Source organism: Accipiter gentilis, chromosome 26 (genome assembly GCF_929443795.1).
Source record: "Accipiter gentilis chromosome 26, bAccGen1.1, whole genome shotgun sequence".
In the NCBI taxonomy this organism is placed as follows: Eukaryota; Metazoa; Chordata; class Aves; order Accipitriformes; family Accipitridae; genus Astur; species Astur gentilis.
This window is the reverse complement of record NC_064905.1, coordinates 18,855,686-18,927,266: the sequence shown is the minus strand read 5'-3', so window position 1 is coordinate 18,927,266 and position 71,581 is coordinate 18,855,686. Positions and strand designations below refer to the sequence as shown.

Genomic DNA, 71,581 nt, shown 5'->3' with positions numbered 1-71,581 from the left:
CCACCTCCGCGGCCGTGCATTCCTGCCTGTAATCCAGGGCGAGACTAACCACCAGATGTCTGACCTTCTCACCCTCCTGGCAACACTAAATGTCCTTTCCTGTAAAGTTCTGTGGGGTTTTATTTTCTTTTCTTTTCCCAGTCTCCAACTGCTGGTTATTATCATTATTGAGCATAAATGGCCTCTTTCACACTCCGCAAGGCGAGTGCTCCTATGAATAAAGCCTAACTACCGTGAAAGGGTTTGCATGATGATACTGCGAGTGATTCAGAGAGCATCTAGCAACTAAATTAATAGGAGAAAGGAACATTATGAACCCATCTCACTTTGCAGGCAAAGGGATATTTTCATATGTTTGGATCAAGAATGTATCCCGTATTTTACTTTTGCAAAGGAAAAAAAGACCAAGGGGAAGACCTTTCCTTAGGGTAAGGAAGCTATCAGAAGCACAGCTAGGAAGGAGATTTCAAACATTGTGCAGTGGGAAAGTATTAAGATCATAGTTCAACTCACAGTCCAAATGAGCAGTTGTTTGTCAGCGGTGAGCACAATTGCCTAAAAAGAAATCTGGCAAAGGGCATCCATCTACAGTACCTGGTGAGGAAAAATCCAATGTATATTTGACATGGAACAGATGGGTATTGCCCTTGCACTGTACTTTTAGTTTATCATCCAGCACATCTATGCACTAAGGGCAATCTGAATGCAAATGTTACTTCTATTTGCATGAAGGGCTGAAAAGAGCTGAATGCAGGTTACAGTTACGGGCATGTAGATATCACAAAGCCTCTAACCGCATCCTGTTACAATTAATGGTCTGTGTTCAACCACTTCACGCTGCGATGCCCTCAAATATCACCAACTAAGCAGAGTCAAGCAGGATCATTATGAGGAAAGGAGAGCTCTGAAGAATACTCTTGTGTTGGCAGCACGGGTCGCTCCGAGCTGGTGTTGTACCGATTCCCAGCACAGCTGCAGGAGAGGCTGCTGTACGGGGGCAAAGCAGAAAATGCACAACCTGAGACTGATATATAGCAGGCACAGCTCCTTCATTCTGGTATGTCCCCTGAAAGCCCAGGCTGATACATTGCTACACCAAAACTGTGTGGAGTTCCTCCCTGCTGGGGAAGAGCCGCTTTGCTCCTCTCTAGAGGGAGCTCCTTCTAGGCTTAAATACAACAACCTCTTCCCCCTTCAACAGAGGTGGGAGCTGTGACACCTGCAGATGAAGGGCAAGGAACACGCGATATGGTATGAGGAAGAGAGCAATGACGTGCAACCATTTTTCCAAGAGGCATTGTGAATATAAGTCCTGTTTTGGAAAATGCTTCCCATGAAAATGTGAAATGCAGCAGTCGATAATCAGGAGGAGGTTCAATCCAGCCTCGCAGATCTTTAACACCCACAAAATTTAGATCCAGAAAGGCAAAGGGCGACCATGCCCCCAACCTGAGCGGCTGCATGTTGCTGAGTGCTGTGATTTCCTTATGGTTGCCAATTCCCTGTGCTTTATCCCCCATTTCAAAACCATTTTGCAGAGGTATCAGGACATGTCTAATACTTAGAAAAAAAAAATGAACATCGTGGTCATTTAGCAAGATTCCTCCCCCCCTTCCCCTTCCTTTTGTTAGAGGAGAATGAGGCTGGACAGACTCTTGTTTACAGTCTCTTACAGTGGGCTCTTTTACTGCCAATGCCACAAATGATGTCATTTGTTTAGCGGGAGACTGACTATTAGAAATGCCAAACGTAATTAGGATCTTTACTTTCAATTGCGTTTCACAAACACTGATGGTGAGAAACGGCTCCTACCTTTTGAACTTTTAGACTAGCGGAGGGAGCCTTCCCCTGAAAGGGCTGTTGGCAAAGGTTTCAACCTAGGGTGAGAAGAGGTTTCATGCAGTATTTGCAATTCTTCTCTGAATTTGGAAAGTTCATAAGTTTTCAGCCAAGAGAGCGGTGACGTCACTGAAAATAACTCCTCTCCTGGGTGAAAAGAACCATCGTTCGTTCACCCCTGGAGATTGCAGAGTGAAGGCTCTGCCTGCCTCAGGTCCTCCAAGTCCAGGAGAAATGGGGCTGAGCCTGGCCAGATGCTGCCAGCTGGTTTGGAGCCAGCATACTGGGATCCTACTCCACCCATGACACTTAGAGAGAAACAAAGGGTGTAAAGGGTGTGTTAGGGACAGGAAGAGGCGTGATGCTTGTGACTGTACTCCAGCTATTCTCCACTGTCAGAAGCCCCCTGAGGGAGGAGGTGGGAGGAGGCAAGGGGAGGAAGGCCAGTAGCAGATGGCATTAATTTAGCACACACCAAGGCTGCTGCACAATATGCTGAAGCTTCGTCCTTGTTTAGAACCAGCCTTAAAACCCGCAGCCCCGTGCTCGCAGGCTGCCCTTTTACCCATCGTGCGAGGAGAGGAAACCTGGGCATCCGAGCCAGTCCTGAAATTTGCCCAGCGAAGCTCCAGCTGACAACAGGCAAGATGTTGTTAGCATGCAGTGAAGCTCTGGGGGCCCATCCCAGCGCTTGCTGACGTCAATGGAAACCTTTCGGTTGACTTCAATAGACTCTGGATCAGGCCCCTGGTTTATAACTGCAGGCATACACGGTTTCTCGCCTTCCTGCTTCTCACCAGAGATGGTAAAAAAGTGCACAAGACACCTGCTCTTCAACAGCTCTGGCTGTTCAAACGCCTTTCTTACGCTGACGAAGGGAGAATGTAACCGGAATAACGTGTACGCAGACACTATGAAACTTAAGATATCTGTTTTATCGTGATTTAGTTTCAGCGTATTTGGCATGAAGAATGCCAAATTTTTTGTGGCAGCTGGCACCGCCGCACCCTGCGATGTCCAGCCCTGCCCTCTCCTCTCCCCTTCTTCAGCAAGGGTCCGCTTCTCAACCTGATTTTGAATTACTAGCTGTAAAATTTACAGCCAAGCAAGCCCAAAGGGTATATTTTACTTACTCTCTGTTCACAAACCACCGTAATTGTCATGCGTGTAACTCACAGGTCCTAACTGTTCTTCTGATCAAATAAAAGCAGGTGGCCCACCAGAGAGCCCAGCCTGTGATCTGGCAGCTTTGTACAGATGTGAAGAAGCTGAACCCAGAACGCTCCTGCTGCCTCTGATCCTCTGGCGCCAGCTCTGTGTCCTCCTCAGACTGTCTCCTTGATCCTCTGGAGTCCTCCCACCACCACCTCTTCCAGGGATTTTTGTGCAGGTTATTTGAGGATATGGATACTTGAGTGAAAATATGATGATGAAGCACCTGTGTTTTGACTATACACTATCTTTTGCTGCTGGTTTTAATGTTCTGTACATTCCTGTGTGATTACTTTTTCTGTGTTGCCTCTCTTTCATTGAGCTTGTGAATGCAAATCAGTGCTGGGATGTTATTAATTTTCTTCCAGCTGATAAAATGTCTGTGAGGCAGGAGGGCGCATGAAGTCTGGTGCGTGTCCTTTGAGCACAAGCTGCATGCAGCCAGCAATTTTACCCTGCAGTTCACGGTTATTCCCATAATAAATGGATCAGTAAAAGAGCTGCTGATTTTATTTTCAAAAAGTGAAAAGAAGGTTTTCTCAAAATTCCCAGAAAATTGGAAGGAAGAGGGTTTGTTATCAAAACCATGGAACTGATGAAAAAACAAGCAACTGTTACCTTTGTGTTGCCAAATTTACTGAATCACTTTTGCAAAACCCAGCCACTCCGTGCTGTTCCTTAAAAGGGCAGTCTAGATTCACTGTGCAGAGCTTCCCAAAATTTTCTCCTTATTTTCTGTAAATTTGCCATCACATTGTAGAAACCTTGTTATTGTTCACTAAGAGTTTTGAGCCTAAAGCTTCCTTTCAACTCTTCCCATTACAGTAAATCAATGACAATTCAGTTTGAGGACAGATCCAAAATGTCTTACTGCTTTTTTAAAGCTTCTCGGTATTATGTTGGTGCTAGCACTTTAGTTTGCACATCTATGCCACTGAATCCATATAGCCATCTATTTTAATCGGTCCTTATTCTGCGGGGTCAATAGGATAATACTGGGCTACCATTCTTAGGATATATTCTTAGCTCAGGGTGAAAAAAATTTTTCCTAGCTTAAGTCATGAGGGAAATATTGTTAATAAACTTTGGGACTTGTAAATCAGCACAGAACTACAGAGATTTAGAAAGAGGGTTCTTGTGTTTCCCGTTACTGTGCAGGCTCCATAAGTCCAGTCCACTGCCACCTTTTTAGAGGAGTAATGGACCAATTTAAATCTATTTTTTTTCCCTCTGCTTTTTACTTTAGGGGAAGAAGGCAGGATGTGAAGCTTGTCATTGCATGTAAGAAACTTGGTACCCACTGTACAAGCCAGACTGCAGCTGATAAGGCACATTGGCTGGGAAGCAGATCTTTGGTTTCAGCGTGGGGGCTGGCATGAGACCGCTGATTTCTGGAGATGCCGCATGTGATGGGCACAGCTTGTGATTTTGGGCAAGGCACAAGCCAGCACACTGCTACGGTCTCTGTACTTCACGACCCTGCTTTTTACAGCTGCTGCCTACCTGCACCCTGGTACTGTGGATGCTGAGTGAAATGAAGGACCTTGCGCAGAGTGCTCAAACTTGGCCAGGTCTGGATTTGCTAAGCAGACCCCTGGACGGGCTCCATGGCCTGATGCTCCTGATACTACTACCAGGAGTAGCATCAAAGCGAGCAGTCTCAGCAGGGCAGCTCTTTCCCTTCCCTGGATGTCAGCAGGAACTGATGGGGCTGCGTGCGCAGTGAACTCCTTTCCTTTGCAAGAGGTTAGCCCGAGATGCGGTGGTGGGGCCACCCTTTGTTCCAGGCAGAAAGATGGTGTAGGACCCACGTCCTGGAGGCAGGGAGGAAGGAAACACTAAGGAAGGAAGATTAACAACACTCTGAGTCATGACCTAAGTCTCAGCCTGCCTCTGGACAGCACGTGTGGTGCTCACCAGGAGTGGGAGTTAGGGCAAAGTGACAACAGATGCTCCCGATTCAAGTACTGTGAAGAAATTGCTCTTAGGTTTTCAACTTAACATTCTAGAGTTTAGTGTCTAGATTGTTTTTAAAGGTGGACATCTGGGGGAACATATAATGTCGTGGCTTATTTAAGAAATATTAGCGATGAGCACAGGTTAGTGCATAAGGCAAAATAATGAAGGCTTTACTACTGCTAATGCATCGTCCCCGTTTGACGTACCATCAGAGTTGGTGGCTTTGGCCAACCCCTGAGAGATTCTGAAAGCAAATCCAAAAGAGAGCTGGGGTAAGTCAGAAGGATGCTATCAGACTGAGAAGAGTTTTTTTGACTTGACTTCCTCTTATGAGTATACAAAATCCTTCCACCACTGACATACTTGTTTTAAAGAGCTGAGGAAGAGTCAGGAATACTCAGTAACTTCTGGCTTGAAGTGAGGAGGTTTGAGAGGAGGAAAGTGCCCTTTCCTCTTCCCCCTTGCTGATGCTCCATCCTTGACCTGTGCCACAGTCCCTTCCAGGAAAGGCCACTTGCTAAGGCTAAACAACCTTCACATATTTGATATTGTAAAAGGTTTGGGTGTTTCACGAAAATGAACTCATCAGAGATGTCCATTAACCAAAGACTTGGTACAGTTATTTAGCTGAATGTGGTAATGAGATGAATTCTAGTAACACCACAAAAATGGCAAATCTGACGTTTTCTGGTGTTGGAAATGTAGGAGTTGTTGACAAGAATTTGAAGATTATCAGCAAAAGAGTGCAAATGGGGAAGACAGACGTTGTGGGGTTTGACACTGGTTTGCCCTTTGCTCTGCCCATGTAAATTCTGACACATTCAGTCTTCAAAGAATTCACAGAAGGGACAAAGTTGTCAATGTTTGAGATGAAATCAGTACCCAGGTGAAAACAATGTAAATTTCTGAAAACAAAGGCAGCGAAACACTGAACGAAGGTAAAAACTCTTTACTAACCTTTGGCTCTCTAGCCTCAGATCCCTGGAAAAAGTTTGATAACTTAATACAGAGATGTTCTTGTTTGTTGCTTCTCTCCAATCTTTCACGGTCATTTGAAAGTTAAACCAGATCCTCCTCCTCCAGACAGTCTAGTACAGTGAAAGCAGCTTGTTACAAAACATGGTTAAGAATGTTTAAATAAAAATATGTAGAATAAAGAAGGAACTATTCATGATGCATCACTCCTCTGACAGGCTGTGAAGTTATTTCACCCTTCAACACAAGTGCTAAAGCATAATGGAATCCCTACTGAGTGTTTTCATGCCTACCAGAACATAAAAAAAAAGCATAACAAAATGCCCAGTGTGCCCCTAACTATTAGCTTGGATGAGTAAGGAGGCCAAGAGAAAACAGTGGCACTGTGGGAAATATTTGTGGCGAGCGAAGGAAACAATAACTGAAAGTGATAAAAATGGATGATTCTCGCGCAACCATGCATCGGCCAGGGAAGCGCATTGTGCCCCTTGCTATGGAGGACAATCTGTAAGCAGAGCATCAATATAGACTATGGTTTTTTTTCTCTCTGCTACCATAAAGAATTTTAAAAGCCAGATTTAAAAAAGACCTCCAGTTGGGAAAGGAGGCTGTTTCTGGTCCTTTTGGTTACAAAAAGGGCCATTCAGCTTATGAGCAAGACTATGTGAGAGATACTTGGAATGCACCATTTCAATCTATTCTTTTTTGCTTAGAATTTAACTGAGAACATGAAATGGGCACAGATGTAGCATTGCAATGTGCAAAAGTGGGGCACTAAATGGTGCATTAACATAGAGCTGAATTCTGCTGTCATTAATCAGGCCCTATTCAGAAAGAAAGCAGCGACGCTTTTGCCTGCATAAAACCCCCATATGACTTAGCCTTTAATATACAATAATCTCATTTAAATTTTACTGAATTCACTGAACTTTATGAACTCGGAGTCATTGCTCAGGTACACATTAATGGTGAACCAGCTGTAAATCATAATTTGCTGCAAAGAAGCTATTAACTCTTACTGTGTTTCTTTTCTCTGATTTCTAGCGCAGACTGAAAGCACTTCTGAAGCCTTGCATCTTATTTGATGTTTAAATGCAAAGAACCTAGGAAGAATCATCCTGAATTATTGTCATTTACAACAAGGAAGTGAACTTTTATGGAGGTCCAAAAGCCTTTCTGTACTCAGAAGCTGGGACGGTTTAACTTTGTTCTCCCTTTGCATTGATGTAGCTTCATAACCACCCAACGGGAAGTGATGGTTATAGTGTTGTAAAACTGGTGGAAATAACAGGATTATCTTTGACTAACCACAGGTTTTTCCATGTCAGGAATTTGAACAGCCTGAACTCATTCCGCCCCTGGACGTTTTTATTTTCTTTTCAGAAGAAAGGACTAAATAATATATTTAGGGCTTATACGTGGCATTACTCTCTTCTCAGTGCAAAGCCTGTGAGAGTAAGTGGAAAGGACAAAAGGCAGGCAGGGGAAACAATCAGCCAGAGACATGCCTTAGCAAACCAAACCCAGTATTTCTTCAAGTTAGAAAACGGTATTTGTCAGGTGAAGGGTAAGACCTGGGAAAGCCATCCTACTCAGCATTTTTGTTGTCCATAAATTTTGGAGCCACCAGCAGCAGTACCAATACGTTGTAATTTGTGAGAAAACCCTGAGTGCTCATTGCAAGCGTCTTATAACCTCACTTTATTATCATTCATCTTCGTCTCCTGCAGCAATACTGGCCTGCAGGAGGGAAAGTCCACTCTCCTTCCACCTCTCCGGCTGGACCAGCTCCCCGGGCTGCGTGACGGTGTGAGGTGCGTGTGGCAGTTCAGGTGTTGGCACCCACAGTGCCCTGGTTGTACCCACCGTCGCCTTCCAGTTTTTGCAGAGATGAGCAGCCGGTGGCAGTTTCTCAGCTCTCTAAACTGGTGGTGAATCACTCAAGACTTTCCAAAACTCTTGGTTTTGAAGGTACCAGGTTTCCTGCCTGAAGTTCTCTCAATATCCGCTCAGCATTGTTGTTCTTCCGCTAGAAATATTTTTTCCTGTGTATGAAAATAATTGCAGTAATGTTCAGAAGATAAAAATGGAAGTATGCTACATGCATTTGATCTATTTTTTTTATACCAAACCTTCACTAATATCACTGGTCAGAGAAGTAATCATATGGAAAACAGAAATTCCAATTTTGCTGGATTTGCTTTTGATCTGGTTCCATAAACACTAACAGTGTTACAAAATTCTGAAAACCTTTTATTTCACATTAATTGAAGTAACTATGACAAGGCAACACAATTTATTTCCTTTAAAATTGAATGGTGGTAAAATTGGCATTATTTTATGTCAGTTCTCAATTTGCATCAGAAATATTCTAGCCAGTGGTGTAAGCTGGTTTACGTTCAAATTTTTCAATTATTCTTTTACTTCTTTTTAAAATGGTCACTTCCCTCGTGAACGGATCAAATGTTAATGATTTTTGAAAGGGTTTTTTTGAGCCACGTAAGGCTTAATAAAACCACAATTTTGCATTTTACTGCTTCGGTGGGGAAAAGCTGTTAATTAGGAGTACCATGGTAAAGAAAACTGCTTTTTGGCTTTGCCTACCAGCTGGTTTATTCTTCTTATAAACAATTGGTCCCACTTAATGACCAGACCATACTGTATTTACTAGCTACCGTCAAGCATTCCCAGACCTCATAGTTTTATGTCTGTGAAACCCTTGCATATTATGATCTCACCTCATGATACAGAATCTCTCTATTCAAGTTTATACATGACGTGGAAAGTCTCCGAGATGTACTCTGAGGTGTAAAATTAGTGTAATTCCCCTGGAATGAAAGAGACGTGCCAATTTATATCAAGTCGAGTTATGGCCCACAATGTCTCAAAGACATTTGCTTTTGTCTCGCAAACAAGCAAACAAACGTTCTTCATTTCAATGGAAAATAATGCTTATGTCTCTCCTTGCTCATGTACAGAAGGAGATCAAAGATGGCACAAACTCTTCTTCCAAGGCAGCGTTTCACTACCAGACAATTAATATGATAGTATCAGGGAAATGAAAACCTATTCCATGCCTAGGTGTTTCCCCTCATGGACTGGAAAACGACTCCGTTTATCATTTTCTGTCTTTAGGCAAAAAGGTAACTCTTATTTGCATGTTTGTCAGTTTGTGCTTGAGAGTACGAGATTTACTTAAAAACAAGCTCAGCCAGCTAAATGAAATGCCAATGGTCTTATTATCCTGAGAGAGCAAAGCACTTAAGCCCATGATTAAAATGAAGTTAATTGAATTTAAGCGTGTGCTTCAAGTAAAGCACAGCCATAAATACTTTGCTGAATAAATGGAAGATTATTCTCATGCTTAAATGCAAGCCCTAATCAGTATTTTCCTAAAACCAAGGTTTATAGACTTCTGTCAGCAGTTCCAACTATCCCACTAACAAAAACTGGCACAAAAATCAGAGTTTTTTCTAAGAAATTTGTTCAACAGAATGAAGATCAAGGTGCTGCTTATATAATAAATTGGCAGAATAGGCTTGAAACAAGAACACAAATATTAAAATCTGGGTGTGATGAGTTATGTATAAGAAAGGCAGGAAAGAGCTTATTTCAAGTTGAATTGTGTGGCTTTCTCAGAAACACATCCTCGGTAACCTAGAATGGAAACCCCTCCTTGGTTTATGAAACCCCAAAGGGTCAGTATTTAGGGGGTGGTGTGAACTGCAGTGCAAATACAACCGCTCTGTGTTTTTACATCCAAGGTCCTCTGTATCAGGTTAGTCTTTGGAATTCAAAATTGGGGTTGAATTAAAAATTTCAGCTCTGAAGTTGCCACTGATATATCTGACTGATTTTGGACGTGTAGCAGTTTCTAGCTGAACTTAATTTTCTTTGTATTTCTAATAGGAATGAAAATGCCTTTCTCTTAGAGTAATAATCAAATATTCATCAAGTATTTTGCTGTCCTTTTGAGCTAGACCAAAGAAACTCTGGCCTAAATCTGTCCCACTGGCATACATAAATTTGTTAAAATACCTTGAGAAATACGTTGCATTTTACTGCTAGTTTAGGGAAGGAGGAGAATGGACAAATGGAAAAGTTCAGCTGCAATCCCATCTCATCACTGTCAAAACACAAGTTTTGGAAATGACTTTTCCATTAGATGTTCTGCATTTACATTACCGTTTTAAAAGGAGGGTTTTTTCTATCAAAACACAACTTGTCAAATGCCAAACGATCATCCTCCCTGCTACCATTTTCCCTTCACAGAAAATGTAAAAAGGCCATTTTTTTTTTTCCTGTTTGGCATAAAGGGAAGTTCCCATTATTGCACAGCTCTGGTATCACTGGAAGAGACCAGATGCACGTTTCAATACATAATATTTGTTGTTGTATGTAATGATATAAAAATGTGGATGAAAAGATGATATATGGGTAGTTCAGTTAGTATCAGCGTTGGGCTATAAGCTCTGCATAGTTGTGCTCTACCATACTGAAGCTTCACTAAATTGAAGCTTCTATTTAAATTACCTTTAATGTGGAGTTCTTAATAATAGTTTCTTAATGTAGATTAGAATAATTAATGCATTTTTGAGTTACACAGTGTAAACTCATTACTGACTTTTTGGAAGCTTTGCTCCTGAACATATTGAGACAGGCAGAGTGGTACACCAAACAAAAACAATGTCACACTTTTTGAGAAGAAGAGTTTTATTCCTATTAACAGATGCATTTAAATGTGTAATTTGTAAATGTGTAACGATATTTGCAGAATGGTGGAGAGGAAGAAAGGGGGTATCATGCAATTTGGAAAAAATCCAGACTAGAATTTGTGGTATTTTAGACAATAAAATGTGACTGCAGTGAGATATGAGCTTCAGATAAAAAGCAGTTCTCCTAACAGCATGTGAAGAACATGAGTATGACCCTACCAGATGGGATCAAAGGTCTGTCTAGCTCAGCCAGCAACAGATGCCCAGAGGAAGAATGTAAGTACAGGGCAAACGGTAGTGGCACACAATATACTCACCCAGCAATTTGCAACCGAGGGACTTCCAGAGCCAGAGGTCAGTGTCCTTATATTTAGTGACCTTTAATGGGTTTTTCTTTTGTGAGTTTGCTCCGTCACTGGTTTTGGGTTTTGAACTCATGTAAACTTTTAGTGCCCACAATGTTCGGTGGCAGAGATTTGAACCCCTTATTACACTTTGTGTGAAGAACTACCTTTTTCTTCTCAACAGCCTGCAGCTGAGCTTCCTTTCACCTCCTCCAGAACTGGAAGACAAAGTCTTCTTTCACCTTCCCTGTTCCACTTGGGTTTTTTGCAGATGTCTGTAATAACCCTTCTCAGCTGTTTCTTTTCTAGATGGAAGAGACTATTTAGATATTCCCTGCATGGGACCCATTTGATGCTTCAGATCACTCTTTTTGGCCTTGTCTGTACCTCTGCCAGATGTAGCATTGCTTTTTTGAGACAGAGAACTGGCCCTCTACATGGAACCTGAGATGCAAGTGCACCAGGAATTCACAGCGTCAGAACGATCTTCTTTGCTTTGTTTGCCATTCCTTTTGTTGCAATTCCTGACATTCAGTGCAGTCCTTGCTGACTGAAAATGCATTCAACACCTGCATTGGACTGTTACAAAGTACTGTTCCTGAGTAATGATATGTCAGAGCACCTCATCTTGGATGTGACTTCACTTCCACGTGTGCAACTTTACATTTATATTTACACCAAATTTCATCTGCCTTTTGTTTCCCACTCAGTATGGTGAACTCCTTCAGTTCTTCACACAGAGTCCTCATCTTCACTCTCCTAGACAATTTTGTAATCCACAGATTGCCTGCCTTCTCCAGCTCACTCAGCAATACCTTGAGCAGCACCAATGTGCGCACGCTTGCCTGTGAAATTCCACTTCCCTCTGCTGTGAAAAGTAACCAGATATTGCCACTCTTTGCTGCCTTTCTTTTGAGTAGTTAAACCTTCTTAGGAGACCATTACCTCCTTTTCCCTGGCAGATTATCTTCCCTGAGAAAGGTGGGAGACATTGCCAAGAGTCTTTCAGAAATCCAGGTAGAATACATCAAGAAGAATATTATCTTCCTCACACTCTGGCTGAATCCTTTTCAGAGATCTAGTAGTGATCTGCAAAGTCTGACTTTCCTTTCACAAGCCATGCTCATCCTTTCCCACTGTATGCCTTAGGGGGATGACTGAACCTTCCATTCTACTCTTGGCTCAAATCTTGCCAGATAATCGGAGCTCTGGCAAGGGAACTCAAGCTTGCAGTGTGAGGGAGACCCGAGGTTTCTCGTGAACAAGGGTTTGAGACGGTTGAGCTGATCATTTAGACACAACCCTAGCCATCTTCATGAAGACCAATGGCTAATGATTAGACATAATCATAATCTCATTATTTTAGTAAGAATGCTTTGATTCTGCAAGCAGCTAATTGCTTTAATTTTATTTTCTGTTTTAAGTGGTTCTTCTAGGGTGTGCAGCTGTCAGACTGTTCTTATTAACTGGACTTTGAAACCCCTATGAGCTCTGTTGTCAACAAAACTAATCAGCTTTTATTGTGTTTAGCTCAGTAGATTCACAGAGAACGATCTGTCTTTTGCAGACTTACACTCTCATTTATAAACGTTAATCTCTATTTTTTCCATCTTTGTATATACAGACAGAGTGGTGAAACACAAACGTAGAACGCCTGGTATGAAGATCATTCACATTATAATTCTATTTTTTACATGAAAAGCACCATTACCCTAATTAAACTGGCCCATTCTGAGGTGTGTGCATGCACGTGCGCACAGACATACCATCTGAATGACTTAAATGTGTATATAGATATTTATATGTGTATATATATCCATTTATATGTATTATACATGTATATACACATTTATATCCATTAAATGCATTCAGATCGTGAGTATTCTTCTTGTGCGGAGAGACTCAATGCAAAGAGTCAATACACTGTGATTGTAGTTGTCTCCCATTTTGCAAACTAGATAAATTATTCCCCGAAAGGGATCAGCCAGCTCGAGCAAAGCCAGGATTTACACCGGCAAAAGTGCTTTTGATCCACGGATTGTACGAAAGACGCAGCACAAAAGATGGCTGCGTTGCATCGGACTGAAGAGCATTATTACAGGATGAAGGAAGGAAGCAAAAATAGACTTGACACACAAGTATTGCAGAAAGTTTCTAAAGTGGGAATTTGAATTCTCTGCAGCCAGCTCTGGGTGTGCTGCTGGGTGTGTTACCCGATCCGGTCCCTGCTCCCCGGCAGGCTGGGGACCCTCTGCGCAGGACTCCTCCCCAGCCGCCCTGCCGCCAGCATGAGAGAAAGAGAGAGAGAAATAGAAAATACTTGGAAGGCAGCTAGTGAAAAAAGAAAGGGTCAGAAAATGGAGCTGCAGTAAATTGCTGGAAGGTAAAGCTGTGTTCATTTGTTATTGCCTTTTTTTTTTTTTTTTTTTAACGAGAGCCTGCCTGCCACTTAATTTGTTAAGCTTTGAAGTATGTTTTAGAGCAGAGGGAAGGAGATTCGCAGAGATGGCGTCACTTTATAAAAGTTTCCAGATTTTACTGAGCTTCTTGTTTGTTTTCTTTTTTCTAAGGGGGGGGGGGGGGGGGCGGGGGGGGGAGGAGGTTTGTACTATTCGTAATGCAAGTGGGCGATGTGGCCGAGATCTAAATATATGCCTGTGAAAACAGAACCCCTGAGATAGCGACACCGATAGCAGAGGCTATTGTTAACTTTTGGGATGCCAATTAAGTCCTGCAATGTTAAATATTTCTTTAATTACTGGATAGAGAGCAGGAATTCTCTCTGACTGCACTAATGGAGTCAGAATAATGCAGTAAGAGAGAGTTTTTTCCCCTACCCACCCCCTTGCCCCCCCCATCTAAATAGCTATAGGCAAGCACAGGCTAGAATATGAACATTAAAGGACAAAAAGTTTCAGCTTTGTTTTACAAGTTATATTTCAGTTGGGTAAGCAAACTATATTGCATGTGTTTTTCCATATCTTCAGCTCAATCCAAACATAACATTCCAAAGGATAAAATCTGTTACAAAATAAAACTGACTTCGTGACAGCTGAACTTCTACACGGAGTCTAAAAATTATCTAAAAGCGCCTTGAGAATCCTAAATGTCATTCCCAAGATGTGGTGAATTGTAATTAGGGTTGTGAACTATTTTAGTGACAGTGCCTTACATGGGGCCCATCTAAGCAGCTGGGGCATTTATCAACTTTTTATTTTTTCCATTACTGTGTGACATATGAAGGTGTATAGACAATAATAATAACCCTAATTTATTTCAGATTTGCAAAAATATAACCCAAATTGCAAATGTGTTGTTTGCCTTTTGATTCTCCTTCCTGTATTTCCTTTTAAAACATATGTCATAGGGCAGTGCTTAAGGAGTGGAAGAAAACTCACCAACAATAAAATACTGAATGAAAGATAACATTTTTTATTATTTTTATGAGAAAAACACCTGTTTTGTGATTTTCTCATCTTACTGGCTTCTCCAAGAAGCTTTAATTTTTGTTTTAGAAAATGATCCAGTTCCCTGTTCTCCTAACAAAAAAACAAAGAAAGCAAAATGAAATTTCTGTGCAAATTTTGCGAAGAGAAGGAAACAGCTTGCAACATGCTGTCCAAAACCTGCACTGCTCTATGCCCAAAAGCACTTTAATTTTATAGTAGGCATTATTATGCTTGTATATGTAGATCTTGATACTGTAGAGGAAATTATTAAACCCAACTATTTGGTCATGAGGGTGGAAAAAAACCCCAGCTGTGTCCCTAAGTGTGCCACGAAATTTAAATACAAGTTGTAAAGGCCCAGCATCCTGTAACTTGGGGACTTTGGCAGAAATACACCCAAAAGGAGAAAGTCAGGTCCTGTCAGTTCCTACATGAGAAAGTTTGAGTACTCTGCATTGCCATCACTAATTGTTTTGTGTTGTGAAATCCTGAGGTGATAAAACTGCTGTTAGAAAGTTGGCTTGTGAGTAATTAAGTGTAGGTCTAGCTATTAAAACCTGACTTGTTACTCACAGGCTACACTCATCTTCTGCGTCTTCTCTCAAGATACAGATAAACTCAGTGTCCTTTTCACTGGTCTAAGCCAAAACTATCTGCATAATGAATGGAGAGAGATTTTAGCTATAGGTATTGTTCAGACATATACAGTGGGATGAATTATCTTTATCATAATAGGTACAATTATTGTAATAGATTGCTTCTATTTCAAACTGTTCCTTTTTCCTTTCCTTTTATTTATTTCCTGAGGAAATGCTGGAGGATGTGTACATTTCTTCAGTTAAAAGTTTAAAATACTGATTTTACACATAAGCAAAAGTTGTGTCGTCCCCCCCCCTTTTTTTTTTAATTTCTGTTTCAGAGTGTTTATTATATCCAAGCTTCTCCATAGAGTGGGTGTAACCAGGAGAAGAATTTGGCCCATGATGCGAGCTAAATTTTCAGTGCTTCCACTATTTACAGCTCTGTTGCGCTAAAAATAGTTTTCCTGTGGTTTTGGCCATGGAGCCACAAATACAAGTTTTCAGTGCACAGTTATTGTGGATGTTGGTCCCAACTATTGCTACAAGAAATGGAATTCCAGCTCATGACTGTGTCAACAAATGATTATGTTGAGTGTGAGGCTTCATGTTAGATCTCTTCACTGTCCCAAAGCGAGAATGCATCCCACCCAAACGTCCGTCATTTCCAAAAGGGAGAATCAGAAGACAGCGCTTGGGCTTGGGAGTGAAGAGCTCTAGGAAAAGTGGGGTCTATACAGGCGATAATGTCAAAGAATACACCCAAGAGGCTCTGCGTTTGGCTAATGGTGTGGGATGTAAAACAGGTGGTATAGAAGTGAGTAAATCTTCAAGGCGAAAATAAGAGACAAATTTGTTGATGGCTAATTTTGAGCAGAGTCTTCATAAAAGAAAAAAGCTCACCGTGATCACATGGTTATGGTACATGGAAGGAATTTAACAGTGATGTTAGATTAATTCTCTTTCCATACTACCTTTTCTGTCCCACTTCTATGGTCCAACTTCTCTGTTGTCCACAGGTAATTTGGTCTGGTTGCTGCAGACAGCTTTTAGAAGGCAGGGGCTATCTTTCTCTTGAGCTTAGTAGTGGGTGTCAGACTCCAGAAAGTGTTCTTATAATGTGAGGTCATGTTCTGGAAATAGTTGAAAATCACTGATTTAGAAGAACGAGAGTACTACATGTTTCTGTACTGCTGATGCAATGGTGAGGGCAAGCTGGGGGATGGTCTAGAAAAACAGCAACACTGGAGGAATATTCAAAGGAATTGTGCCATTTAAAATTCTTTTCTTTATCATTTCCTCTGTGAGAGCAGTGTATTACTGTGTGTTAATCAGCTGGGACATTTTTTCCATTCCTCCGGGAAGGTTTCCACCCCCCATTCCAAGAAGCAGATCCAATTTAGCAGTACTCTGCCCTGACCAGACTCTATCCACAGGTGTCAGTGGAAGAGGGTTCACACTCTGATGTGGACTTTGTGACAGTTCTCAGGCAAAGGCTTCTCTTGTTCATTACAACTTAAATGTCATACTCTTCCTACAGTGTCCTTTTTCCTTTCTTAGAATTTTCCCTTTTTTATATGTTTTTCAGACATTTATTTCTTGAACTGAGTGTTCAGTTTTGCACCATTAGTTGACTCTCAGGTCTCTCAAACTAGATATACCATCCCAAATATATTCACATTTTTGTTGTGTAGAGTCTGAAAAGACACTGTTGAGCTGAACTTACAAAACCTTTACATAATGTCTTTGTTTCTAACATCTCCACAGATGTACCAGTATTCAGTTACATGTCTCATCTCATTTATTCTTCCAGTCTAGGAAGAAAAGTTTGCGGCTTTAAACTTGCTGGGAAGTACACTTTTGGCTTGCCTTTCCCTCCCCTAGTCTACAATTTGATGTTAACGTCTTATATCTGTAGCTTCAGGAAACGGGACTAATTCTTCTCTCCCTTTTCTCTGTACTGCTGTGTGAGTTGAGTCATGCAAGGTACCCAGAAGTGTGGCTGTAACAATAACAGGGTACATAATTTACTCTCCTAGAATTCAAAGGCTGTGAGCCAGTGAGTGCAACTTCACAGGAACCCACACCACCCAGGGCCTCAGAGAGAAACACTTTTAATATATTTCCTCCAGACACTAAACTTTTCTTTTTTTTTTTTTTTTAATTTTCTTACATATGTGATGCAATGTACACAACGTTTGTATTGCCTTCTTGTTGAGGCAGCCACTTACCATCTACTGCGCTTGTTCTTAGCGTGCTGTAAATTGCGGCGTTATTTAAGAGGACCAAATGGCCAGAACGAATGCCACCTCCCTTTCCACTTGCTGAACTCTGCTCAAACATAACACTGTTTTTCTGCCTCAAAAATATACGTAAAGGTATGTATAGTATGTTAGCCCCTCCTTAGCCTTTCCCACCCTGAAACTTTTTAAACAGGGATGGCATGTTCCTCTCCTCACTGCCAAAAAAAAAATAAAATTCCTTTCTCAGCATTTCCCCCTTCCCCCATTTCTTCTCAGCTGACAGCTGTGAGAGTGGAACTTTCTTGAGCTATCCTATCCATTTCCCCCAATTCTGTTTTTAAGCTAGATTTGGTTTAAATATCCAAGCTATCTTTCACACTACAGGAATTTTTTTTAACATAGTTATAAAGTGGCTTTGCAAATGTTGAATGTGGGTAGAGACATGGTAACTGTTTATATATATATATTTTGGGGTTTTTTTTAAACAACATTCCCCCCGCTCTCCCAGCAATTGAGAAAGTTGATAGGGAATTAAGTTGAACAATGCAGTCATTTTAGAAGTCACAGGAAGGCCAAAGTTTCATAATAAAGCAACTTTTTTCAAGACTATTTCCTTATAATTCAAACAACCTATTTGATTTTCAAACTATTCATTTCTAACCAAACATAAACCTCATTAAGAAATATAGGGATCACATTCAAAATCTGGAGGGAAAAATCAAAATAATGTAATTTAAGATACTTGTTGAACTTCATGTTTTCTTCTCAACCATGCAAGGCCTGATACAAAACAGTGGTAGTTTTTCTGTTGATTGTTTGTACTTTGATCACACTGTAAGGTTATAGCTAGCTCCAACATAAACACCTACAGTAACGTAGGTTTATGAGAAGGCAGTTTTCTATCTTCATTGCCATTAGACTGTGCGTAAAGGAATGTGAGACAGGTACTTGTACTTTAGTTGACTTTACAAGGCAGGACCAGAAGTATAAACATGTGCAGTTGTCTCTGCAGAATCGGAACGTGGAATTAAGAATTAAAACATTCAGGTAAGTAGAAGGTTAGCTAGTCATTCTTCCTTGGATTATCACAGCTGCATGTCTATGTGTTGGAAAGTCTAGGTTTGCCAATGCTAAAAGAGGATTGATGGTTCCATGAGTTGTGAGATTCATGAATTTGTGAAATCACATGATTTCTGGAAACTGTGTTCAGGATGCCTTGAGTCTCCTTGTTGCAATCCTTTTACTGAAGTTGATATGTTATTAGAGTGGAGCCACTGGAGTGTGGCACTAGAGATTTAAGTGACAGACATCATGTATGAAGTAGACAGTGGTGAAAGTGGTGTTAATTTTATTGTGACCTTATGGGTATACAGACTTGAATCATTAGATAGCCAATGTCATTTACTTGGTCCTTTACTCTGTCTCATTGACTAGAAGGAGATAACTTGACTTTAGACATTTGAGTTTTGCCCATTCAACATTAGTCTGTGACAAAATGGCAAAAAAAGGAGGAAAACTATTTTTCAGCCAGTAGAACATATTCATTATTACCATAATCCAAAATAATCTGTATATTGTGCTTAAGAATCACTGCTTTCGGAGGAGCGGTGTGCTGCAAGCAGACATATCTAACTTGCCTGTAGTTTTAAACTGAGAATGTTTTGGAAAACTTGCAGTTTTCCTTGTCCTCTCCCATAAACTTGCATGCACACCTTCAGCCTTCCTCATCACTGGCACTCTAAAACCTCTGCAGGAGGAAGCACATTGGAGCTCTGCGTTGTAGCTTCATCTGACAACATACAACTGTTTTGTAACTTCTCAATAAGAGAACATTTTGTTTTGTAAAGACATGATGGCTGGCACATGAACAACACCTAAAATGCTGCTGCCAATTTGTTGTTTGTTACTTGGTTTATTAATTAAGTTACACAAAAGATTTGGAAAAAGACCAACAGGGGTTTTTTTGTCCCATATTTTGGACTGCCTGGCCAAAGCAGAACAATTGCTGTTGCAGAGATACATAGGAGTCCCCAAAGATTAGCTCTGTTCGGTGACTAAATTACACCAAAGCCTTGCTCCTTCACCGCTGTCATGAACTTTAGTAGAGATATCCTGTTGGGCTATTAATTGACCTCTGTATAGATCTGATCAGAGTACACTGCTGCTAAAAACTTCTGTTTACATCAAAAATAATCAAGAGCCACGTAGTTTTGAACCAGAAGAAAATTTCTTCAAAGCTTAAATGTATTGGAAATTGAAACTTTGATTTGGCTCACTGAATATTTTTCCCTGCTTCTACAAACTTTATGCTGCTTTTTCTTCCTTTTTTTTTTTTTTGGTAGATGTTTTACTCTTAGTTTACACAAATAAAACATGGGGTTTCATGTGGTTTCTTTTTAACTTAATTATATATGTATTTGTATATATACATATATATGTATATATAAAAGCACTTTTCATTACATTTGCTTCTTTCTAATATTTTTTTCCAAAAGGAATTTGTTTGATAGCAAGATTCAGTTGGCATGCCAGATGCAATTGGTGTGCCAGATTTTTAACTGCTGCAAGATGGTGTAGTTACATGTCCTACAACAGAGATACAAATTTATGTACAAATGGTGATTTTGCCTCATATATCTGTTCCTACACTTTTTTTTTTTTTTTTTTTCCCAGCAGAAACTCTTCTGTAGTAATTTCTATAGTGGATCAGACTAGGATTCAGTTTAGTTCAGCAGTGTGTCTGAAACAGGCTCCAATCGGCCTCCTCTGAGGAAGGAAGCCTTTGGGTTATGAAGTAATCTTCCTGTAGGAAAAGTTTCTTCTTAAAATGACTTTGTGCGCTGAAGTGTGAAATACTTTCCCCTAATTGTGGATGTTCCTGTGGCCCATATAAAGCTAAATTTCTCAATGCCATCGGTTTGGGCCCCAACAGGACTTTGTGGTGAGCAGATCCACCTGCTTGTGAACCGAGTGAAGAAGAGCAGAGATGAACGCCGTTCAGCCTTCCATGCGCTGCTCTAAGGTTATCTCGTCTTTTGTAAGGGAAACAAGATTTTACAGGTCCTTCCCTATGATGAGAGGCGTTTGAATGGACAAGTGATTTTTCAACGGGAGTAAGCACATTCTTCAGATCTAGTGGAAATTTAGGTGTTGGGAGTTCCAAAAGTCAGTTGTATATTGAAGGCAATTTAAAAACCAAAACCATTCTGACACCAAGTTGTGGTGAGGAACCCAATTCTTCTTTAATTTACCCTTGTATCAATCAAATTACTTAGTTAGAAATGGCAAGAAATGAACAATTACACCTGCGGTATGCTTGATCGATGTCAGGCGCTGTTGTGGCAGATTGGAGGTGGTTTGGGCCCGGTACCTCTCTGACGCTTTCTTCTGTGCTGTTCAAAAAATAGCTTTGAGGAAAGCGCGGTCACTTCCATTTCACGCGATGAGGAGAACTGTGAGAAAAGCAGGAGTTTTTCCCATACTGGCACTGTACGCGGTATGAAAATCCTCATCGGTAGAGTCCTTTCTAGAGTCATTCCTACCACTAACACGTTTTCTTTTAGTTTTCCCACATGGTTTTAGCAACTAGCCACCTGAAGGACCTCACCCATACCTCAGCACTGCTGATGAAACCCAACCATCGCCCCCAAACAAGCCCTGAGCCCGAGGCCGGTGGGCCGGTGTCGGCGACCGGGGGGCCAGTGTCGGCGGCCGGTGGGCCAGTGTCGGCCACCGGTGGGCCAGCACATGGCACGGGGCGGGAGAGATCGCCGATCTCGGCCGCAGCAGCGGGTTCGCCCACCGGCTGCCATGAGGGCCCTCGGTAGGCCCCCGGCGGCGCGTTCCTGGTAAGGGGAGTCATGGCGGGGCGGCGCTGAGCTTGAGGAAACCTTTTATTTATTTATTTTTTATTCCTCCACCTTGGGTGAAATTACATTTTTCGACAACCAACCCCGAACACCTCGCTTTTTTTTTTTTTTTTTTCTTTATTTCACGTTCTTTTAGCGGGTTCTTTTCGCTTCCCACACGCCACCTCAGCCCGCCCTCCCCGGCCCGGCCCTTCCCGCCTCGTCCTCTTCCTCCCGCCGCCGACGCGCATGCGCGGCCATCACCGTCCCGCCCGCGCTCTTCCCCCCCCCCCCCCTCAACCCCCGCCTCTTCTCGCACATCCGGGTCCCGGCGCTGGCCCCGCCGGCGCCGCCGCGCCGCTGTCCCCTCCGCGGGCTCCCAATAAAGTTTTGTTGCCGAGCGGGCGGCCGCGGCCCAGCCGGCGCCTCCAGCCTAACGGACACCGGGGAGGTCGCTTCGCTTCGTTGCCGGGTGGGTCGGGGCGGCCTGTGGTGGTGGTGGGTGGGGGGGGACCGGGGGGGGGGGGGGAGCGGCGACGCCTCAGCGCTGAGGAGCCGCGGCTCGGGCTGCCGGTGTGTGTGAGGGGACGGGCCTTTTTGGAAACTTAAGAGGGGCTGAGGCCTCCCTCAGAGGAGAGGGCCCCCTCGGTGACAGGCTTTGGGCGGGGGGGGGGGGTCGGGATAGGGGGGGAGTCGGTGGAGTGTGGAGGAAGGAGTAGCCCCGGGAGGGAAAGGGGGGAGAGCTGGGCTGTTAAAACACGCTTCGTGCCGATGAAAATAAGTCTGTGCACGTAACTGTAGGAGCAAACTGTTGCAATGCTAATAAGAGGCTCGGTGTTTTGGGGTTGGGTTTTTTTTTTGTTGTTTTTTTTTTTGTTGTTGGTTTTTTTTTTTTTTTAAGACGAGGAACTCCGCTCTTAGCTGGAGTAAGGCCCGACCAAACGAAAGGGGAGAGTGAGAAATCCACATGTTTCAAATCCGTCGGTAAAGAGGCTCTTTTCCTGCGGAGGCGATGTTAGGGCACACGCACACACACACACACGCTTGTCCACCTTGGCCTGTCTTGCGTGCATCCAGCACTGACAGCTGCCTGACAACAGATGGACCGCTTCAGTGATTTAGAACGGCAATTTTTGTTTTCTGCGGGTTGTAAACTTAATAGAGGAAATATGGTCTTGCGGTTAAAAGCACAAGACTGGAAATCAAGTGATCTGTGCTCTCTTCCAGTTGTGTAGTTTCTGATGTGACTTTCAGCTAATTAAATGAAGGTATTTCTCAGTAGAATGAGGTAGGGAAGAACTGATTCAGCAGTAGTTGTTGACTATATTATTGAATAGGCTCAGCGATAGTTGTTGAATCTTTTGGTGGAATCTGTAGGGTTTTGGGGATTTTACTCAGTGAATGACTTGGGCTCTCTGCTTTAACAAAACCTCCAAGGAATAACTGTCAAAATTTGCATCAGCCTGTGAGTTTTGTCTTGTCATGGGAAATTAGATCGTCAGCATGTGATGGTTTTAGATGAAATCTCTTGCTGGTTTTCATTCCTTTCTAATTTCAGATAACTTAACCTTCCATGGGTGGCTTTAAAATACTGAAAATTGAAATGAGCATTGTTAGTTGCATATCTCCTTTATGGAAGTTCACAGAATTTGATTGAAGAGAAGGGGGAGGGAGGGAAGGTGCAAACACACTGTTGCAGTCCTGTGCCCATGCTCATGGTCAAAAGCTGCAATACTTTTTGAAGTTGGCAGCTGATGGTAATGGAAGTTAATAGAAGCAGCAAATAACTTAATTGAAGATGTTTCATAATTAGGGTGTTGTAACTTTTGAGAGTGCCTTGTCTGTGTAGGGTGCTGTTGGACTTAATGTCTTAATCCTTACCGTTTGATAGTGGTTTACCTCTGATATTAAAATTTTGTTAACTTGGCCTTGAAGTTGCTGCTAAGTGCTGGCACTTATTTTTGCAAAACAAAACCTCAACAAACCATGTGCTTATTGGGGTACCTGCCTTTGTCAAACCTTTCTTTTCCTTTCAAATGTGGAGAAAATACACTCGAGGGACTAATTTTCTTTTTCCTTTTTTTCTGAAGAAGGCTTTCCTAGTGGAAGCCCAGAATGGACAGTCATGATGATGAGAAATGGGAAAGGAGGAGGAGAGGCTTCCTCTGCATTTCTTTCTATTGATGACAAAAGATCACAACAAAAGGGTGTGCTGCTATGATGCTGCATACAGCTGTGGTGGGTGTTTTTTGTTTGAGGCTTGGAGTTTTAACCTCTGGTGGAACCTGAAGGAACTAAAACTGTGGACCCTGTACTACTTGGTTCTTGTTACAAAGTCAGATCTTTAATCTTGCACCTTGAATGGGTGATCTCCTGTGCAGAGTTTTCATGATGATAGAATATTATCTGAGCTGGAAGAAATTCCATCTCTCAAGATGGAGTGTTCATGCTTATTAAGTGACTTTTTGGGTTTATTTGAATGGTATTTGCAAATTATGTTGTGATCTTTAATATTCCAGAGGACACTCTTAATTTCAGAAAAATGTCCTCTGTTTTCTTTCGAGTTCTCGAAAGAAAACTCTAAGAACTCTTTTGTTGCTCTTGGCTGAATTACATACCTGCAGAAAGACTGCTGTGGCAATTCTAATGCAAGTCCCTATATCTTCCTTCCCTGCCAGTTAAGGTGTTTTGGTTTTTTTGTTTGGTTTTTTTTTTATTATTATTATTAAAATGCAAATTTCTTCTAATGTCTATGATAGATTTGCTGATATTAATTTTAATGTGTTAATGTTTCTTCTTTAAAGATCTTTAAATGATTTTTTAATAGCAACAGGTAAGGATCTCATGCTTAGTATTACAAGATTTGTTCTTGTGTGAGCTGAGAACGCTTTATGTATTTCATGGCAAACGTTGATAACTCATTAAAAGCAAGTCAAACAGTAATTTAAGACTTCTGCAGTTATCATTGGTTGCAGTGCAAGTTCCTGCACTGTTTTCTGGAAGCCTTTTTAGCTGTGTTCCTGTGACCACGTAGAAAAGTTTGGCTGGCACTTCAGCGTGCTTGACCAGTGTGGGTTGGCAAGGTGCAGAATGCCGCCTGCCAAGTCTGTATCCCTACTGACCTACCACCAAGGTTGAGCCTGCCAGGACTGTCATCCTTGACAGAGGATCTTTGTCAGAATCGCTGCTACTGATCCACCAACTATGAGGTAGTGTCTCTGAATTCTGGGTCAGTGGATGTCACAAACTGACAAATTTAGAATACTTTGCCATTCATTCATCTGTGCAAGGGGGAAAAAAGCTTGCTGAATTACTATTGTCAGTGTTCCCTCCAAATCCTGTAGCTTTTGTAAACTTGTCACAGTCTTAATGCAATTTGGTTGGAGTGGAAGTGTATAAACACACACACTCATATACATCTTTATTTTTCTTCCCCTCTTTCAAAGCTTTATGAAAGAGTACAGTCCCTTCTTTCAGGTTACACTTTTTGTTACCAGTTCACATTGTTAGTGGCAGTATTTAGGACCTTGTTCTTTAATGAAGGTCTTGTATATGAGCGTCTACATTTTTTGAAGGCTTTGTCCAGCTTCTTAATTTTTTAACATCCTTTAGGATTTGTGAAAAGGGTAAGATGTCCTTTATTTTCCCTTTTTTTTTTCTCCAGGTGTAATACTGAGGACATTTGAAATCACCCACTTGCTTGTCTGTATCCACCAACCTACCAATGGAGTTATAGACTTTTGTTTTCATGTTTAGTGAAATTTAGTGATGCTCTTGTATGTGATTTTAATTAAGAAATGGATGCTAACTTGTAGTTATCTGCTGTGGTTAGAGTAGATCTTAAATAACCTTAAAAACATGAGGCAGATTCAGGGCTGTCTTTCAGATGTGCTGACTACTGTTGATAGTGGCATTTTTCAGCATAATGCTTCTGTTGGAAAGTGCCAATTAGCTGAAATAGAAGTGTGAGAAAATGCAGGGTTCTGACAAAACACTGAAGGGAGAGAGGTTTTGGTTCTGAGATGGAATCTGTAGTTTTTGAGAACTTCTACAAAAGCTAATTGCTCAGTAATTAGAGTAGTTGCAGAGACTAGGGCCTTGTGAGTGTTGGATTTTTGTGTTCTAAGTGGATGCCTTAAGAAATAGGTACTAATGTTTTCAGGCTTGGGAAGTTCTCGTTTTTTCTTCCTCCCTCTCCCCTCCCCTCCCCTGTATCACAGTAAAACTCAAGTTTTGCCATGATGCAGAACAAATTCCAAACTTTATAGTCTTTGGTTACGCTGCTTCTGAGGTTTTCTTGACATCAGTTGGAAGTGAGGGTGCTTTTGAAATGCAGTGGAGCTCTATTAGTGAACTCTTTCTGACTGGACGTCTTTTGTGATATAAATCATCACTTAGATCATTACAACGGTAATTTTTGAGAAGGTTTTAAATACAACCAGAAGCTTCACTCTTGCTATCTGAGCTATATGGCTTTTATGGTTCCACTTCCATGTACAGTGTATTACTTGCTGCTTGTGCTTGGCCTAAGAGTTTTTGTTATGTTTCTTTTAAGAGAGTGGTAGTTAAATACTTCTCAGCTGACAGAGCTAAATGCTTCAGGGTTTTTTTAAGCTGTGTTAGATGATGTACAGATGTGGAAATGAAAAGAACAAGTATTGTGTGAGAAAGCCATGTCTGAAGTTGTCAATACATTTTTTGTTTGGAGAGCAGTCACGGTTAGTAAAGTTTTTGAAGATACCAGACAATTCTTTTCTGTTCTTGTTTAGATGTATTATTATTTAGAATATATTGCCTTACAAGGCATGTTTGAAGCAAAGAAATCTCGTGCTAGTATAAAACCATTTATCAGAGGTTTTGGTCAACTGGACATGCATTTGGATAGGCAAGCCCAGTTCTGGTGAAAATACCACAAGTTCCTTTTTGACATCGTTTATAAAATCTCCTTTCATCTTTTACTTACCCTTAAATGGAGGCAAGGGGAAAAAAAGAGTTGCATCATTGATGATATTCTTCATGGCTAAGATGTTGCAGGGCATAATTGAAGAAAAATCTTTTCTGTTGAGAGACTGTGGGAATGGTATGGAATATGTAGGCCCTTCAAGTTTATTATGCAAGTTTTTTAATCGCTGTGTAACCTTAGGATTTATTTTATCCTTGATGTGTATGGAAAAACTGTGGAGCTATAGTTTCTTCTGTATTTGTCCTCAAGAAAAGGCTCTAATGCATGCTATTGCATGGGACTGTATACTAGGCTACAATGTAAGATGTAGACTTGGTAAAATGATAATAAAACCCAAGCACAATCCTGTGCAATTCCTGTTGGGGAATTTATAAGAGAAGGACCTTGGTAAAACCAAGTGAAATTGACATGTGAGGTTGTAGTTTTAGACAGTATTAAAGAAAATACTGATAACTGAATAGAGCATAATATGTTGTAGTATACTGTAATAGAGTTTCTGAGCTTTCTGTATGAATATGTAATATGTTAACGTGTGTATTGAGTCAAAATACTTCAGTATTTCTAAGTTTGAAGGGGCAATAATGTGAAGCACAAGAGCTGACTGCAAAACGCGGTTTTAACTGCAAATCTGCAGCAGCTCTAATGAACTACCAATTGTGTAGCTAGTTATAAGTGGTGGTTTGTTTATGTTATGAAATTGAGTCTCAAAGCAGCTTCTAATCATGAACAGTAAAGTTCCTTGTTTCAGATTGGGTATGATGCTACAGGAAGCTTTCTTAATTTGCAAACAAGTAAATTAAGCAGGAAAAGAATAGTGCTTGTACATTTGCAATACAAGCTTAGTATTGGCTGTAGGAAAGGATAAGGACCATGTAGTTGTTAACCCATTTTATTCTTATGCTTGTGAAAAGCATCGTTTATTGTCATGCTGCTTGGGGTGATGGGTCGCTTGGTTAATGGTACTTTAAATTTAGATTTTTGCAGGTGGGAATCAGTTTGGAATCAGTAGCAGAACATGTTACGTAAAAAGTGCATCTCGTTAAAATAAATAAACTGTATGTAATTTTATATTGATCTGTTCTGCTCTGAGTCTTGCTCAGGCCCTTTTAGCCAGAAGAAGATTCCTTGACAGCGAATCAAATTAATCTGCTAAACTTGCCAGTTTAATACAGCAGGCTAAGAAAATCTCAGAAGAGGAACCAAAAGGGATTTGAGTTGCTTGGTATTTGTGATGGTAGATGAAAGGTAGTCTATTTCTCCCATCTTCACAAATGAAATGTAATGCGTAAGTTCTGCTGTTAGCCAACTTTGTTTATATCTAGCTGGCTTGATGATGAGGTATTAAGAAGGGGTTCAAACAATGGACCTGTTCACACAACTAGTTTCCTTTCATTTGCTGTAGTCATTAACAAGAACTTTAAACGTATAAATAATGCATGCCCCAAAGTCTAATTTTGATACAGCGATTACTTCCTTTTATACTTGCCCATTAAAAGCCCCCTCATGCTACCCCATGCAATGCATTACACTCACTCTTTTTAAAGAGTGTTTGTAACTTTTTTTTAAATGTAATAACATGTTTTTCAGGCAATGTTCTCTTGTAGCTCAGCTGGAAAGTTATTTAATAAAAGAAGGTAATGCATAATAGACCCTCTGCCTCTTAAGGAAATTTAAGAAAGCTTTTTTTTTTCCATGAAAGTTGTTACCAGCTGCGTCTAGAGGTGCAACAATACCAGTAATTCTTGCAACATATGAATGAAAATGTGACTCTTTAAAGCATTTGTTTCTATGCTCAAATCTTACAGTGATACACTGTTGTACTGCAGCCACAGCTCATAACATGCACTTTTAAAGCCTTGGAAGAAATTGATCGTAAATATAGATGATCTGGTGAAGCTGTTTCTAGTGGATGTCATGATTACTTAGAAACCTTTCAAAAATTAGATGCTAAAATTACATCAAATGCAAGTAAATGTTCTAAACGTGGTTTATGCTGCTTATTCAGAAATTTTAAAACCCTAGAAGAATTGCAGTTTCTACGTGAAAAAGTTTGGTTTCTGCATACATGCCTGAACCTACTGCTTTGTGATCTTAAATAGCTCCAAAGAAGGAAACACTTTTAGTCTACAAATAATTCATGAAGCTTTTTAATTCTACCTTATTTTCTTAAGAAAAAGCAAAAGCTGTAAACCTTCAGTATTTTTGACTTACAAAATGAACTTCCAAAAGGCCTATAACGAGGTAAATTCAGTGTCATTCATACTTTTCAAAGTCTGTTAGTAGTTTGTTGCAAGGGGTTTTTTTGCCCTTTTATTGAACAGGTAAAAATATGCTTCAGCAGAAGAGTCTTGAAAGCCTCATGGGTGGCCAGAATGGATTTACAGTAAATGCTATTAAAGTTTTCAACTTCAACAGTCTTGTTTTTCAGTGGTTATAGTACAAGCACGTATGTGGAAACTTTTTCTGAAGAAGTTGAAACAGTTTTGATCAAATCTGTTGTAATGCTTCTGGAATACTTGTTCCACTAGGTTTTGCTTTTGTTGATAGGTATTCAGACTAATGTAAAGCTTTTAGAGTTAATGACATTAGTTACTTCAAGCAGATTATTTCTAAAATCATAGTTTATAGGACAGAGTCATTTACCAAAATTCTCTTGACACTTGCCCTACAAATACTAGTTACTGCAAAGCATCATTTTAGTAGAACTGTTCCAACTTTCTTTGCTTTTAGTTAGCTTGTTTATTCCATGAGCATACTTGTGGGTAAATGATGTTGAAATTATATACAACCAGTAAAATTTCATTCCTACTTGATACATGTTACTGTTCTGTTCAAAATACTGAAAAAAAATTATACATGATCATGGAATAGAATCGTAGATCTGTAAACTTGATTGCTTAATAGAGATGGGGCATCTGTAATGGAGTAGATCAAGGTGGCAACAGTCAAGAGGTGTTTTTTAAAATCTCATTTGAGCTCAACTTAACTGTAGAATTTTCCAGTGTGTCTTCTGCTCTGATGATGCTTAAGGTTCTTTGAAAGCATAGCTGAGAAACAAAAATAGAACTTTTTAAATTGTCTTCTTTCTGGTCTGAGATTCTGGGTGGGTTCATTTCCTCATTTAGGGGTGTGAGCAATTGCTGATATCTTACAGCTATTGAATGTATGCAAGGCTTGGAAGTAAGTTAATTGCGACTATAAACAGCTTTTACTTTTTAGAACAGTAAACTTTTATCCTCAGTAAAAGCATAAATTTAGTCTGTGTTCTTGGCCAAGTTTATCTCCCTTTATGAATTTCCTGTTACTTTGAAGGATGTAAAGGTTCTCATATGTGTAATCGTTCTAGGGAACTAAATTATACTTAAAGTGCAGACATGTCCTTATTTCTGAAGAAATAAGGTGGTACTTTTTTTTTTTTTGCAATACCCTCTTCTAAGGACTTACTGAAGCAGCAGGAGACTTCTATTCTCTCAATTTCTTTTTTTTTCACTCTGTTTTTTATGAGAGCTTAAGAAGAAAGATCTTCAGACAGTTTTTCTGTTTGTTTTGCTTTTCCCAGTTTTTTCCATACTACTGAAACAAAGCTGAATGATTTAATCAAAGTAGTACCAATGGGATTAAGCTACTGTGTGAAATAAATGGATTTTTTCCTGTAAATGGTGTTTATAAGTTTTTTAATTTACACTCTTCATCATAGCCAAGTGTTCTTGGGTTTGTTCCCTGCTTTCCTCACCTTCCACCTCCCTAGTAAAAGATCTAGGATGATTACATGTGGGACATTATAAATTCTTTGTCTAGGGAAGTTTGCTGTATCTTTGGCGGCTGATGTTTAACACATGGTTCTGTTATAGGAAAGTACCTGTCCATGTGTCTGAGTGAGCTTGTAAATGTGCCTAGACACTTAGAAAAGCCTTATCAGATGACTTTTAGTTAATCAAAGATGGGAGGAAAAAAGATCCCCTTGATTAAAGGTAGCAATCTAAGAGAACCAGCACAGATATACTTAAATCTTGCCCCCCTCCCCCCCCCCCCCTTTTTTTCCTCTTATGTGCAGATTTGGTGTCTCGGGATACCTTAGGTGTTCTAATTCACCACGTTTTATCAAAAGTTGAGAGACAATGTTGTTTGGCAGTCTCTGTAGCAAGAAAGGAAGCATCTTTTGTTATTGACATCCTTTCTCTTAGCTCTGCTCTTGCTTTTTGCCAGCTGCTCATTGTCTATACTTGCTTATTTAGTATTCACAAGGGATTTTACAAGTTCTTATCAGTTCGTTGCCACAGCACATCATTTCCTCTTGTCATCCTTACTCCTTAAATTGGTGGGGGGAGGATTTGCATTAGAGCTGGTGAGTGGTAGAAAACACCACCATTCATGATGACTGAGTTGCACAGTGTTGTTCTGCTCCTCCTTTCTGAGACAGTTTGTAGTAAAGGTCACATTTCTAGTACTTACTCTGCCATGCCTTGCCTTCCCCCCCCACGCCCGCTCTTTTTCTGGGGAAAAGAAAACCTTTTTTTTTTCCCAAAGGCTAAAAATAGCCAACGCTTCAAATATTCTTCTTAAAAGATAAAGGAAGTGCAGTATAAAAATAGCTGCAGCTGAAAAGGTTGACCACCTTTCTGAGTGGCTGGGGAAGGGTTGGTTTGGGGTTTTTATTGGGTCTTTCTTTTAATTGTTTTTGGTTTTCTTTTAGTTATCCACAGTTTCTTCCTCATTTTTTTAATACTCTTCAAAAAACATGGGGTACCTAATTAGAGCTCAACAACAAGCAGATGCTTTAGTATTTTCTCCTTTTGGGAAATAAAGATCCATTTGAGAAGCTGAGTACTTCAGTGCAGTACTGGCTGTGGAACTAATGGTTCCACCATGCCTCTTCCCTGTTTCTTCATAGCAAGTTTAAGTCTTCTGGTGAAACACCATGACAGGGATATAATTCCATTTTTAAAGCATATTCCCCAAGCCTGTCTTCTGAAGGAAAGTCATGGATTTAAGGAACATTGTTAACCAAAACCATGCTGTCCATTTGGTCCCTTGACTGTCCTTTTTCCCACTAATCAGTAACGCCAGAATTGGGGACTCTGATCGTGTTTTACTTTATTTAGCTCTGGGGTGAGTCCTGGTACTTTTAGGATTTTGTTTTGAAACAAAATCAGGTGCAATGGCTGGGGTTGAAACAGGGGTTCTTTTAATATCTGCTTTTTTGTTCTACCACATTCTTTACTTGTTTTACTAACTACTTGTTAACTTATCTTTTTAATAGAACTAAATTGGAGGAATTGATCGTTATTTTTGTTGTGAAGACTTCACCGCTGGCATCTATATGTTCATTTGTAAGCCTCCAAGAAATAATACAGCTGCTCAGTGGCAATAACTGCTGTTGGTGTACGCTGACATTTATTTGGAAAAAAACAAATCCAAAAACCACCCAACAGACAAAACCCAGCAAACCTTTTGAAGACTTGTGTCAAATGACGTCAATGGCCAGTTTGTTCTCCTTTACTAGCCCAGCTGTAAAGCGTTTGTTGGGCTGGAAACAAGGAGATGAAGAGGAAAAATGGGCAGAAAAAGCTGTTGATGCTTTGGTAAAAAAGCTGAAAAAGAAGAAGGGTGCTATGGAAGAACTGGAGAAAGCCTTGAGCAGTCCAGGACAGCCCAGCAAGTGTGTTACTATCCCCCGCTCTTTAGATGGACGACTTCAAGTTTCGCACAGGAAGGGCCTTCCCCATGTAATTTACTGTCGTGTTTGGCGTTGGCCTGATCTACAAAGCCATCATGAGCTGAAGCCATTGGATATTTGTGAATTTCCTTTTGGATCTAAACAGAAGGAAGTCTGCATCAATCCATACCACTATAAGAGGGTGGAGAGCCCAGGTATGTTTGAACATGGCTGTCTTAAAAGCTGAACAAAATCTCCAGGAACCACTTACTGTCCATTCCCTCCTCCTTCTCCAGTACTGTATAACAAATTACATTTGGTGTATGAGGGAGTTTGGAAAGAGGAATGTTCAAAGTGGACTTTTCTGGTGGGGTTCTGGGGAGGTGTGTTGTCCATTCTGTACTAGCTGCTTTTCTTTGTGGTAAATCACACTTTTCCCACAGATCTCTTAAGCCTGCTACCCTTAAAGTTGGTGGCAAGGTCCTCATTTCTAATAAAACAGAAAGCAGTGATCAAAAGACTTCAGTTTCTTTGAGAAACTTATCTAAAAACCTCAGTCCTTGCAAGGAGGTTGGTAGACTTCTTTCGGGGGCTTAATATTTCATCAGTGAGTGACATGAATTGAGGAGATAAAAAAATAAGTTCTAGGATGTAGTGTTCCCCACTTGACTTCTCATTAGCAGGCAGCAGAGCTGAACAGAACCAAGAGTCATATCAGTTAGAGCAAGGTAGGTACCAAATTTGTGTCAGGTAGCAAGTCTGCTGTTAAGGTGTGTTGCCATGGCAGAAGGTGAGGAGGATTGTTTATGAGTGGGAGAGATTAAATGTGTTGCTCTGGAAAGTAGAGTGAAAAGTCGCTTCTATTTTTCCACAAAATGATTGTAACTCTACTCCAGCTGGCTGTAGTGCTGAAGCACTCTACTCTTGAATTCCAGACTCCAGCACTCTTGAATTTAAAAGTTAAAACTCAAGTTTAGCAATAGTTGTATATTGTAGTATACATTTTCTTTTTCTTCAGTGAAAAGGACTATATATAAACTATGTAATTAGAGTATAGTAATATAGACCGTATTTCCATTTTTACTGATTTCATAATGTACACATACAGTGAGTTTTGCACTTATAAATCAGTACTTTGGTATGTGCCACATGTGGACTGTTCTCTTGTTGGTTTTGTTTGATTGGGTTTTGGTGTTTTGTTTTTGGTTTTTTTTTTCAAAAAAGGTCTGCTTCAAGTTTCGGGAAATACAAGTGTGTTTTTGCTCTAATTTTTGTGAGACTAAAGTTTAAGTCTTCCGTGAAGTGTAATGTAAAAAAATAAGGGAGAGAGGATAGGGTAAAGGCATGACAGATAAATCCCCTACTCCTCTTTCCACACCAGCTAGTGTTGAAATTTTCATGATAAGCAGAATAGCACATTATTTGTATCTCTTTCCTTCTAGCTCCGTTTTTAATTTATCTGGGTTTTGTTTGATTTTTTTTTTTTCCAGTTCTACCTCCAGTGTTAGTGCCTAGACATAGTGAATTCAACCCACAGCACAGTCTACTAGTTCAGTTCAGGAACCTAAGCCACAATGAACCACATATGCCACACAACGCGACATTTCCAGATTCTTTCCAGCAACCCAACAGCACTCCATTTTCCATTTCGCCAAACAGTCCCTATCCGCCTTCTCCAGCCAGCAGCACTTACCCAAGCTCCCCAGCTAGCTCTGGACCATCTAGTCCCTTTCAGCTACCGGGTAAGTACAGCCTAAATGTCAGCTTAATAAAAATAATTGAAATGTCACAGGCTGTTGTGACTTACCTCAGGAATTTGTGATACTTGCAATAAATTGCTTTTCTATTTGCATTTTAGGGGGTTTTATTCCTTGTTTTGTCACTGGTCAGAGTTAATTGTTACAGTTTTATTTTTCCAAATGTTTTTTTTTGTCACGGATCCAGTAGTGGTGAGTTGCTTTGCACAGTTTCGATGTAGAGTAAGTGATACATACTTCAGAAAAATATCTAGCAATGAAAAGAAAGCAGATGTAAGAGGCTGAGCAAGAAGTTTATTGATGTCTCTCTCTGAATAAATACACTTACATGTAGTATTTAACTGGAAAAAATAGCAAATTTTTGATAGGAACTTAACCAATTTGCATGAAAATAGGGAAAAAAACCCCAACAAGTGATAGGGGCAAAGGAAAGAAGCCTCAGTGAGTCTGGTTATTGGTGTGGTTTATAAAGCCAAGAAATTAATAGATTAAAGAATTTATTTTTCCAGTAGCTCAGTGCCCTCATCTTTGTTCCTTCTGGCTGCCCAGTGCTGCAAAAAGAGTGTCCATTCACAGGGGTATCCCTCTTGGATAAGTACTGTAATCACTGGAATGGACGCATTAATGGTACCTGGAGGGAGTTTCTGAAATAGGGGGTAATAGTGTGTTGGTACACTGGCTACTGTGCTGAATGGAAGAATGCAGAGATCCATGCTTTTGTAATGAACTTGGCCTACAGAAGCAGCAAGAAAATAACTGGTTTAGACCTTCATTATGTTACGACAAATAAAGTTGTTTCTTCTACTACTTCTTTCTTTTTTGAACACAGAGAAGAGGGTAGGCAAGAAAGCTAATGTTTGTGTTATAAAAAGTGGGAACTATAGTCAGCTTGCCCAGCTGCAGGGCTGCAGTTGTTAAAGTAAAAATAAGGCAAAAATAAAAAAGCACATCTCTCAGTTTTTTTCAAGTGTCCAATCTTGTTATTAGTCCCGTAGATAAGAATCCAACTATTGAAGGAGTTAACTGTAAAGACAGCTGGCTGGGTTGTCTTCAGGTTAGTTTGAAAATGGGTCCAAATGTTTTAACATCTCTTATTCAAGAGTATTTTTGTGTCTTTACAACTGTAGGATGAATAAACAAATATTCTAAATTGTTGAGGTTTATTCTGGTTTATTCTTATTTTTTCATGTTTGTAGCTGATACTCCACCTCCTGCATATATGCCCCCTGATGATCAAATGGGGCAGGATAATTCTCAGTCTATGGACACAAGCAATACAATGATCCCTCAAATCATGCCAAATATATCTACCAGAGGTAAGTTGTGTAGTGCAGTGTAAAATTAACACAGTTTGGCTTCTTACAACTCGTGACCAAATTGAACGACTAACTTCAAATGGCACGGTAAACCTTGTTGGTAAGTGGAAGGAGTCCTCCAAGGTAAACTGGGGCTGTAACAAAGAATTGAGAAATAAAACTTGCCTCGCTTATTTGCACCTCTTGCTTTTAAAGCCTCAGATGCATAGTATGGCTTACAGCAAGTTGAACTTTTTTCGTTTTTCAGAATTAGTCTTTTCTGCTACCTTTGCCTGCTGTTGGAACTATATATGCACAAAGACTCTGAAAATGGAGTCCCAAAATATCAGTTATAACAAGCTTTTTAAAAGTGAACAGAAGAGTCATGTTTCATCTGATATCAGTGTCATCTATATTTTTTGCGTAGGTTTTTTTTTTTAGTATCAGGCTTAAATAGGAAAAGAATTGTAAAATCAATGGACTAGCTAAAATGCATGAAAGTAGAAATGATGTAAGATCTTCAGTCAGGACAGTTCTTGCCCATCATAACTGTTGACTAAGCTTTAGTTATCTGTTGATATTTTGGAAGGCCTGCTTTACAGTTTTAGATTTAATATTTTTATGCTTATGTAAACTGTTATTTCCGTTTTGCTTATTTTCAGATGTTCAACCTGTTGCCTATGAAGAACCCAAACACTGGTGTTCGATTGTGTATTACGAATTAAATAATCGTGTTGGGGAGGCTTTTCATGCATCTTCTACAAGTGTCTTAGTAGATGGGTTTACAGATCCCTCCAATAACAAAAACAGGTTCTGCTTAGGTTTGCTCTCAAATGTTAATCGCAACTCAACAATTGAGAACACTAGACGACATATTGGAAAAGGTAAAGCTTAGATGTGTTATGCATGATTAAGAAGCTAAGTCCTTGTTTTTATTTCAACTTTGGTATACTGCAGCAATGATTATTCTCAGATAAGAATAGTGGAAGTAATTTGTGATATATTATCTACCTCTCCGGTGTCAGAAGGCAATTTAGGCATGGTTTGATTCTAATTAGTCTAGGAATTGCATACATTTTTCTTTGGCACTAATTTAAAAGACTAAATATTGCCTGTTCCTTACCAAACTGTGTTGTTGCGGGGCTTGCTTGTTATGGTTAATGATAGTCTGTACATAGAATTTTGTGCTTCGCACCAAGAAACATATTGCAGGACTTCTGATGTTCTATGTTATATCTACTTCTTAAATCAAATTCTTCATACCACTTTACAGTATACCAAAGATTTTTTTTATTTATTTTGTTGTTCATGCAAGGTATTACACTGCTGTCTACAGTAAGTTCAAATATCTTGCATGACTTGGCAGCTGGACTTTGAAGTGCTAATGCAAAACTGCAAGGGCTCATTTGTCTGAGTGAATCCATGGGGTGTGTATGTGTGTGGGAGGGATTCCTGGAGACAGCAGGTTTTGCAAGATCTTCTAGTTTTCCCATACTGTTTGGCTGATAGCACACATAGATGCACGTTTTTCATCTTTGATGGAATGTGCTTGGATTATCTTAAAATGTAGTACTCCTTTTCTGAATGTCTCCTTTTTTTTATAACTAAGTCCTAAGAAGGGAACCCTGGTTCTATTGTACGTATCTAGAGGCCTTTTTAACACCTGAGATAATTTGGTACAGTTGGTCTTGAGTTTTGTTTGATGAAAGTCACTGTTGCTTGTAATACATCTTCAAGACCCATCCTGTCCCTTAACAGTCTTTTAATTAGAAACTACTATAAATGTGGCAAAATTTTGCAGATAATCCAGAGAGCACGTTGTAGAATGGTATTGGCTGCAATGAGCTTTAAAATGTCTACATCTCTAATACTAATTATTAAACTAAAACTTTGCTTTATGGTAACAGGTCTGAGAACCATTAAGATTGTTTGGGGATAAAACACTATTTATTTATGGCTTTTGTTTGGAAGGGCTTTTGGTTTTTGCCTCCTTAAAACTACCCAATCCTATTTGCTAAGCATTTTTCTGTAGATGCATTGCATTGCAAGCATAAGTGACTTCCCATTGTGCATTGGATTATTTTTGAAGTATCTGTGTTCTTCTCAGACTGTTACATTATCCAGCTCCCCTCTTCGGAGATCTCTCAGAAGGTCTTTACCCAAAACAAGTTAGCTAGCAAGTGGTGGTCCCTGTCTTTTTAAATAAATAGGGTTGTGTTGTGAAAACGCATTCTTGCCCACCCCAGATTTTCTGACAGCTGCTTATAGTTGTTGAAGCCAATGGTTCCTCTGTGTAACCTTCATCCTACCTTAGTCCCAAGTGGATCTAGCAATGTTCGCAACAGTTGCTGCTGTCTGAAAGATTAACTTGCATCTGTTGACTTGCTGCAGCCTCATCTGGCAAACCACGGGATAGTCTGCAGTGGATTCTCAGGGTATTGCAAGGAAGACTTAAACTGAACTGTATCCCAACCATGTAACAGTGGTGGGTGCGGGAAAGGGAGAAGATCTGGGAGAAGGAAGGCGAGTATCTCAACTGAAGTAGCAGTGAGAATCTGTGTTTGGATGCTGAAAGGATCAACAGCTTTTATATGTTGATTTTTAGTCATTAATAGTGTTATATAGTCTTAAGAACGTGAAGGGAGGGAAGCACTTAATGTACATAGCTGAATCCAGGCAGATGTGATAAATCTAGGGGCTTTGTTGATTTTAAGGTCTGTAAAGCCTGATGATATTTGAGTTGTGCAACTAATTGGACTTAGCTCTCCTTTTGCTTGATAAAATACACTGAAAATCTGAGCAGGCTATGGTTATACTTTCTCATTCATGTCTATCACTACCCCTTCTCCCAGGACACTTTTATTTCTGTTGGAATTGCCGTAGGCAGAAGCTACCAGTTTTATGAAACTGGAGTTTTAAAATCCACTTAAGTTCTCTAGGAAAATAGCCCAAAATAACTGTTGACATGTGGAAGTAGGTTTTTTGTTCTATTCTGTAATCGATGAGAGAAGGACATCTAGTGGCTGATGTATAATGAAGCCTACTGTATTTTGAAATGAGAAACAGAAAATTTACTTTGTTGTCTTTGATTTCGAGGGAGTTGTTATTAAGTACTATATTTTTGGAAAAAAGTAATTTGAAATGTTTTTATCTTTGTTTTCAAGGAGTTCATCTCTACTATGTTGGTGGGGAAGTCTATGCTGAGTGTTTAAGTGATAGCAGCATATTTGTACAGAGCAGGAACTGCAACTACCACCATGGCTTTCATCCAACAACTGTATGCAAGATTCCTAGTGGATGCAGTCTGAAAATTTTTAACAATCAGGAGTTCGCTCAGCTTTTAGCTCAGTCTGTCAACCATGGATTTGAAGCAGTGTATGAGCTCACCAAAATGTGCACCATTCGAATGAGTTTCGTAAAGGTAAACAAATTATTTTGAGGGCATTTAAATTTATTGTGGATTTGGGTATTCAGCAGTAATTACATTAGCACTGTAACAATGTAGCATAGCTATCCTGACCTGATGTGGTTCTTTTCAATTATAAGTTTGTTGAAAATGGTTAATTTGGACAGCTGGAAATCGATGCAAGAAAGGAAAAGCACAGATTGCTGTATTGAATGTTGGCTATGTATTTAGTTACTTCAGTATTCAGGATAGGGATTTAATCGTTGTGGTTGCTATAATTTTATTGAAGGAGAATTGAGCTCATGCTCTGAGTTCAAAGGAACAAAGCGAACTACAAGACCACTAAAAGAATGTCAGTAGAGAGGAGCATAAGTGATTGCAGAAAAAAATGCAGCTCCTTCAGAGATTAATATTATTTTTTAAAAAATTGATTATGGAAAAAATACATGATTTGAATTTATGAATTCAAACTCTGTTGTTATTGTCACAGTAGTGTTTTCTCAACATTGTTTAATCAAGATGCTGTCCATTTCAGATTTAGCATGGAGTCTAGACTTGGGCTTTCCAGGGTTTTTTTGCATCTTGTCCAAAAGATGCCTTGTTTGTTTTGTCAATTATGATAAATACTACTCAGTTTGAGAGTGTGGCGGATAGGGAGCAGGACGGAGAAATGGAAAAGAGATGTGGCCATAGCCAGGGGTCATTGTTGAGTCAGCAGTGCGCTCCACAGAGGAGCTCATGTAGTCACTCCAACTCTGTGGCAGACAAGACTTGATTCAGGCTTCTAGGTGCAGCTTCCTTCCCATACTTTCCCAACCTCAGGTTTTTTCCTTTAGATAAGAATTGTTGCTAGATTGTGAGTTATCTTCAGATAAGTGTCTTAGAATGTGATTTCATGCTTCTTGTTAGTACAGTTATTTTGAAAGACAAGTGTGTCCTCAACTTGATTGATGACATTTTGTTAATTTTTATAGGGCTGGGGAGCTGAATATCACCGACAAGATGTCACGAGCACCCCATGCTGGATAGAAATTCATCTTCATGGGCCCCTCCAGTGGCTGGATAAAGTACTTACACAAATGGGTTCTCCTCTTAATCCCATCTCATCTGTTTCATAGTGCTGAAAGTCTATCTTCAGCCTTATTTTTAGTGAACTTATTCTAATTCTAGAGAAACTTCCAGTGTGGATACTGTGAGCTATATGGAGAATGGATCTTACGGTTTAACTTTTTTTTTTTAATCCCTTTGTGACCAATTCCATTGTGTATAGCTAATCAGTTTTACATTTCAATTTGTTCTCGTGATGCTTAAGTGACAGTTGAGCCCTGAGGGAAAAAAAAGTCTATTGAAAAATTCAGAACACTTTTCCCCTCCTTCCCCTAGAACTTAAACAGGCATATGTCTTAACTGGAAAATGTCATTCTTTTTGTCCTGTAGGGACAAGAGTTATGAAGACTGACTTCTGAAAATAAATACATATCATAGTTTGGGATTTTTTTTAACGTTTATGAAACTGTTTGAACATGTGCAGCTCCAGCTTGCAAGCTGTATTTTTAGCATAGTTGTTTAACATCCTAAGGTTGACATCTGTCATAAGCAAAATTAGACTTTATTATGGCTAATTTGCCTCAGATTGAAAAATGTGATTTTTTTTTTTTAAGAGTACACATGAAATATACTTTTTACAAATATTGGAGTGGTGTAAAAAAACACTTGTATTGTCTATTGGAAAATGCTGTCATAAACACACTGTATATTAATGCAGAATAGCAGTTCTTAGCCTTTTCCCACTTCAGTTTTGTAATATCTCTTTTAACCACCATTTTGAATAGTAATTGATACAAGGTAAACATCTTGCACATTTCTGGAGTAGTAATTCTTGTTTTGCTTTGATTTACAGTCATGCCATTTGGATTTGGTTGCCAAGGCTATTTCTTTTTAGGTACCCTTCTCTATTTTAACATAAACACTACTATTTGTAAATGGCAGTGCTTACTACTTTTTGGAAGGAATAAGTTTTTTGTTTTCTTTTTGGTGTTCTAGCTGTTTATTTTACCTGTCTGGAATTGATCTGTATTAGGCCTTTTTAACCTCTCAGTAGACATTATACAGTATTAGTGATTACACTGTATTTAATTCACTTTCAGTATGAGTTTGAGTCTCTTTGAAGACTGTGAGTGGCTTAGCAAATTAGTAACTGAATGCAGAAGCTTTTACTTCCAGATCATGTAATTTAATACAGACCTGTTGGTAATGACCAAAAGTAATCACTTCTTTGTAGCCTACATGAAACAGTGGTCTTGATCCTGTCCATGATGGCAGGTGTTCAATCAGAAGACTCGTAACTGTAGTTGGCAGCTTTATGGGATTGAAGGACTGCATTAATATGATGATGAAATTTCTCTCACATGTAAGGAATCCTGTTGCCTGTGCTGTTGTATTACTCAGTAGAGAATTTAAACACTTTACTAAACACTAAAAGAATCAGTTATTCAACGTATGCGTATTTTTCCCCTTTAAATAATAAAGAAGGAGGCTGAAAGAAATATTCTAAGAGAATTAGAAGTGAATTATATACAAAATTTCTTTGCATGCAGAAAAAGACCTATTGTATTTTTTTAACTTCTCGCCCTCCTCTTTCTCTTGCCTGAAGACCTCTTCAGAAAAGGGTTCAGTGTTTGGGGAAGAGGCTGAAAACTAAAATGCAAATACTTACTAAAAGATGTGTTGCAGTTAATTACTGCAATCCTGAGACATTGATTGCTTACACAAGTTCTTGTGTCTTCTATTGAATGACAGTTTCTGCTCAAATGTGGAAATCATGCATCATATGGTACCTAAGTAACAAATGATCTTAAAGGAATAAAATTGTTTACGTGTCATTAAAATGTTTCTTATGAAATGCCTTAAAGGAATAAACTGTAACACTTCTGCAGAACCCTAATGTTCTCTTGTACAGGAATTTCTATATTACTTGGTGGTGGTTTTTTTTTTGGTTTTCGGGTTTTTTTAAGCAGTTTCTCAAGTGTGTTTAAAAACAGACAAGTGCATCTTCAGGAGAAGGGGAATAACATTATTTGCCACTCACCTTTGGGGTCTTCTCTGTCATTCTTTGGAACTGCAACCCACAGATGGTTCTTTTGATCAAATAAGATGCGAAGTCAGTTGGCCACAGGATCAAGCTTCTATTTTCTTCTCCCCACTCCTGACTTTTGTTGAGTTGCTGAATATGTATATTTGACACTACAGGATTTTTTTTTTCTTGGCTAACTTTTATAATAAATGTCATGGCACATTGGATTAAGGAAAGATCTCAGTTGTAGGTACAAGATTTTACTTTATCCAAAATGTTTTTCACCTGGCTTCATCTCTGTTCACTTGTATGTTTAGATGTGGCCAACTAAATGACTCAAGAATGGGTGCTGAAGTGGGTGTTCATGAGCCAGAGCTGGTGCTTAGTGCTAGTATTGTGGTTAGATTGGCTACCTGTGCACTGAACCATAATTTCTGCAATAATATCCAGTTAACCCACTTCTGATGCTGTCATTAAGTAGTAGAGTACTCTGGCATTTTTCTGCTTGTGTACATATTCTTGAACTGTAATATATGCAGTGCTGGGGATATCCTTGTGACTGCTGATTTTGCCAGGGTAAGCTTGCAGGAGCAGACCCAGTAAGATTTGTCTTATGTTCTACTTTTCTGTTCCTTTTAAGTAGGACTTTTTGAGAGCTTTCTAGTTAGCAAATTTTGTGTGCTGCTGGTTCATGGTGTTCCTAATCATGTTTAGTTCATCTGTGCTGCTGCTGATACAAAATTCAGGTATCAGTGCAAGGATGGATGGAATGGAGAACTGTTTGACCCTAATGATGGCTTAAGTATAGCAATAGCAGAGAGCGCTACTGCTGTGGCAGCATACTTGTGTATAAGTCACTTCTTGATCTAGATGGAGGGATGGAGAAATTGAATCAGCCAGTAGTGTAGTAGTGGAAGATGAAGCCTTTCCAGTGTAGCTCAGCTTAGACTGAATGTTACTCTTCAGTGAAAACTGTTTTGGCTTTTGTAGTGTAAGTATTCTCTTCTTTTTGGGCATCTTTCTACATTGCACCAACCACAGCATTAACTAACAGCTTTGGCAATACCAGCAAAGAGCCTAGAAGAGGCATGTACTGAAATTCTTTCTGGGTTTGCTTTTATAGTCACTAAGATAAGATAGTAGCTTGGATATTCCTCCTTAGAGGACTTCAGTCTTGCTGGCAGTCAATCCAGTGTCTTGCATAAGTATTACATTCATTTAACTGCATTAGGCATGAAGTAGTCGTACATGAAGGGATTACATTGGGTTATAGTATCTATAGGACCAAAATAAAACTCTAGTATGACTGACCGATGAGAGACAAATATAACCGAACAGCTCATTAGTCAAAAGAATGATGAAACAGCCCATGTGTTATGATTAGGTATAGAATTGTTTAAAATACTGGAATTATTTTGGGTTTTGCTTGAAGCTATGATTATCTCCCCCACCCCCCGGTATTACAGTGTGAAAGTTGTCAATTCTTGGGCAGATACTCTTGCAATGTAAATCTAGAGAGCATTAAAATGTATCAGGCTTTCTTCCTAGTTTGAAGAAATAATTTTTTTCAGGGTATTGTTTTAGTTGCCCAGAGTGTTGCTAGTGATGGTTTTTAGAAAAAAAACAAACCACACAACAAAAACACAAAAAAACAAACCAAAACATTTTCTAAATGTTTTGCTTCAAAACACAAACATGTGACTAACTTTTTTTGGTTTTGGTAGTTATGAGGTTTCTGTTTAGGAAGATAACCCATTCTGAATTCAAATCAATAGACCAAACCATCAGATTACAACATAATGTTGCTTTATTGTGCTGCTCCATAAACCTGCTTCTGTGTTTGTTGCAAGCATAACCTTTATGCTTTTGTTTACATTGTAGGAAACACAGTTCTAGCAATGAGTTTTTTCATTTAACTCTAAACATCTTTTTATTTTGTTAATTTTAAAATTATTAGGTTTTGCTATGTTATGTTTTTAAAGATATTTTTTGCATACTGCTGCTCATATTTCAATAAACAAAACAAAAAAACCCACAGATTTTTCTTATTTCCTTTATCTGTAACGCAGTACGTCTCAAATATTTGTTTACAAGGGTTGATTTATGAGTTCTTGTAACTCAATGCTGACTGATGCCTTGCCATGTACATATTCCTCCTCATACAAATGTGATTTTGTAATTTGAAAAGTACTTTTCTATAGCTTTTTGGTAACACAAAAGCTGCAGTGCTCTCAGAAGCAGAGACTAAATAATTTCATTAAGTTATTTAAGAGTTCTTTTTTCTTGTTGTAGAATGCAGCCAGCAAAAATGGTGTCAATTTGTTATTTATAGAACTATTTAAATAAGTAGTACAAAAAATGTATTTCTGTAAGACTTTAGCAACACTCTGATTATTGCGTTGGGGCTAGTTGGGGTGTTTGGGTTGGTGCTGGGTTGTTTGGTTTTTTTTCACTATTGTGGCTGACCATAACATTTTTAAACAACTGTCATCATGTCTGAATGTGTAGAGCTTTAAACTGATGACCGATAGCCTTTTCATTGAAATGAAGGCTGTTTGAATATCTCTTGAAACCTAAGTACTGTTCCAATAAAAAGCAAATTTAGGAATTTAGTGAGCTGTTCTTTTACTATTAGCCTTATTTTTTTAAGATTGAGGGAAAGAAAACTTTTCTCTTGTTTACCAAGATATTACAGAAAGGGAAGTTGAAATAGTAATTGGTAGTGTGCGCAAATTGAATCTTTTTTTTGCAGGATGAGTACAGAAATACTGAATCCCAATTCCACAGGGATATCCACATAAGAACTATAGAAAGGACAAATTATTTCTTTAGTATAAAACTGAAACAAAGTGTTGATACTACTTGATCTTGTCTGTGCTTCCTGCTTTGGGATTTAATTTGGCTAGCAGGCTGCCACCTTGCAGTAACACTTTGTAGATCTCTCATTGTCTCAGTAATAATAACTTTTTTCCTCTGAATGTGCAACTGCACTATACTAGGGAGGATCCAATCACTCAGTAATTTTTTTTTAATCTCCTGATACTGTTTTGATGTCTTTGCTTCCAAAACAATTGTTGCCCTGTAAAGTTCCCAGAAGATTTACTATGATAGTATTACCTAGATGATACAGTCTAATTTATAAGTACCATCTCAAAGTGTTGCAGTGGCTTGTTGACTTTCCAGAAACTTTATATGGACTTGTATTAATAGCTTTCTACATAAGTGAAAAACAAACAAAGAAATGAAAGAGAATCTTGGTTATTAAAACTTTTAAATCATTATTTTATAGAATTGAGGAGGTTTTGTTAATCTTGCTAGTCTTTCTCTCTGGGGAATTTAGAGGTATAGTAGCAGTTGATAATTACATCTCTGTGAGTAGCCAGCCAATGTAACCTGTGAAATTGTTCATTTATGGTTTCTTTTCAGAAGAAAAAAAGCTTTGGGCAATACCCACCTCTTCCACCCCCACTCCAACCTGCATTGTGTGTTAAATGAGTCAGAGGCTCCTTCTGTTCACTGCTGCATAAAAAGTGAATATCTCACTGGCATTTAAAGTAATTAAATGTTGTGTGCCCTATATTGTGTGCCAAGAGAAATCTGCCTTTCTTGTCCTGGAGTGCTCCTTGCCCTGTTGTAGCCAAGGACGGTGCATTCTCTGGCACCCTGCTAAGAAATCCTATTCATCTAGAAAAACTGTTTTGTAGAAGTTAGGGAAATTTGGGAAATTACCTTTACTATAGTTTCTCTGGTTAGAGGACATTGGTGATGGGAGTGTCAAGTCAGTGCTTTAAATCGGGCTTTTCCAAATAGCTTTTGTGAAGTAAGCAGTTTGTATCATGGAAATGCTGATCCCATTTATTTTGCCAAATTCAGTATTTTGATCTATATGACTTAGAATGTGTGTTTTCCAGACACTCCTAGCCTAAAAAAAAAAAAAAAAGAAATCATTGGATTACACTCGGTAGTGATACTGGCTCTAGTTTCCCTTGAAATCTTAAGCACTGTTAGTCTTCTGATTTAGGATGCAGACCAAGCTGCTTCTCTGTGCACTGAGGCATTTGTAAAAAGTCCCAAAGTACCTGTGAATTGCCAGCCACTCAGTTAAATGTAAATGTTTTTAGGTGCTGCATCATCTTAATGCTCAATTGGTATTGACAGAATTACCATATGCTGATTAGCATTTTGTAGTCAACCAGAGTTTGCACTTTGGGTTGGTACCATTCAACACAAGTAATCTTTCCCCTTCGTTTAGGTATCTGTGTATAAACTCTGAAGTAAAGAAATGTCATCCTCTGTATTTTTATCATACAGGCACAGCAAAGATGGTTGTCTGTAGGGTGAATTCTCACTCCAACCACTCACAAATTTAATAGCAAAGTAGAAGAAATCTGCATGCTAGAAAGTAGCTTACCTAGACTGATAAAAGAAGCCTATGCAAGCTATAGAGTGGAGGTATGAGAATTGTGCTGTGGGAACAGCAGAAGTCAAGGTAGAAACAAAACGTTGAGGGGAAAAAAAACCAACCCTATTAATGCCCACAGCATAAAACCATCACCAAAGCCACTGAAAGGACAATACTCTTTGAGTCCTAATGTCTTGCTGCCTCTCTCAGACGTTCAGTTTAGTTGTTCTTTTCCATGACTTTCCAGTTCCTGCAAGTTGGAAGAAGGGTCCTTTAGCCTTGTAAGAAACATAACTTTGAAGTCTCTGTTCCTTTTACCTCTTACCATGCGTGTTGTCCCCTAATCAGGTGAAAGGGACTGTGTGCCCAGGTTTTTGGACATGCTGGGGAAAATGCCGTGTCATGCCTGGATTATGTGCTAGCCATTTGCTGCAGGTAGATTAAAGCACTCAGTCTGGCTTTTTCTCTGCCATATGTTTCGATATTTAGCAGTATATTCCTCCAAAACCACCCTGAGAGGTCTCTGAAGTCCAGCACAGTCAAAAGACTAGACCTCAAGATTCTGTATAAGGATCCTCTGGCTGATTGAGTTCTCGGGGTGCATTTACATTAAAAAGAGGGAGCAAGCCTTAATATAAGACAACTTAGCCTGAGCACAAACATATACAATACCTGTGTGGTGGGTGCTTCAGTGTTTTACAATTTCCAGGCAGTTTGCATCAAATTCTTTTAAAATATATTGTACTTGTTAACTGCCTTACAGGGCCACGTGTTCAAGTGTGCTGTACAAGTATTTCTTTAAGCAACATTTTTTAGCTCTGGTTGAGTGCAAACACAAGGGATTCCCTTAATCCTGTTCTCTGCTTCTAAAGGTAAGTCTGAGGCTGCAGTGTCATTGTCTGGTAAATGTGGTTGTAGGGCATGTGGGGGTCCAGTTAAAAGCAAACTGTTGCGGCTGCTGGCAACATATAACATTGAAACAACAGAAAAATCAGTCTAAAAGTTAATTCCAAGAATCTGGAGGCAGGCAACCTATCGCAGCAGAGATACCTTGCCAGGGAAGACTTTTTTTTTTTTTTCCACTACAACCTTAAGTTTGTGCTGGATTGGTAATCGCTTGCTCTTCGAAGGATGGCAAGACGCCAGCATCACAACAGTGTCCCGTTTTCTGAGTGCGATGGTCGAACCTGATCTAGAAGAAGCGGTTGCTGTTGGGCAGTCCTGCAGCGAGCAGTTCTGTGTGAATGTCTCTGCTGAAGGAGCTCTGCTCTAGAAGAACACTAAAGTATTCACTTCAGTGCATGAAATGAAGACACAGATCTATAGAAAACTGTATGAAAGAAGCATATTGTTAAGTTCTCTTTTATCCAAAGTTTTTGTTTTGCTAGCTGCAATGTTTCCCTTAAGTGTACGTGACTGGGGAAACTGCTAACAAGCCAAACCAGCTGTAGCTGCGAAGTAGGTTTATGCCATGTCAATCAGTTCTGTATTTAATTGATTAACTCTCTGCATTGCTGTTTGAACGGTACTTGCTGGTGCAACGCTGGAGGGAAGAGAAGCAGGACGAAAGCAGTAAGGGAACATGTCCAGAGGGTGGTCACGGGCAGCTGTGTTGCTGTACGTCACGGGAGCCCACCGGCCGCCTGCTCAAGGTATGAGTTGGTTTTGGCTGTCATCAAAGGGCTGCTCTGACTTACCAGAGACTCAGCCGCTCCGGTGTGAGTGGTGGTTGCAGAAACGGCGACAGTGTTGTGGAAATGCTTTAGGCACCCACACCTGCTACAGGTGATGTAGGACAACTAAGGCAAAGTCAAATTTTTTCTGTCTTAAATCTTGTAAAAAAAAATAAAATTCAAACTTGTGTTCAGAAATAAGCCTACTTAGTTATCAAATCCCTGTAAAACTCGTTTACTCCCATGGACATGCGAGGTGAGGAGGTGAGGTTCTGGGGGGTGGAAGCTGTTGGGTTCCAGCTGTTCTGTGTTTCTGCAGCATGCAGGACTCCTCCTTTTTTCCATAAGACTTTTTTTTTTTAAAAAAAAAGCCTTTTAAATTAACAGCTCTTTTCTTCTAAGTCAAGTTTTATTTTGTTCTTTATAAATACCTTTTTTCCATTCTCTTTTTGAAGTGGTACATCTGCTATTGCAAACAACATGGTTATTTCCAGGACTAAATAAGAAGTGCTGTGTAATCCAGTCGCTCCTGCAAAATCTCATTTTCTGAAGTCTCTTAGATGTAGAAACTGCTGTCAGCAAACTCATGAGCCTCTTGAGAAAGCTTTGAGCTGTGTGGGTGACTGCAACTTTAGAATTTGAGAGACAACGCAAATTAGACAAAATAGGCTCTTTTCTGCAAGAGCCACATGGAGACTAGTTTCCCTGTGATCTCTGAGATTTCAGGTAGGTCTCTGGTGAAGAGTCTCATTCTAAAAGATTTTTATAGCAGGAATTCTCCTTAAGTTTCCTGTAAGAAATTAGAGGCAAATACAGTATATTAAACCTGGAAGTGCAAGTTCAGGAGTGAACAGGTTGTGTGCGTGAAGATGATTCACCTGTGGTTCTATAGGCACTGCCTGGGCAAATGCTCAGCCCCGCAGGGAGGAATTTGATATTGCCAGGAGGGCAAAAATGAGGGAGATGGGAGGAAAAAAAACTTGCAGAGATGTGGCAGTGTGTGTAACTTGCTGCCTGGGAGACTTTCTGTATGGATTAATGGATTTAACCCAAACTTCTTTGCTTATACCTGTAGTTTCTGTATTTGCTCAGGGTCTTGTGAGTTAAGGCTTGGAAGAAACAACCTCCTAAAGCCAAATGTGCTGTGAACACAATCCAACTGTGTCTTCCTTTCATCTTCTCAGTCTGATGTACCTGCCAGTGTTTCAAATATTCCGAATACCACGTAGATAAAGCTCCTGGCTCTCAAAAGTTTTAGGAGAACAAGGACTGTGGTCAGAGAAGCATTCAGGGAGGGACAGAAAAAACTCGGGAGGAACGTAACTAAACCCTGGCTCTTGTTAGTACTCACTAATGGCTTTATGTAAGTCCCCTTTTCTCTTTCTTAATTGAAGCTGAGTTGCGAGGAGTCTTCATCTTGGTGATTCCTGTTTTGAAGTGGTGTCCTGGATAAGGGCTTTTCATTTCTTTTGAAGATGCTGCTAAAAGAAAACTCGTTAGAGCAAGTGCAGTTACAAATTGCTGTGGCTCTTGTGGTTTGACACGGGTTTGGAGAACGTGATCATGCAATGCAGTTTTGCTTTTCGTTTTGCCGTGCGGCACCTGTGTATTTACCAGACTGTGATCTCCCAAATAGACATGAAATATTCAGCTTTTGGGGTTTATTCTTTGCCTTTTGCCTTGCTGTCTAGTTTGACAGACTTGCCAGTCCTACAGGTGAGTCCTTTCCAGGCATCAGTTGTGATGGCCGTGTGGCATGGTGTGTAGAAAACGCTCAGCTCCTGGTTTTTGCTTGGAGGAAGGGGAAATGCAGGAGGGTGAATACCCATAGAAAAGCCCACCACAGCCCACCTACAGGTAGGAAATGCAAGAAGAAAGATGGGTCCTGCTGGGTGCCTGAAATGTTAACAAACCCGGTGTTCAGGCAGTGCAATGGGATGAGTGAGCTCCCAGTTTTGGGGTGCTCTTGCCGAGGAGGATCGCACTGGTGGCACCTGCCGGGTTACTCGGTACCAGCGCTGCGGCAAACTCCCCGCGGCTCGGGCAGCTGGGTTCAAAGCCGTCCGTGGACTAAGAGATTAAAGCCAACAGACTGAAATATAACAATAATAATGACCTGTCGGAAGGGTGCCGTCAGATGCGAAAGGTCGCACTGCTTCCAGATGGAAGGGATAAGTTGTTTCCCTGGCCCAGAGGAAGAAGAGTTAAAACCTTATTTAACATGCAGGTCCTGATTCAGCAGAGCACATAGCCGTGTATTTTAAGTATACGGATGCTCTCCAAAGCGTTACGGGAACTACTCATCTTTCGAAAGCAAAGCATATAATTAAGAGCTTCTCTGAACTGGGGCCACCCTGCTTCTCACAACATCGTGTCCCAGATTTCTGGTGTTTCGCTCGTCCTTCGTGTTTTAGCGTATCGACCTCCAGTCTGCCTTGAAGAGAAGCCGTCAGGCAGGAGGCTGCTGCAGGGCTGCGAGTGTCGAGAGGCTTTTTTGAAAGGCACATTGAGAAAGTGGGCTTTGCTTGTAAAGACACAGTGAATGGTGTATTTGTGTCAGGGGCAGGAGTGTGAATGGCAGAAGGTGAGGGGAAGGGATGGAGTACGCATCTGGGAGCCCATGTGTGTTATGCACTTAATAAACAGTTACAACAAGTGAGTAAATGCCCGTCGGTCCCTCTCTGGCATGCCTGTGGTTGGGAAGTGGATTTTATGGTCAGCTTGAATTTTGGGCCTGGTGAAAGAGAATATACCAGATGTTTTCTTATACGTATGTTTCATACATTGATTAAAATGTCATTAATAGAACTTTCTTCTGCAATAGAAATGATTCGGGGTATTGATGAGAGCAACGCAGGGCATGCGTAAAAGCTTTCCCGGTAAATCAGCTAGCACTCTAAGCGTGACAGGTTCTTCTGGGCTATTACTCCAACTATCAGGCTGTGGAGAAAAACAGGATTATTCTGAGGTTCTTGAATATTTAAATAGAGTACAGTAGGGTGCAATGCAACATGTGCTTTATCGGGTTCTGAGGCTTTTGCCAGCAGAAATTCTTAGACCAAACTCATCATGGCTGATAGCTGAAAACAAGCTGTCATTACTTAAAAATAAATAAGAAATGTCTGATTTGATAAAACTTGATTTATTCAAAAAGGGCTGAGATAAACACACTTGAATTTAATCTCGCTTTCTACATTAGAGTAATTACTTGAAATTACACCAGTTAAATTTGGTTCAGAGGAGATGAAAATTGGCCACCTATCGAGGAATAAAATATTTAAGCCTGTTATATAGTAGTTCAACTTACTGGAGCATAATAAAACATGGTAACCAAGACAATGACATGGAAGTGTTATCAACTGTGCAGTTTCTGTGTAAAAAAACAACTTGCAAACAGGCTCCTTGTATATACACGTTTTGTCTGTGTGCTCAAGTGCAAGCCTGTATGTGCGCGTAGTTGCATTGTAAAATCTCCTTGTTTGGATTAAATAAATTAGGTACATACATACACACAGCACCTCTGCTGTACTCCGCATGTTAAGAACGGATTTAGGGGCACAGCATCTGACACGACTTGAACCCCGTTCTTCTGATAGATAATCCACTAGCAAAAAACTGGAGCTAAAATAGGGTTTAGGACTCTGTTTCTGGATAGCTGAAATTCAGTTGTAAGCTGAGCCACTGGGGTCAAAAAAAAAAAGCAAGCCCTTTGCCCACTGTTTGTGGGAAACACAAATACTGTTCTGGGGTTCATGCAGTTTGATCTGGAATTGTGCTATAACTGCAAGTTTACTAGAAATCGGCATCTATAAAATAGCATGTCAGCTAACAAGGTTCAGCAGAAGCTTTTGGAACAAAATCAGATAGCTAAGAATTGAAAGTGGTGGGTTTTGCCGGTGATCAGTGTTGAATCAAGCTGTTGCCGTATTGACAAAGCATGCTTCTAATTGTGCTAGATTTGTATAAAGAGCAAGGAGTGGGGATACTGTGCATTAAAGCAACTGTTCCTATAAAACTGTAGTTTATGGCTTTCAGAAGTTACCTACTTTTTGTACTGAACTCGGACCACTCTGCTCTCCCCTTTCATTAGTTTACATTCTATTAATGATATTTATTTTCTCTCCTTCCTTCTCCCCATCCTGATTATTTTGGTTTTATGCTGTGGTGAATAATTTCCTTTGTAATTCAAGAAAGTTGAAAACAAATTCCTTAGGTATATAGTGTTTCACATAACCGGTAACTTAAAACCTGATTGACGATGCAGGAAACTATCAAAAACACCCTTAACAGAATCACAATCAAAAGTCTAAATAAACATATTTTCGTTTTCTCCTCCTGCCTGGCAGGACTCCCACTGCATTACCACGCAGTTTCATCAGCAGTTGAGAGAAATGGGTCTGAAAAGTAAACTCATATCCTCAGCGTGGAGCTGTTAGGTAAATATACTGTGTTTTTTACATTTGATGCTATGGTTTCATAAACACGGGTAACAAGCTCCACCAGATGCCCAAATCAGAGACTGTTGTTAATGCAAATATCCTTGTATGGACACTGAATGGGTGGATGATGACATTTGCATACATATAGAGCTTAATCTGGAATCATGGGGCAATTTTTTGCATAAAACTGTATAAATTTGCTAAAGCATTCTCTCTTCAGTTCATAACAGAGCTTTTTATTTACAGCTATTCCTATTTGCGTACAGCGTATTTTTCAGCAATCTTTTCCTGCGATGCAGGCTATTACTCTAAAGAGGGTCACATCCATTCACTGACACATGGCAATAACGCCTTATTGCACAGGGTTTCTGGTGCCTGCTACTGTCGTAAGACAAAGTTGCTCTCTAGTGTCAGACAGCTTGTGTCCTCCACGGGCTCCTCGCTTCTCTGAGCGATCTGTCATAAGGAAGAGTAGCAAAAAAAGAATTTTTCAGCTGGCAGTTTATGAAGAGCACAATGAGCGTCACAGTCAAGAGCAGAAAGAAAAACAGAATGATGTAAGTCACCAGGTCTGGCTTATTTATTTCCCCTTCTTTTAACACCCTGGCTGTCGACATGTAAAAAGCGGAGGAGCTCACGGGTCTCGGTGTGCCGCTCAGGTAGGGCGTGTTGGTCTGAATGATAAGGTGAGCTTCAGTGGTACCGGTTGAATTTAGCAATTCGCTATACATGTTCTTGCTTAAATTTCCTCCACGGCAGAAGTAAAGCAGGAGAGCAAACGCAGTCAGTCTTTGGCATAGGAAAGAAATAACGTTCCTGCTTGTAAAAGGCTGACAACCAGCCGCATTTTGTGTAAAGGCAAATTAATTCACTCGCATGGCTCAGTGACTTTCTCTTAAATCTTCTTGGCTCGTATTTACAGCATTAATCCACAAATATTAATCAAAAATGATACAGGTACCTCGTGTCTTGGCCCTTGTTGCCCCAGCACACCTCTTTTGGGGAAATGCGCTGGATCATCTGCTGGTCAGCTGGGATGGGCTGGGAGCTCCGGGAGTCTGCTGGGAGCCCTGTTCCACCAGTATGGGAAAAGACTCTGCCTGACCCAGCTCCGGTGCCGGCAGCCGGGCAGAGACGACCCAAGGCTCTGGCTGGCAGCGCTCACTGTCCGCGAAGGGAAGGCACGACGGATTTCCAGCTGATTTTCCAAAGTGGGATGCACACAAATTCGGGGTTCAGTGGCATCCGTGGGGAGAAGCAGCTGCTGCTTCGAGATCTTGCTGGATTTGCCGTCGGGAGGCTCCGTGCTCTTGAAATCCCGGTGCTGTGAAGCGTTAGTTGACTTTCTTAATCCCAGTTAAAGGCGCGCTGTGGAGCCGGTGTTAAGAGGCTGAGCTTTCTGCTTGAGCTTTCCACGCACTCTTTTTGATTGCTTTGAGAAAAATAAATGAAAAAAAAAACCAACCCACTGTCCTTTGTTTAAAAAAGAAACACCAAAAAAGCCTCCCTGTAAGGGGGTGTTAGTTCTTTGGCAACCTCCTCTGTGTCCTCGGCTCAGCTGAGCTGTGAGGTGGGACTGTGCAGGGTTGTGTCAAACATGACTTTCCCCCCCCCCCCCAGCAGAAGCTGCACCGCAGCATCACTCGCTACCGTGGGAAGGGGAGAACTGCGTGGTGGTGCCGACCGGCTCTGCAGCCCGTGGTGCATCTGGCAGTGACACGATGCTAAAAGGGAAGAGATCTTCTGATAAATCCCCGTGAGTGCCTGAGGCTCTGGCTAGAGGTTTTGAGCTGGGGGGGAGGGTAGCAGAGAATGGGACAAAAAGAAGAAAATTCCCTCAAAACCTTTCTTTCTTCTTCAGACCTTCATTGTTAAAATCTAGAGTAATCAGAAAATGTCCTTTTTTTTTTTTTTTTTTTCTTCTTCCCCCCCCTCCTTCTATATGAACCTCGGTACCCTCTCTAGCCTGACAATTAGCATGTTAATTTTTTTTTTCCCCATCAAATTGCTTTTATGCTGCTATTAGCTGCTGGCTGCTTGCCAGCTCGCTCTCGCAATCTCTCGCTCCCATGCATCAGATAAGCGCCCTTCATACTTTTAACGCATTGCAACTTGAAAAAGGGGCCGGGGGCAGAGCTGGGGGCGAGAGGAGCGAGAAAGAGAGGAGCACTTGGTAATTGGGCAGAGAAAAGGGTGAAACACCTTCTCCAGTCCCAGGGTGCTGATCCAAGCAAACGCTAAAGCTGCTTATGATGAGATATTGCAGCCGATGGTCCTGGGTGGTTATATGTTTCACTTAGCATAATAAATGTTTCTGCTGGGAGAAGGGGAATGAAGAGAGGAGAAATCTTCCCATCAGTTAGATTTAAATAAAATAAAATGTCTTTGTTAGAGGGCAACACCTTCCGAGGCCCTGGTCAGCGTGTTCCTGATCCCCTGCCAAGCTCCAGGTGCTCCAGTTCAACCCCTTGTGCCTCCAGCAGCTTTGCTGGGATGGTTGGAGGCTGTCGCATCCCTGTCCCCATCCTTCTGCATCTGTCCCCAGAAGAACCACTACCTGCGTGTTTACCTCCAAGTCTGGGAGACCTTTTGAATTCACAAGATCTTCCTCTAAGGCTCGCCTGAGTTTTGTTTCTCTTCTCTTCCCTCTCCCCCCCCTTTTTTTGCAGCCCAAGCGAGCCGACTCTTCCACATGCAGCTCTCCAGGATGGCTGGGGGGGTCTTTCCCTGCCTGTACCTCACACTCCTCCTGGGGACACGTCTCCTGCCTGCAGAGCCACAGTAGTTACACCTATTTACTCTGTGCGGGTTCAAAGAACAGAACATCGAGGCAGGCAGCCAGCGTGGGGGCTGGAAAAATCAACAGAGTCATAAAAAAAGCTGATCTAGTTTGCAACTGGTTTACCTACCATGTCTCCTTGAAATCGAAGCATTTGTGAGCAGCACAACGACACGGATGTCTGGAAGGCTGGATGTCTTCCCAGGACCGTCCCGTCTTCAGCTTTCTCCTCCCTGAGCTGTTTTTGAGTTTAACCAAACTTTGCATCCTTTTTCATTTATTTACTTTATTGTTTTTATTAGTCTGTAGGAAAAGCAGGAAGGCATCTGGGGGCTGAGTCCTATAAATAGCATGGACAGTCTTGATGTTTCACATGCTTTAGCAAAAAGTTTGTGATAAACAGCTTCTCTGCAAATGTTACCGACTCTGTGGGGGGCGGGGAATACTACAAAGGATGCACATGAATTTTGTAGTCGTGAGTGCACTTTCTCCCTGCACATAAGGGCATTTTTGGCAGCCCTGTGACATTCCACTTGATGGCTCTGAGTCAGACTGGGCAGAGGTAGGAGAAGGGCTCTGCCCGATGGCTCCTCCGTGGCCGTGGGCTCGTCTTCCCCGTCCCTTCCTTCCTCGAGCCCATGGGGAGCGTTCCCCTGAGCCATCGGAGATGGGGATGGGACAATCCCGTCCATGGGAGAGTCCCCTCGCTGCTGGGAGGGGACCACCGGGCTGTGTGCTCTGCCAGGTCAGCGTCTCCGTACCACCTCTGCAAACGCGGGGTGTCCCCTCGGAGCCTCCTTTTTCCACCCCTGTTCTCATGCAGGTTGCAGGCAGACCCAGAGCTGGAACCTTGATTTATTTTTTTCCCCTTTTACTCCTGCAAAATATTCACTCTCATTCTTGGAAGATTTGTTTTCTGCCCTGAAGATACAGTAGTTCTGCTCTAGCGGTTGAGGACCGTTGCTAATGGTCACGGTCCAACTACCTGGCACTGGGATAAATCCTCTGGGTGTTTTACAAGTGCCCTGTGTGCACGCAGGCTCAGGGGTGCACTGAACTCCTCCTGCTTTTTGCCTGGCTGGCTGAAGCTGATAGAGAAACTGATGAGAAGCCCTGGGAGTAAATCCTGTTTTCTGCAGCACTGTATTCAGGCTTCATCTTAAAAAAGCTAAATTGTCATAAATAATACCTGGATCGCAAAAGAAAGAGCTGATCCTTTCCCTTTGTTCTCCTTAATTTGGAAGAGCACTTAAAATCTTTAGTTCCTTGTAATTTTTCCTCATTAACTTATTTAGTAGCTTTGCTGTTATTGTTTCTTGTTTTCTTTTATTTTTTTCTTCCCCCCCCCCCCCCCCCCCCCCAAGGTTTCCAGTATTTAATGACTTGTTTCGTTAGTTTTTTTAATGTGCACCGGCAATGGTGCTGCAAGGACAAACACGGAGCCCCTGACACAGGCTGGAGTTTAACAATAATAAACCTTTGAGTGTTGCAACTTCCTGACGCATGTGGAAGCTGGGTCAGCATCGCTGGTCCTGGTGGCATCGTGGGGACAATTTTGGGCCCGCAGAGGCTCTCTGCCTGCTCCTATCTCACCCTACCCTATAGGCATATCTTTCTCCCCCCCTCAGCTACATTCAAGAGCGAGAAATTTTGTCTCAGAGCCTCCCAGAGCCCCAGCTGACCCCAAGGAATTTATTGATGCTCACGGTGACTCGGTGGCAGTTCTGGCCTGAGCTTGGTGCAGTCTTGCCATAGTGTGAAATAAATAGCAATATAAACTGTCCAGAGCTGAAAAAAGGAAGAACAGAGGCTGTGACCCTCAGCACCAGTCCGCTGCGGCTCTCCGGGCTGGCAGGGCGATCATATTTGCTTTAACAATCCTTCAGCCAAGCTACCAGCAAATATGATGCAAATCTTAGTGGGTGGGAACCACTCGGGGTTCAGCCGCGCTGTGAAAGGCTGGAGCCTTTCCCCATTTCCAGACTGGTAAATAATGCATGATCTCTCTCTTACATGCTTACGCAACCCCTACCATGATAAATATCAACCGAGGGAAATGAAAGTGGAAAGAAACATTATCTTTCTCAGTAATGCAACCATTTACAATCTGCGTTACGATCCTTCTGCTCTTAGGAGTGAGCGGCAGTTGGGGGGATGTTTCTATTAGCAGACCAGAATGCAACAAATCACGGGCTGTAACTTTCCAGTGCCGCATAAAAGCAGCCTTAAAACCATATAAAGGGAAGAAAATAAAAATAATATACAGAGATGTTTTCCTTTTTTTAATCACTGCAAAGGAAAATACTTATTTCCAGGTGCCTGAGAATCAGATATTGAGGACCATATTTTCAAATGCAGGGCCATAACACTAAGCACTAGACACCTAACCTGGGGATCTGCCTGTGGTGCTTAAATATGGCGCTGGATGCCTGAAGAAATTGGCCCAATTGCAGAGACGTCTTGGAAATATTTTGTTTCAAAAGAGCTTGTGTGTGCTATTTAAAACTAACTTCTAACATTAGGTTTCTTGGGGCACGTTTGCACCAGCTGAGGCAGTAGCATTTAGAAAGTTTCCAGAGAAGTCTGTGAAAAGGGGAGCTTGTGTGCAAAATGCAATCAGGGCTGCGTCCAAACCCTCTGTTATTCGTTGGGTTGCGAGGAGCATCATGATTCGCCAAGGCGCGCTCCATCGGAGGATGGGCAATAAGGATCCCGTACCTCCTGCCACCCAGGTAAGCTTTGCCACTGCTCAAGTGGGTGTAGGGAGATGAATCTGGCTGTTTGGTGAACGGTGGCAGCATCCCAGCCTCCCATCACCAGCCCAGCATATTGCAGCAGCCTGACAGAGCTTCAAGGGCGTTTTGCAGTGCCCCTTTTTCTCTTTGCAATAGCTTGCTTGGCGTATACAGAAGGGAAAGCACAACCTGACAGAGTTTCATGCAGCCAGGAGCGTGTGGGTGGGCAGCCAGTGATGCTCCAGGGGATGCAGCAGCAGTACGTCCATGCACGTAGAACATGAGCAGGAGAGCGTTTTGGAAGTAAAAGCAAAAGGTGTAATGGTAGAGAAAGGTTGTCTTTGGTACCTCCTTTACACTTAAACTGATTTCTAGTCATGAGGCACCAGTTTGTGAGCTGAGCTGGGTGCGAAAGGGGATGCAGACGCTGTGCTGGGATTTGTGAGAGCCCAGCTCTGGGCAGGAGAAAGACTTTGCCCAGGTCATCAGATGTGTGTCAGCTCAGTCGGGCTCCTGCTCTGGGGGCTTGTGACCGTATTAGTCCTGTCGCTGCAGCACGACGGTGCTCCCTGGGGCCGGTTCCTGGTCCAGCCTGTCGCTTCCCAGGGAGATGTGCCCAAGAACAGGTATGTGCATTAATAGGGCTATGTGCTGTAGGCAGCCTCTGTATTCCCAGCGTTTAACCCCAATTATCAGGGGTTGAATTTTAGTTAAGAAAAGAAGGGATGAAATGTTACCACTCACTCTGAGGTTTTAGTTTTGAATACGTTTTGCTTTTGATGCTAGCAATCCCTTTCCAACCTGCAATATGAATAAAAGGCGATGTCTGTCCCATCCTGAATACGCTCCCTGGGGACCAGAAGTGGATTTGGGGAGGCTGTGGGGAATAGTGCTTTTCATCTCCCTCCTATTCATGTCTCTTCTCAAAGGGAATAAAATGAGTCTTTCTCCAGGCTGCTGCACAAAACACATCCTACCTGTATATATATAATCCTCCTCCTGCCTGTTCCACTGGTATGCTGTAAAACTTCACGTTTAACCATAGTATTATCTTCATTGTAGGGAATTCAGATCAGGAGGGGCTGGGGGGGTGCCCATCATCTTTTGAGAAAGTGTTAAACTCTCAGCTAGCAATCCTCCTCCTCTGGCATTTCCCTGCTTCTCCCTACCTTAATTTTGCCAGCATTAGGTGTTTGGGGTGAGACAAGGATTGTCTGGGAAGCTTCATAGATCATCACAGGGTTCTTTTATTAGCGGAGCCTGTCTTCATTCATGGCTTCTTGCTTGTACAACTCACCTGTCTGGTGTCAGAATTTTTTCCTCCTTTCTTGCAGGTGTCTGGGCATGGTCTGTCAGTGATGGGAAGCTGTGGCTGTGTGTGTCAGACGGCAGATGACAGGTTGGGTAGACAGGGTTCCTCTTTCTTCTCTGGTTATTGATTTTTGCCTTTTTTTTTTTTTTTTTAAGGTCCATATTGATTTTAAATTTTGAGGGGAGTCAACACCAAGGAATGACGGTGAGTTATTAAACCTAGGTGATGCCCTAGACATACACAGGGAAGTGTCTTTGATGGACCAGGGGCACCCTGCCTCGCTGCATGCGAGCCAAGCCTGGATAGCTCTCTGATCAGCTTCTGTGCCACAAGATGTCTATTTTGCAACCCCCTTCCCAGTTTGAAAAATGGACTCGATAATACTTCCTTACCCTGTAGGATCCAGACGGTTAATTACTGAAGGTGGCAAGGTGCTCTGATGCCATAAAAAAGACTAAAGATCCATCTGAAACAGGGTGAAAGAGGGAGATGAACCCTGGGAGTGACGGAGCTGAAATCTGAATAGGTATTGACACTCTCTGGCAAGTTAAACCTTCGTCCCGTTGCTCTAACACAGCTCCTCTGCCCCAGCCAGGCAATCCTCGCCTCCCAGCAGCATTAGGGTTTGCTGCTTCCCTGCTTACGTGCGTTAATAAAGCAAATGGGTTGCTCGAGGTTGGCTATTTATTTATTATTGGTCTTGGCGTGAGCTCAGCCTGCTTGCAGTGTTAGCCCAGAGAAACAATGATCATGGAAATGGGGCTGACTCGCAGGTTTTTGGGTGCCCCTCGGTGATAGGAACAGCAGATCGGGTTAGTGAGGGAGCAGCATATCACCCTTCTCAGACTAGGCATAAACTTCAGAGTTTTAGATAAACTTTACTTTGGGAAGTACCAAACTCTCGCTGTGGCTGGCTACCGCTTTAAGGCGTATTTGCATCTATGACTGCAAAAAAAATGAAAGGAAAATTGAACACCGTGTTCCTCAGCAGGCCAGGGAACTGGGGAGTTTAATTGTTTGTGTGCTGCTTGATAAAGAAAAACACTTTTATGATTTCTAATTTGTCATTCATAACAGTCTGACTCAACGAATCACATTGCTCGTTGTTTTTAACAGAAAGGTCTGTTTGGTGTTAAGATAGAAACCTTCTGTGAAACACACGGAGCATCTCTGGAAGCGCGTGGCCTGCCTGTGGCAGGGGACGGTCGATCCTCAGCAGAGCCAAGGTTTCCATCAGCTGAACTCTTGTCTCCCGAACTGAAGTTATCTGTAGGATGGCAGAACAAAAGGATTTGTTTCCATTTGTTCGGATTAAATCCTTCATTAAGAAAAAACACCTCTTCCCTTTCTTCTGCTCTCCCAAATCATCTGCAAATGCAGAAAGACAAGGTAAAGTTGTAGTTTCAATTCTTACAGCAGAGCTGATCTGAAAGATTTGCACTGTTCACTAAACATATTTACCCAAAAAGGGGGAAAAAAGGCTCATAGACCTGTACCTCAGGTTTCTGTGCCTGTTTATTCCTTCTTCTGTGGTGGAGTCTGAATCCTGGAGAAGGATTTGTTATATATTATCAGCACTCTATATTTAGGCTCCTTTTAATTATCGAAGTGACTATGTGATGTCGCTGCCTGGAGCAGACCCAGCCTTGAATCAGATGAAATCAGTCAATTTTTCTCGTATTCCACACTCGTAAGGCTCCCTATAAACCCAGGAGCACCCTCTCCTTGCTTCTATGTGAGGTTACTGGTCAGGCCATTATGGAAAGCAAGGTTTGCTTTAGGTTATTTGTGTGTTTGTATAAGCTAGAAGAAAGAGGAGAGCCCAGCTGCCGGGCAGAGATGGGAAAAGAGATCTGTGAGTGGCAAGCCCGGCCATCAACGGCTGCTGGAGGGGAAACGGCTCTTACTCATCTTCTTGGTTCTCCTGTTAGTGTGGCTTAACCTTGTAAGTCTTCTTCGCCCTCTGCATTAACTCTGATGGCTCCACGTCTTTGGCTCTCATCGCCTAAGACTGTAATTATTAGTAGGCAAGGCAAGGTAGCTGCCCACGGTTGCCCGATGGGATGGGACTGCGGCGTGCTGGAAGAGCCGTTGCTTTGGGAAGCCTTGGAGATGTGCTCCATCCTGGGGGGGTGGCTCGTCTGTGCGTAGGCATCGTCCTGGTGGTCACTGGCCACCACCCAGGGAAGCTGTGAAATGCCCTCAGTCAGGAAAGATGGTCTGAACCCCGTGCTTATTAAATAAACTTTGAAAGACAATCTGTCGGCGTGTGACGAGGGTTATTTTAATAATCTCAAATCTTATTGCTTCTGGAATATCTGCTCCTTCATGGAGCACACAAATTGGTTTTAATTGCATTGCCATAACTTCATGGAAATAAATTTGAAAAGCTCAAAAACCCCAGTATCAGTTAGGATAACAATGCTATCTTTTTCACATCTATAACAGTGCTCATAAAAGGAAAACTGCATGGAATATAAAGCCAGTAGGAATACCTCAAATCTCAGCCCCCTGAAATATTTGCAACTAATGCCCCCCCTCACTTAGTGAAATAAAACTTCACCTGACTTTTAACTTTGCAGAGGAAAGCAGTGTTATCAAGTGCTGTTTCTTTTTGAGGTGATGCAAGAAAATGTCGTTACTCTGTCATGTTCCTTGCTTAGATAGAGGCAAATACATTCCCGCTGTATTTTAATTAGTTCTGAACCTATGCTGGTGAGAAATAGAGTACGGCATTGATATTAAAATTCATGCTTTATAATCCGTAGTTAGTACGGTGTCTGAGAACAGCAAGCTAAAGGACTTTTAACTTTGGTTAATAGTGGAATTATCTAACTCTTGCTATCATTTAACCCATTGCTAGTTTTTTTCAGTAAAGAGAAATGTTGTCATAAAGAGAAATCGTTATGTTGAGATCTTAAAGAGAAAGGTTGTGATCCTTCTCAAAGGCTACATCAAGCCAGCCATTAATTATGAATACTCATTAATTATGTTAGATTGTCTGGCATAAAATCTCTTTAACTGAACTTTTGAGCTGACCTTCAGTAGGGCAATTTTGACAAATATGGAAGGGACTGTCCTTTTTAAAACGCTGGGGTTTTCTCTCTCGTGGCATCTGTATTTAAAATTAAGACAAATGGCTAATAAAGTTAAGAAATTCATTCTTTAGAAGATCAAAGTCATAAAATTCTGTTAATTCCCTTTGAGACAAAACTACGAATTAGAGCTATGAGATTTTTCCCTGTAACTTTTTGTTGCATTTTAAAACTCTCTAATTGTTCCCCAAGACAGTCTTCTGTTGTATTTTACTGCACAATAATTTGCTGAAGTGTCAGGAACCTAAAAAAAATCTCTAGGACAAAACCTGCAATGTATTCTTCTTAATATATATTCTTTTTAAGAACCAGAGCAACACCCTATTGCTCCTTAATAAAACCCAGGACAGGCTGTTTGGTTTAACAGAGCGCTCTGCTGGTGTTAGAGTACACAAAATCCACCTTCATAGAAATAGGGGGATAAATCTTGGTATTTTTGTTTAGTGTTTATACTTCTGGTCTTCTCCGCTCTGACCTGCTTTGGTCCTCTCTTTTTGTCATTCGAGACTCTTTGCTGAATATTTATAGGGTAAAATTCAGCTGAATTTCTTAAAATCAGCCTTCCCAAGTGTATTCTTGTGTCCCCATCCTTTTTTTAGGGAATTCTGGTGAGTAGGGAGGGCCAAAGATGTTTGGCTGTTGAACCTCGGGAGCGCAGGTAACTCGTGTGCACAGCCAGCCGTAACTGCACGGCTGCGATACAAAGAAATTTGGCTGTAGTTTTTATTTGGCTTCAACTGGAGTTTTTAACTCTTCCAGTGCCAGGTTATTTCTAGAGCCGCTGCCATTGCTTTGCCCAGTCTAATATTGCAGTTGGCTGCAATAGCGCAGATCTACATGGTGCCCACTCTGTAGCCTGGAGGTGTATATCTTTTCAATTACTGACAAATTTCCACAGAAGTATTTTTCCCTTTGATATTTTAGAAAAATCTCATAGGATGAAAAATGCTGCCTGCATCAATATTTTTAATGGTTATTTAGAGAGCAAAGTGTTTGGATGTACTTGAAAATACCCCTGGGCACCTATTTGCATGTGTAGGTGCCTAAATATCTGAGAAAACTGGCCATCTGGTGTCTCTGGACTTGGATCCTCCGAAAATATGTCGGCTACTGAAACGAAGAGTATTTAGGCACGTACCTCTCTTTTGATGATTTGTTCAACTCTTAATGTCTCTCTCTCTAATGTGCGGAGGAAGAATATACAAAAGACTTTGAAAGACTCTGATACCTTTGTACTGTTGCATGTTTTACAGATAATGTTATGGAAGATTAGCAGGAAAAACCCCATATGTTTTGTACAAGTATTCTGCCCTCCACTTTTAATGTCCCTTAGAACTCTTTATAAAATAATTAATTGCTTACCTGGTGCCTAAATAGTATTGCCAATTACTTCAAAGTCAATTAATTCTGAAATAACTTTGAGCTACCTCAAGCTGCTTCTCCTCCTTAAAGATTTTTTTTTTCTTCCATAATTTTCTAATAGAATTTCAGATTTGATCTTTGAATTTATGTGAAACTCCTGGGTTGGCTAGAAGACAGGATTTGGCCTCAGCATGCTGGAATACAAACCATTCGGACGTTAGAAATCAGTCCTGCTTTATGCATGCCTTTACTTGGTGCAAAAGACAGAAGCGTTAGTACCCGAAGGCAGAATATTTTCTGGTCTGTGCACGGTGTCACTGCTGCAAAGCAATATGAAATCCTGTAATTCAAAGTGGAAGACCATATTCTGCCAGATTTGCGAGCTGGGTAACTCCCAGTGGGTGACTGCCAGCTTTTGGTTGGTTTTTTTTTATATTTAGTCGCTAGAATAAATGGACCCTGAGAAACACTGGCAAAACCCCACTCCTAAACCTAGAAGTTGTTCCAGCTTCTGCGGGCAGAAGCCTGAGGTAGGGAAATAGTAAAATTAGTATTAATTTCAATGGTGAGTCTTTAAATATAGGACAATGTATTGATTCTGAACCTATTACATGACCATTTTCCTGCTGTGTTGGCAGTATTTACTGCCAAAATTAATTAGATCCTCATTGATGCTGGGCCAATTCCCTGACTTGCACACTGTCAATCAGGTAGAAATCCAAATGTTCGCCCACTCTCTAAACCATTGTATCTCTCTCTGACGCCATTAGAATCACATGACACATCTTGTAGGTCTTGTGGAAGAAAATCAGATATTCTCTCCTTTTCACTGAGATGAAAAAAAAGCCCCATGATTCTCAACTGTATAATCGTTTCCTATAAAATAAATTACTTTATCTGTCTTAACACTGTCACACTTCTGTTCTCCAGTGATCTACTTCTTCCATCTGTGTGCATAACTGTAATCTTTTCTACACCTACTCTATGTACTCTCAAGTGTCAAAATCTAGCCTCAATCATTCCTGTCACTAGTCTCTTGTTCCTGACGGGGTAGCGGGCAAAATATCACAGTTCCTCAGACCTCTTTGGATAATTTCTGGGCTCACTTTGCAGAGTTTACGCAAACTATCAAAAATACAACATGACTGAGGCTTGGTTTGGTTTGGTTTTTGTCACCTGAAATTTTCCACTTATTACTCTTGAAATGACTGAGTATTTTTATTGCTGTGTGTGTCTTGTTTCCATCATGACTGCTGCTGCAGCTAAGCGTAACTTCAGGAGATATCCACATTAGCCAAATCCTCTGAAAGTTGACTTGCTCTTTCTTATTGAGTAATTCTGTGTGACTCACGCTTTGTTCTCTGACATAATTTTTTACACTCATTTGCAGAATATTGTTCAGACAATTGAGCTTACTTACTCAAATCACCATCTATTGTAGTGAGACAGAGCAATCACTTTCCTCTTTCCCAAAGACGTTGCAAGAACAATGAGGTGACCCATAAATTATGACCATCTTGTTTTCCTTAAAATATGGATTATACTTGGCGAAATGAAATAAGTGCAGGAAAAAGGAAAACCTCTTGGAAGCTACTCATCTTCGTAGTTTAATATGACAACGTGCCTCTCCTGCTGAGCCGTGACCTACTTTGCTCACAAAATGCTCTCATTACCTTCCCCCAAACACGAGACTGTCGGAGCCTCAGGAATTCTTCACCTCGGGATCTGAAGTGTCAATCACTAAGAAATGATCCCGCAATGGTTTCCTTGTTGAATCAGTCTGTCAGGCACTGCACTGCTTATCGTGTCTCATGTAAATACCCTCTCTTCTTCTACAGTTGCTGTTTGTATAATTTCTTGTCTCTGCTCCAGATTCCAGCCCGCCCTCAGCATCCACCCCTCAAATTCAGAGCTCGATAACTTTTGCCATCTTGTGAGAGATTTTGATACTTTTTTGGGGCTGATTTTTTTTATCAATTAAAATGTTTTGCTCTGCTAGGTCAAAACATTTCTCTCTCTTCCCCCCCCCCCCCCCCCCCCTTTTCCTTTTTATTATTGAAAAGGAATCCTTTTCCTCTACCCAATATATTAGGTGCCTCAAAACTTGGTAGGATGCCTGCTTGTGGAGAAACAGGAGACGAGATTAAGCATCAACAGCTGTGGGAATGACCTACAACATATGGGATATTTGGTAATTATCCAATCTATATTATGTAAGACACAAAATCATGCAGCTCTGCTAAAATATGCAAGTACAGAGGAGGAAAATGTCAGCAAATGACTGCTCCCAAAGGTAAAGGTCCTTAACTATATGTTCATATTTTTTGGCCTTTCAACTAATGCCTGAAGTCCGCTTGTTGAATTCAAGTTTGTTACATAGCAAAGTCTTGGCTTTGAATGGGGTTTATTGATAAAAGAAGAGATGTTTGCAGCACAAATATCCACAGCTAAGAATGATTTGCAAATGTGTGACTGCAGGCACTGGCTGTAAAAGGAAGCCTGTGCTGGTCTAACTCTGCTCCCATTGGAGTCCGGGGAAAACTTCTGATGCGTGTCAGAAGACAGAAGGGCAAGCTGTGGACTTTCCAAAATCCTCCCACTCTCAATGTGTGGTATTTTGTGTCCAAATGAGGCAGGCACTTACACTTCCAGAGAGGTGAAGTCATCAGAGTAGAGCAAACTTAGAGCAAGGACGTCTGTAAAGTTACGTACGGAATAGATCTCTTAGCAACAAAAAAATTAGGCCATTCTGCCCTGCCCACAATGGATGTTGAGTACAATACAGTGAATGGGATGGGACAAATCTGCAGAAGACCCACCATGTAGCTGTTTCCACTGTCACAATTTTGGTCAGAATTTCTTTTTAAAGAACCTGACAGTTGCTGACCTGTCTTGAAAATCTGCTCTGCAGCCTCAAACACACATTCAAATTCTTGTCTTAGTTAAGCGTCACAGCACTCGCGTGTGAAGTTGAGTTTGTCCATCAGGTTGTGCATTGCAACTCACAACCAAAGGTCCCGATCACAGCACTCTGGTCCACAAGGAAAGGGGGTTCCTCAAGAGAACAGCTCAGCAGAGCTGCGAGGAAACTCTTCCCCCGTTATACGGGGAGTCTCGCTGCCTGCCGTGGTGCTAGGGCCAATGGCCGAAGCTGGTGGATAGACTATCCGCTCCTGTGATTTCTACAGAGAACTGGTTTTCCCCCAAATTACTTAATGTTGTTGAACCTAGTAATGCTTTGGAAAACCGGTTTGCGTGTATAGTGATTTAGGACCCCGAATTAATTTACGCACTCCCTCCGGGAGCTGGCCCAGTGTGTAATTTCTTCCCTGAAATTGGACCTTTGAGTTGCATTAGAGTCTTATTGCACATTTATCAGCTTGAAATGTGGATACCACTATATTGTTGGAAAGTAGAGCTATTGTGCAATAATATATACCATTTTTTAAAAAAATGTGTCTTTGTAATTAAAGATGTGTACAGAAGTGGCAGAATGAAGGTCAATGTATTTATAGACCGTGTGTTTAAAACACAGCCCAAATGATCAGTCCTGGAGTATTCTGTTACGGTAAGGTATAGCCTTCCATATTTTAAATGATCAGAAGTCACTCTTTGCTATAATTCTCAAACTCTTTACTTAGTATTTATGATTTATTTTGTATTATGCTTTGCCTGCTTATGATATTGCTTTATTTGGATTTACAGAACTCATCCTTGCATATAGATAGAAGCTGTCTGCACTGTATCTTCTAGGAATAAAAGGCTGTAATCTGCTGTGCTTGGGTTAATAAATATTTTATTATTCACAATTTCAAATATTCTCCTGGTGAATCTCAGCAGCTGTACTTTCTGAAATAATGCCTGATTCAGGGATGAAAATTGTCTTCCAAGTTATGAGAAAGAAACACAACCCAACACTGCCCTTCCTCAAGAAACCCCCAAACAATTACTGAAGCGTTGCTGCATTTTTCCTCCCACCTCAGTGTACTGCTACCCATTGCAACACAACGTATTGAGACATCTTTATTTATAAGAGATAAGTGACATGTAATAACTCACTCCTCTCTGAGCTTGCAGGAGTCTCAGCATCCTCCACGGCAGCAGAGCCAAATGGTGCCATCCTGTGCCGTCCTCACCAAGGAATAACACGGACCAGGAGGTAACTCTGCGGCCCTTGGATGGACGGACAATAACCAGATCCCTCGTGGTCCCACTGCTCTGCGCTTCCCAGGGTCAGCTGTAAGGGCTGAGGGAGGGTGCAAGAGGAGGAGGGTGTGAGTTAGATGAGGAACTCACCATCCAGGGCCATCTTGACCCAGAGATGCTCAAGTTCATCCGACACCCAGTTAGCTGCGTTAAAAAATCTGGTGCGATATGCAAAAAAAAAAAAAAAAAAGAAAAAAAAAAAGGCGGGGGGGAGAGGGGCACTGGGTTATAGCTCAAACGGCAATCTAGCACTGGAGGTCGTTTATCAATAGCGGGTCAGACACTGCTTGCCGCCTTCATTTCGAGTTGTTCCTTACTCTGCAGTCGAGTGCATTGAGCTGGGCTACTCACACTCTTAAGCACTAACTGTTGTAAGAGTGAGAGAATTGTACCCTAATCACTAAACTGTGTTTCAGACCTCTTTGTCCATCCCCTAAGATTTTGATGCCATCTACTCAGAGTGAAGAGGTGAATTGTGTCAAAGATCGTGGGCTTAGCTAAAAGACTTGAGTTGTTTGTTTTTTTTACATAAATTGTAAAACTACCTCTCAAAATGCTGCAGATTCACTTTTTGGATATGCAATTTTCATTCTATTGAATTTTTTGACATATGGTTATATAAAGCATCTAATAGCAAACTCTATCCATTTACACCTTCCAGAAGGCAGTAACTTCAGGAGTTAATGCAGAATTATTTTTAGTATGTATTCAAGTTTATTCATGCTGAAAGGTGGTACTTATCTTTTGTAATTTTAGAGTAGTTATTTGAATAAAAACATGAGTATAGTTCCATTTTAACTGCCATGTGACATTCGGGAGCTGGTTAAAACCTCTCCCAAGATGTGAAAATATCGGCATTTTTTCTTTGCAACGTCTCGGCGGTATACACAATACCTGTGTATGTGTTTGGACCTGTGTCTGTAAATGCAATAAAATATGAGTAATCTCCTATATGCTAAGAGAATATTATACCATAAACAATGAAAGTATCCATCAGCGAGAAGGAAGTGCAATTTTCAGTGTTCTTTGTAGGAAAAGCTTGTTGAAGTTCAATTACCCATTTGAGTCCAAATTCCATATTAAACTGTCACCAGAGAAGTTGTTAGATAAAAATCTGTGGCTGAGTATTTTCTCTAGAGCTGGGTAAATATTTCTGTTAGCCAAGTAACTGAGCCCTTTTTTCAGTTCATAGACTGTGCAGAGGTTGCAAGTTTCTCATGTTTTGGGGTCAGTGTTTAGAGAAGCCTTCTGCTGTTGCTTCTACTTTCTAATGGAATAGTGAAAAACAAGGGGTCTGCAAAATCAGCGTGTAATTTTGGTGGAAGGAGTTTAACTGTTTTTCCAAGAGGACGCACAGGGATTTGGCTGGGACAGACTAACACGAAGGCAACAGCCAAAGGTCAGCAAGATGTATTTTGCAAAATTTTATTTGTTCTGAGTTTGATTTACAGGAAGGGGAATATAAAACTCTTATTTAGAGATAACTATGGGTCTGACACTAGAAAAAGCTATGCAGTAAAAATAATAATTGAGTCATGATGATAATGAGGCTATAGTTATGCAATACCAAGTTATCCTCATTTCCTTTGCAGGCAATGCACAATTGTACGTTTTGATATTCAAGATAATCTGAGTTGCTCCTACTTTGGGGCCTGTATCGATACCTCTGTGCAGTACCATCTTGCTGAAGAATATACACCAATATTCACAGAGTAATGCCTTTCACAGTCTCTTTCACAAGCAAACATATCATAAAAATATTTGTACTACTGGGATCGTTGACAGTAATGTTCAAAGAGGCATTTTACGATGTATTTCTTCTCCTGAGCTATATTTCTATTCAGTGCATTTTGAAAGCATTTTCCAGCTCATGAGTCCTAATGAACCAGCCCCGTATATGCCTGTTTCCCCGACAATAAACTCTCCTAACTCCCAAGCAGCATTTGGCAGCTGAGACCGCGTAGCTGCTGTTGATCAGTGGAAAGCAGGTTCACATCCATTCCTCATGACCTGACCAATTCACAGGAACAGGAAAACGCATTTGACTTTCCCCCTGCAGCAGCTGAGAGGTTTAATAGCCCATTGCTGCGAGCCCACACTATTTTCTTAGACCATTAACTGTGCGTGGTGTCAGGGCAGGCACGGCACAACTGGCTGCTCAGGTGGAGGACGTTGGACCCCAGGTCTGCCCAGCTCCTTCCCCAGGGCTGTTCCTGCCTCTCCAGCGGTATTCCAGCCCCTTTGTGTGCCTTCGGGTCTTCCCTACAGCTGGTCTGACCGCCAGCAGATGACAGGCAGAGCGGGCACCTCCTTCAGCACTCGTAAAACATGAAACAGCCCTTAGTCCGGCTGGGACAGCTCATAAATTCATTTGGATGTGCTGCTAATTTTCATGCCAAGAGTGTGTATCTTTTCCTAATCCTTTTGCCTGAATGGAATATTTCTATCACTTGTTAATGGAGCTAATTCCAGAAGACTGTAAAAAGGTCCCAGACTGAGTGATCTAGCGTAATTCACTGGGATGAGACTCAGCAACATGCATGGATGCAAAGAAAGCTGAAGTAAATCCTCTTACTCTCAGTTACAGGTATTTTCTCTTGAGTTTGGAATTTTCTTGGTGAGAAGCTGCAAGAGATGCTCCCTCCCTCTTAGTAAGAAATAAACTTGGGTAAAACTGTTATTAAAATGAAGGAACCGTTTTATGCATGCGGCTCCCAGAGGTCATGTGGGAGCTGTCCTGCTTTTCTTACCTTAATTTCAGTGGCGTTATTTGGATAGTGGTTAACGTACTTAGCTCCGAGCAGGTTACTGTCTTCTATTTACCATATATTCTTGCTAAATTCCTTATCTTCAACTTCATAAGAAACTGAGGGCTTCCTTACTGCAAAGCTCTTATCAAAGACACTTCAGGTAACACATTCTCAATTTTTTGCTTTGGTTTGGTGTTTTTACGGCCAAGTATTTCCCCCAACGTGTCTGCTGGCACAAGAGTCCGTGTGAGCTCTCCCTGACCAGCGTCAAATGTGGAACCTCCAGGATCTCCCATCACTCCTGTCCCCTCCCAGCTCCTTCTTCAGGTAAACTATGAGCAGTGTTGAACAGAGCCTTGCTATGACCCTTTTTAGAAACAATTATCATAAGGCTCATGAGATGCTAGTGTGGATCCTGCCAGCTTTGTTACCGTCTCTAACACCCCCCTGACCTACGGTGCATTTGGAGAGTGGCCACTTGGGCAGGTTGTACCTGGAGAAGTCAATGTGCAGCCCTCCAAGTATGGCAGAGATGTGATTTATCAAGGACGTTTGGACAAACAGAAAAAACGCCTCCATGCACAGCTGTTTCATCCCTGCTGCAAAGTTGGGACAGGTGATCCCCTGGCTATGGAGAGAAATTAGGTCCTATTTCTTCAGGTCCTTTGGAAATACCCACAGGTACGGTGGGATCCTTGAGTATGAGAATTCTCTGCCTCTCTTGATGTGGTAAGAAAGTTGCTTTGTATTGTGCTTGTCTTCCTCGGGAAGGTGTCAGTGCCATCCCTCCTGCCCCTTTACTGTTCAAAGATGCATCTTTCCCTTCAGGCAGAAAGCTTGTTAAACGTAAAGGACCCTATCACCGCTCCACCCTCACCACACTCATTTGTATACTCCAAGAGCTAGAGAAACATCCCAGTTATCTGAATAGCTGCACTTTTGATCCCTTCTCGGGGCATCTCTTCTCTTCAGCCAAATCATCCCAGGTACCCACTGGTTCCCCTTGCTGAAAGCCCCGCAGCCCTGCCTGACCCGCAGCCTGGCTTCTCCATCAGCAACAGCAGAGCTAAGCAGCAACCAAAGCATTATTTATTTACCCCTGGGCTTTCCTCATTTTGCTAATCTGTTCTTTGAATTAGTAACTGATAAATTGAGGCTGTCTCCTTCCTTCCCTTTCCACCTGCATCCTTCCTTTCCCTCAAGGGCTGCGTCACTGTTGCTGCATCACTAATCACAGAAATTGCTCTGCTCCTGCTGCTGGTCTCTGCGTTCAGGTTTTCTGCATTTCTGAGGCAGAGATTTGAGAGGAATTGCCTAAACCTGGAGAAACACCACCATGAATCAGACCCATTAGCTCCCTGATGTTTTATTCTTTTTTTCGACTTCTCTTTAAATATATTTGGTGGGAAGTGACATGGTGAGACAGATCCAAAAAGTCAACATCGGAACTTCCCCAGCTAAAGCCCTGGTGCAGCGTGTGAATTACATAGACATTAGGAAACAGGCTCCTGTCTGC

The 71,581-nt window shown here is 41.1% G+C and overlaps 2 protein-coding genes across 4 annotated transcripts; one reads left to right on the top strand and one right to left on the bottom strand.

The window, feature by feature from the left end:
* The first annotated feature begins 12,903 nt into the window (after window positions 1-12,903).
* Window positions 12,904-43,347, top strand: SMAD5 (SMAD family member 5). Of its 3 annotated transcripts, none has more exons than XM_049829948.1 (7): window positions 12,904-13,427; window positions 31,386-31,996; window positions 33,272-33,523; window positions 34,735-34,854; window positions 35,496-35,717; window positions 37,998-38,254; window positions 39,214-43,347. In XM_049829948.1, exons 2-7 carry the CDS (start codon window positions 31,594-31,596, stop codon window positions 39,355-39,357), a joined length of 1,398 nt encoding a protein of 465 aa, XP_049685905.1. In that variant the 5' UTR covers window positions 12,904-13,427; window positions 31,386-31,593; the 3' UTR covers window positions 39,358-43,347. The 3 variants fall into 3 exon arrangements, with proteins under 3 accessions (XP_049685905.1, XP_049685904.1, XP_049685903.1); XM_049829947.1 differs by lacking the exon at window positions 12,904-13,427 and adding an exon at window positions 21,491-21,634; XM_049829946.1 differs by lacking the exon at window positions 12,904-13,427 and adding an exon at window positions 22,128-22,146.
* Window positions 43,348-51,136: 7,789 nt separating this feature from the next.
* Window positions 51,137-53,273, bottom strand: SMIM32 (small integral membrane protein 32). The gene has a single exon (XM_049829962.1). The coding sequence runs from the start codon at window positions 52,555-52,557 to the stop codon at window positions 52,237-52,239; it is 321 nt and encodes a 106-aa protein (XP_049685919.1). The 5' UTR covers window positions 52,558-53,273; the 3' UTR covers window positions 51,137-52,236.
* Window positions 53,274-71,581: the final 18,308 nt, after the last annotated feature.

Coding starts and splice junctions, on each gene's coding strand:
- SMAD5 (XM_049829946.1), top strand. Junction 33,524..34,734: donor TAGTCCCTTTCAGCTACCGG/GTAAGTACAGCC, acceptor TCATGTTTGTAG/CTGATACTCCACCTCCTGCA. Junction 38,255..39,213: donor TTCGAATGAGTTTCGTAAAG/GTAAACAAATTA, acceptor TAATTTTTATAG/GGCTGGGGAGCTGAATATCA.
- SMIM32 (XM_049829962.1), bottom strand. CDS start 52,557: ATGTATAGCGAATTGCTAAATTCAACCGGTACCACTGAAGCTCACCTT.